Raw genomic sequence first — 72,089 nt, 5'->3', positions numbered from 1 at the left:
AAACATAGGTTTCAGGGACGTTATAGTTAGTAATTAACATTTAAAAAACCTTAGAAATTTACAGAAAAAAACACAGGTTTCAGGGACGTTGTAGTTAGTCTGACATTTCACTCGTACAAAATCAGGGAACTTTGGCCCCCGCAATGGATTGCTGATGACGTCACAAATTACATCACTCATGACATGGTCTGTGACATCACTGATGACATCACCGATGACATCTCAAATGACAAAAAACAAAGTATGGGCTTCTGCGCTTCTTTAGTTACTGGCCACCGGGTGGGCCAGGTCCCAGGGACAATTGTATACTAAGGGAGGAGGCACATGGGCCCCTCTTCCTCTGGCTTATTATTGCTCCAGAGACCAGCACCTAGCCAGGGCTTATTCCACTATAAATAGGGGGTCTCTCAGACCCCCACAGGCCCCCAGGACCACTTCCTTCCATGGCCACAAGACAAAAATGAATCAGTGGGGCCCACACCTTCCTAGGGCTAATGTATTAATATGGCTGGCCTCTTGAACCCACCCTGTCACGGGGACCACCACCACTCCAGGGCCGAAATGACCATCGATTGGGTGCCACAGGCACACCTTCGCAAGTCTCCGGGGACCAGCATCTTCTTTTTAAATAATTGGGAGGGACTGCCACCTCCCGGGGGTAGGCCCAAAACAAAAGAAATGAGGGGGGCAGTACAGCCCCTCCTTCCTGGAGCCAAAGATGCCCCTTGAGACTGCAACCCCCCAGTGCTGGCTCCTGCTCTGTCCCCCCACCTCTCAGGACATAGTTGTTTGCTATGGCTTCGCGAGAGCTTTTCCGCTGCCACCAAGCTATAGCAAACTGTGCTCCACTTCCAGCAAGCAAGAGCATTAAGAATGCCCCCGCAGTCCCGAACAAAAGTAACTGGGTGCCCTGGATGGGTACCCAGAAGAGAGGCCGGGCCGTGGGGGATGCAATCCCTGGGGCAAAAATAGGCCTGGGAGGGGCACTGTGCAGAAACCCTCCCCTTATTTATTTAATGATAAAAAGAGGATGGGCCCCAAGGGAAGGGGTTGCTGTGCTTGCTTATTTTTAGTGCAACATCGCCAAAAGATACAGTGTGTTTCGGCCTCCCCTGGCCTTGCTATATATATCCTCATGAGATTTTTCCCCAAAAGTGCACTAGTGATTCCAGTAGTATATGGGAAGTTTTTAGGCAATCCATCAAGCAAGCACGAGAAAAAGGGGGGGTTCAAAAAAGTGCATTTGCTATGTTAATTCCCATAGAGCCTTTAGACACGCTTGCAACCCGAACCACTGGACCGAATTACACCAAATTTGGCAGAGAGGTTGATTTTAGTTTGCATTTTATGCTTTTTGGTATTGGTGTAAATCTGTTCAGTAGTTTGCGAGATATTAAAGGAAATCCACATTTTTATATCTATGATCTCAAAGCCGTTGCGAATAATGAAGAGCTCATGCAGAGATCTGATTGACTGCCAACACTTCAACCAGAAAGTATTGGCAGCCGTCTTGGGACTCTGTTTCAGCCGAGTCCCCCAAATAATTTGACAAAAAGGAGTTGCCAAATTTATCAGCCATGGATTGGATGTCGTTGGTAACTGACACAGTTATCTGGATGTCATCTGCTTAGGATACCAGCGAGAAATCAGAGGATTTCATTAAAGTAGCCAGGGGGTAAACATAAACATCAAACAGGGTCGCACTCAGAGATGGACCCTGAGGGACTCCGCATGGCAGCGTATATGGCAGGGACGTAAATCATTTAAAATTTACTGATTGAGACCTTTTACCCCGGCAGCCTTCAACCGGTCCATCAGACTACTGTGATTGGCCCTGTTGAAAGCCTGCCGACAGGTCCAGTAAAATCGGGGTTGCATAAAGAGATGATCTAATCTCTTCCATAGCCACAATAAGCACCGATTCGGGGCTAAAACCGCTCCTAAACCAAACTGCGTTTTATTGAGATGATGATTAGTCCCTATATAAGCGGACAGTTAGATATTCATAGTCGTCTCGGCCACCTTAGCCGGAAAAAGTAGTCTGGACATTGGTCGGTAATTTGAGGGAACTTTGGGATACAAATTAGCCATCTTTAATAGAGGAAGAGCCATAGCCTTTTTCCATGATTTTGGGAACACCCCTGAAGTGACTGTAGCATTGATTACATTGGTCAGAACAGTAGCGATAGTATCTGGAGCCAAATGCGCTATATGCGAAGGGCAGGGATCAGATGGAGAGCCAGATTTTGTAGTTGCAATCAAGTGTGCAACCTGATCGATAGGTAAGTGTCCAAAACTATTAAGGAACAACTGAGTGCCCTCTGGTGGTGATGTTAGAATCTGGACATGTCAAAATTGTCCCTAACTTTGTTCTGATAGAAAGATGCCAAGGGCTCAGAGAGTTCCTGGCTACACACCATGGAATCTGACATAGGGGTGGTGATCAGTTTGGTTACATTTTGGAAAAGTTCCTTGATTAAGTTTTTTGTGGACTCATTTTGTGTGGTGTAAAAGGATGCTTTTTCTTTCTATATTAATATTTTTTGTAATCTAAAATACACTTCCTATACTTAGTTTTTTCCTCATCCTTATAATCTTTCCTCCAAATTTGTTCCTGTCTGTGGCAACTTATTTTAGCGGCTCTTAAATTGTCATTAAACCAAGGTGCAGATAGTTTATCCTTTTTTATTTTGCTTTTCTTTTTAACGGGTGCTAAAGTCTCTACAGCTGACTGAATCCCGTTTTTATACACCTCGGACTGTATTTCTGGGTCATTGGAGCTCTCTGGCCTCGTTCTTTTTAAAGTGTCTTTTAGAGCTATGGCGCTGATTTTATGCCAAGGATGAATCCTATGCAAGTTGCCCTTATGATTTATAGCAAAGGTGATTTCTCTGGGTCCCAATTCAAAGCTTAATGCTTTGTGATTACGCCAAGTCAGCTCTATATTCTCTGTTTTGGCCAGGTGGACATTGTTCGTAAAAATGCTATCCAGAGTGTGCCCTGCGTTATGGGTAGGCCCTAATATTTTCTGGGTAAGGACAACACTGCCCATATTTTCCAGCGGTGCCTCAGTATCCCTGTCTAATCACATACTACTGTAAAATCCGATTTCAGGGAAAAACATTCTGGGAGTACACTAATCTCATTATTAATATTTGATCTGGAGCCACAGGGCAATAAATCAGAAGACCATTAAAGAACACATCTTAGTAAGTTCCATGATCACAGGCTGCACGGACTCACTGTGCAACTACCTAAGTAGCCCGTCATGAAGGCTGGGCATGTCTTTGTGGGTGTGGCTTCGATCAGTCGCCTGAGCATGATCGAAGGGAAACAGGTGGGGCAAATAAAATGAAACAAGATTCCAGTAACCCTGCCCTCCAGCTTCATGTTCCCCTGCATTTGTAGTATACTGGTAATGTAGGAAGGTATATATAAATAAATAAAGAAATAAAAGAGTGAAAGAACTAATAAGCCGAATAAAATAAGTCAGCCACGCACAAGAAGCCCGGCACCTCCAAAAGAAGCATCGTGGTGCAGTACAAGGAAAATAAAAGTGTACGCGAACCAACCTTAGATCACAGTACCTCAGCTCAGATTTTGGTGACTGCCAATGCACTGCAATGACAAGGAATGTCAGCTCAGGTTGCCAGGCATGTTGCATTACTCAGCTAAGTATCTGGACACCCATGGAGCTGACAGAAGTACTACAGGATCCCCTCTCCAATGACTTCCACTTCCTATGTTGCAAAACTGGGTCCATTTTGGGGCTTGTGACATGGATACAACAGCAGGATGTGGAAGTATAGTGATATGGTTCGAGTATGGCTAATGATTTGATGTACATCCACATTATTTAAAATTCCATTCACAACTCAGCTTGGCATTTAGGGTTTCTAAACCCTCTGTAAGTATAGTCTCAATGCCAGCATACTAACTAAAGCCAGGAAATCCAGAGGACTGACGCCTACGAACTACCTTGAGGATGGTACTTTCTGATGTAATGATCAGCCTTGTTAAATGTCACAGGATTATTTTTTGTTAGAAGATTCCATATCTCTTTCCACCATAATTAGACATACTCCAGAATGCGCAATAGGGATATGTTGTATGATTCTGTTAACGTTGTATCCCAGTGCATAAAATGGGTATCGGTGCTGTGTATGTTACAACTAGAAAAATGAAAAAAAATGAAAATAAAAAGAATTTCTATACATTATAATAAAAAATAATACTATATTGTAAGGTTGGTTCAGTATTCAGAATTCTCTTCCATGAAAACATGGGGGCTATCTCTATCCTCCAACTCCTCCATTCCTGCCTCTATCTAAGCTGTCCTAGCACAAAATAGAGCCTGTGTGAGTTTTTGAGGTGGCTTTTCGCCCACATATCTTAATGGAGCAAAAGAAGTGTTCTTTTATGGGAAGAAGGTCATTATGTATCTGTGCTCAGTAGCCATGGTGTCCTAGTGAGCTGAGAAAGCTGGGCCTACTCTCAGATGCCTGGCTGTGGCCTTCACAAGAATATTTTAAAGCTTCTTCTTGCTATGGTTCTCGGTCTTGAAGAAAGTCAAACATTTTTGTTCTCTGTCTCTTACTTGTCTATACCCAGCTTTAATGCATTTGCTTGTTTTGAAAAGGGCAGTTTCACATCGAAATATGTGTAGAGGGGGCAATAAACTCTTCTCCACCAGGTTAGTTCACGGAGTTCTGGCAACAATCTGCCAACAACTGCGTGGCAAAGTTTTTTCTCATGCACAGCTTGCCAGCATTAAGTTGGCAAGCATGAGAGAGAATTTGCATCCCCTAGCATGATTTCCTGGCGCTAGAACACCACCCGGTGAGATTTTCTTATTGTGGGCAGTCATGCCATGTTGCAACTATTCTGGTTGAGAAAGCTACCACTCAAGTTGAAAATGTGATGGTGCGGCTGAAAAAAATCAGTGACCTCCGGCATTCCACATGGTGCTGTTTGTGCGGATTTTACAGTATCAAACAAGCTCCTGGTGCTAGAAATCAGCCAGATGTGTCAAATTCCGCCTGCTCACAGAATATTCCTGAGTTTTTATGTAACTCCCCAGGATTCCATTGAGTGAAACTCCACAAGTTCCGCCTACCGCTAATTATGTCAAATTCAAGAACTTGCATAATAATCTTGTTGCCCCTTCACCTACATTTATAAAGCATAAATGATCAATCTATAATAATAAAAATGTTATATGGTACACATGTGTAAAGAATACTAATAGCACCATATGTTTATAAATGAGAAATGTACTCAAATAAATGAATATATGAAATGAGGTGGAGGTACAAAAGTTGAGAAATGGAAAGATTCTGCTATGTAACTTCTTGTTTCTGATGGTTGGAGCAGAACACTGCTCCCACTATATACGTTGATTTGGCATTGTAGAGATTATTGTGAAAAAAAGGGGAGAGCACAGGGGCACTCTATCTATAGAGATGGGTGGCACTCTAGTGGTGACACACTTCATTGGTTTTGTGGCCCAGTGATTCATATCTTCGTGGAGTAGGTTTTTACGTATGCTTGGTTGAAATATTTCTACATGTGTAGTATACAAAAAAATCACACGGCCACATCCCAATCAATTGCCCTTTTTCACACCATGCCAGCTCAGTTTGGACCAAGCCATATGCAAACCAGTCTTTATTCACCCGCAATGGGAACTGCTATCTCAGGTCCTCCCTGAAATGAAGCACAAGCAACATAGGACCAGTTTCACCCTTAGTATGGCACATCATTCAGGAAAAGCATGATTTTTGTAGCACAGGGTGCATGGGATCCACGTCTGAGCATGCCCATCAATCTTAGGGAGCCATACTGTTATATACAATAAAGTAGTATACAAAAAGTGATGGATGGAATGCTTTAGTTAATCCCAGCTGCTGTTAATCAATAAGGGGCCACATCCCAATATCATTACTTTGAACTCAGAGCCTCCTCAGTGTTGACCCAGCCACATGCAAATCAATCCTGATCCTGCTCCAACGGGAATCTGGCTGATGAGTACTAATTAGAGCAAAACCAGGCCTGGATTTGCTTGTGTTCCATTTCAAGAAGGACCAGTTCAGTGGTATGGTGTCCAAAATACCAATGGTCTAGGATGCAAACCTGAGTAATTACTGGTGGCTGAGATTAATTCAAGCATTCCATCTGTCACTTGTTTGTATCTTTGTTGTATGACTTTTTGTATACTTGAATATTTCAACAGGTTTACGCTGCTGTTTGCTGTTGCTGCAATCTATGTAAATGTGCAATCTGTGGTTTGTGATAGATGTGTTGAATGTTAGGTGATACGTGTATCTGAGTATGGTTATAAAATGCCTGTGTGCTAATTGGGTGTCATTCAGTGGTTGTGTGTATGTACATGGACAATTTGTCATGTGCTGTTGTAGCTTATAGCGAGTAACAGACTTACTGGGTGCATAATTTTGCAAAATTCACAAAAGAATTTGCAAAATTACACGTAATTGCGTCTCCCATCCTCTAGCACAAAAATGCACTCATGCGGCCATTTTTGAATAAACCATGGTGTAATTTTCATTATGCTGCCATAATTTTTCAGGGTCTCAGGAAGTTTGCATTACAAATATTAGGCATAATGTCGAAGATTAGGCCGTTTCGCCACATAAACAAGATGTCCATTCGGGGAAAACTCATTTTCCAGGAACATGGAAACAATGTGATCCACGCACAGGAACAATGAAAGCATCTGCAATGTAAGCAGCATTTCTTTAACTCAGGCACCGATAAAATTACTTGACAAGTGGACTGTTCAAGTACATTTTGAGTCTGAAATCCATTTTTTCTTTCTTTTGGGAAATGTGAGGCTTCTGTACAGGCACCATCAAGTTCCTCCCCCTGTCCTTAAGACATGTCTCTGTATTTTGTTCAACCCTTGTTTTATTTTTGATTTGGTGTCATTCTTCCTTTGTCTGCAATCTCTTCTGCAATATTCACTCTTGGAAGTTGGAATCTGTACATTGTTTGGAAAATTAATTAAGTTTAGTGCAGTGCTTTGCAATATGTTTGTGTGACAGGCTACACTGTTTTTGGTTCCTATCTTGTTTTTTTAAAAAAAACTTTTATTATTTGTTTGTTGCTGATGGCCGTGAGTTTAAGTGAGGAAGGGTGCAGGTAGGTCCAAGTGAGATTGAGGATAATGCAACATGTTTGGATGGTGGCAGATTAGGGCTAACAAAACTGTTTTGTTGAACAAAATAAAACCAATTCATCAAACTGCATATGAACCATCAGCAAGGATTAAAAAATGGAGAAAGACTTCAAGTTAAAGACAAAGCTCATATTACCTGCATTAACACAGCTCAATTTCTAGCTCGTAACTTACTATACAGCAGGTATCAGCAAGAGGCTACAAATTATATACAAACAAACACATGAACAGTTCGCCCTTAAACTACCAACAGGAGGAGACATAGGAGTCAAAGAAAAAGTCATTGGAAGCTCTTCAGTGTGAAGTGATTAGGGAGAATGAGAGAAACACAGAAGGTGATAAATGATCTGTTCATGTGAGGCTGCCACAGCCATATTATGCATTCAGTCAGAATGTGAAGGAGGTGCCCTCTATTTCCATCGGTGAAGGATAGCCATTGTAGCCCCGAACAGCACCGTTATCGACCCACCACTTTGTATGATTGTGAAGTTCCACTTCTTTGAGTGTATTCTGAAGAATAATCAGTGCTACCATGGGCTATAGCTCAAGATTCCAGTTGGAGTTTATAGTATTTGGGACTTGTGGCCAAAATATTTGCAGAGTGGGAAAGGAGTGTTTCAAAGGTAAGATGTTGGTGGCGTTAACCCACTTTGTCCCACGCAATGCCACAGTGCCGTAGTGCTGCTTCAGCATCCGGAGAACTGCTATGCGGGCGGGAGACGCCAAAAAGAAGCTGTGGCCATGGAAAAGCAGATCTTTTGAGAGCTATAGATACCGGTTTGGTAGGAGTGGAGGAGAGATTCAATAAGGAGGAAAATTTGCCGAGAGCGCTAATTAGCAGTTGCTGCTGCTTCATTAAAAGCTTCAGTGATCCTCAGGTACTTACTCTGGCATTTAAATGGTGGCCAGAATACAATTTTTGAAACAATTAAATCAATTGTGGCGCTTTCTTTTTTTTCTTTTAACCAAAGTGTTGAATCTGCTTATTGTACTATGGCCCTTTGTACACTGGTGAAGTGGGTGCTGGTAAGTGGCTGAACTCTGAAGGCCTGTTAAGAAAAGTGCAGCATATATGTCAGGAACTCAATTGCTTGCACACTTACCGCTTCTGTTCCAAAAAAGACTATGTTGATTCAGCACCTTAAGCTTAGAAGGTTACATCCTCATCTGTGGCCTCTGTTTAACAAATTGCTCCTGTTGATTGCGCAAACCGGCTCTAACTCCCTCCAAGATGGCGGCCGCCGTTTATTCAATATGACACGCTCTAGTCTTCTGGAGAAAGGTTCGAGCTCAAGCCAATCTGCTGTGCGAGCGCCCGGTGAGCCGTGCACTTCAACTGAGGAATTCCGCGTCGACAGCTGCGTCTCAGCAGCTCCAGAAAAGAGACTTAATTCCAGTCAGAGTTCCCCCCTAATTTTTCCGTTAGTATTCATGGGTGTGCACACTGGGAACTCGTTCCCCAGAGTAGAGTCCACTAGTTTTTTCCGTGTCTTGCCCAAACTCCTGAGTTCAGATGTTATTAGACGTGCTGAGTTTAGCGTACGTCTAATAGTTTCCCGCCAGAGTTCCAGAGTGAGAATTTCAAGTGAAGAGACTTCGTCGACTTCTGTGGCAGTTTTTCCGTTCCCAGTAAGTGTTCATGACCGTGAGTCCAGAGAGCATCCAAGCACACAGCAAGACCAAGTAAGACAGAGACTTCTTGTTATTGGTTCAGGAGACAGAAGAGATATATATAATTGACTTTTTTCACAATTTATCTGAGAGCAAGAGCATCACCTTTCTTGCGACAATATTGGAGCATATTAAGACTACTGAGAAGAGTGCCATAGTTCTTCAGCATTCCAAGTGAGTCAGGCTTAGTGCAGCTACTCCAGGTATTAAAGTCAGTTCCCTGTGAGAGTTAGAGTTGGGTCAAGGTTCAGTTCAATGACATAATTGTTCCCTTCTCACTCCAGGTTGTAAACTTAGAATCGCAGCACTACAGGAAAACCAATTTCACTACCATCAAGAGAGAGGCCAAACTGTGACTACATCAGGTAGACTATGTTCGAATATGGGAGGGAGAGAGGAATCCCAGGTAATAGGGAGGATTTAGAATTGTAAGGTTGTTCTTTTCCCCCTTCTGCAGGTCAGCCAGATCCTTCCAGAATCTAGAAAACTGAGGAGAAAACGTAATACAGAAGATTCAGAATAGAGATGGTGGCAGCTCCTGAGATCGCAGGCAGTCTCTCTTTCTTTTCCCATTCCCCTTTCCCCCCGTGGGTGTCGATACAGAATTATTCTAGCCATAATACGCAACAGCGCTGGGGATTTGGGACTTGTCATCTGCTTCTGTGGAAGAAAACTTGGCACCAAGGTAAGAATCCTGACAATATACATATATCCCACTCTGTCTTTGATATTACTGGTTCAGTCATTCTTCTCACTAGGAGGATATATTGCGTTTTGGGTCTTTGCCAATAGGACCATTTACATCGCCCTTTGTCATGCTGGTAAAACTTTTAAAGCTCGCAAATGTAAGGGCCCCTGTTGTATCCAATGTGGGCCCTAAATCCAAATCTCGAGCAGCTCAGAAGAAGTTTGTTTCAGTATCAGCAAGAGCTGAGCGCTCTCAAAAATCCTGTAGAGGGTCAGTCTCAATACCTAGCCCCCTTAGCTCAAAAGAAGATATAGTGGAGCAAGGAGTGGGGGTGAAAGAGGATGGTCGAACTTTGGACACTTCTCAGCAGGAAAGGCCAGCAGATGAAGGAGGATCTGAGGGGCAACCTCCAGCCCAAAATGGCCAAGTTGGTAAAGAGGGCCTTCCCAATAAAGACAGCTGGATAGCAGAAAATAAAGAGGAGGGTCCCAATCAAGGAAGGGTATCTCCTCTTTTCTTGAAGCCCAAGATAATTCCAACATCAGCGGCTGCTGCATAAATACTAGAACGAGGATCCACTATTTATTTACAATCAGAATTGTTTCTAATTGATCAATCTCTTGCACTACCACATAGTAGCTTGGAAAGAGAAAAGGGGACTCCTCCTCGACTCTTTGAGCCTCAGAGTTCCTCCTCTAGGGTTTGCATGCCATGGCCCACGGTCTTTATTTCAGGTAAATCCCTAGAGGGGGATCAGCAACACCAAGCACGACGAGCATCAGACGTCTCCTCAGAAAACAAGGCGCCAGAAACTGCCCAAGAAACACTCCAAGAAAGAGAACATACTGCTCAATATGATATCAAAACTATGTTAAATCTCATTCTCGACGAGATACGACAGCTCAAAGCAACACAAGCAAGAGAGATCACGTCTCTACATCAGCGCCGGTCCAAAATTGAAGAGGCAGTTAGCAGTTAGCCAGCCAGAATACAAGAGGCTCAGTCCTGGATCTCTCAGCTTGAAGATCAAATAGGTGCAATGCAGCAGCAGGCTACACTGGATAAAAAACTGAAAATTGTTCTAGAAAACAAGCTCAAGGAACTGAAAAATCATTTGCAACGTTCCAACTTGCACTTACTGGGAGTTCCAGAAGGGTGTGAAGGCACCGAAGTCCATAAATGGGTCAAAAACATCTTGCCAGAATTTACAGATGACCTTACAATTACAAGAGCACACAGGGTACCAGCGCAGCCCTTTCCCAATTCAAAGCTCTCTCGAACAATTTTAGTAAACTTTGCGGATTTCTGAGTGAAAGAACAGATACTTACAAGGGCCCTTCAAAAGAGACAATTCTCAACTAGTGAAGTTCCTAGCTACCGTATTTTCACGGACATATTAGCTGCAGCTGCACTTCAGCGGAAGGAATTTGTTAAACTCTTGTATTTGTTTAAAGCTCAGGGTGCTCAAGCAGCCATTGCTCAGCAATTTAAGATATGAGTCTTAGTTCAGGGCAGTTCCATATGTTTGTGAATCTCGAGGATGCTCAGAAGCTACTACAGGAAATTACTACTGAGAAGTAGATAAAGTAGGCTCGGTATACTCGGGATGAGTGGAGAGAAGTCAGGGTGCAATCCCATGGCACCCAGACCTAGACCTAGGTCGAATCAGGGGAGGTTGGCTTGGGATTTGATGGGTAATTCCCCATTTGCCTTTGGGGGGGTAACAGGGGTTGGGGTGGAGGGTAGGTTTAGGAGCAATAGTGTAAAAAGTGCAGAATTATTGGGAGTAAGAAGAACGGAACATGAAAAAGGGGTAAAATGTATATCGAGGTATTGTATTATATAGAAGCTGCAAATTTCTAAATGTGGTTTTACCTTTAAGACACGATGGGCTGTAGTGGAGGCAGCGTTTTAGATAGATACATTGCTATGTTAGCATAAGCGCCTTAGATGTTAGAAGCGCCATCTTGCCACTTTTGCTGCTTTTGCACACGACACTGCAGGTACATGTTATTATTTGAAAACTGCTTGCTTGCCTTTTCTTCACATGAGAACTGTCTGTTGTTCACATCCCTAGACGTGCACTGCGACCTTGGTCTGAACATTGTGTGCAGAAACAGTCTGAGCCACCAAACAATGTATGTTTTTGAGTACAGGTTGATCGGCCCACGCTCTAGCCATAACACGCACACAGCTGCAAATATCTGAAAGTCGAGAGCCTTTAATATTGCAATTTGCATGCATTAGATACACATTCTGGAGAATAACTTTTCCAGGCGCAGAGCAAAGCTGATCCTGTGATGTGATTCACCCAAGCTGATCTTTACGGTATGGGGTTCCCCATTCAAACCTAGAGACCTTCTATTAGTATAATAATACTAGCTCACTAGCGAAGGGAGGGTGGTTGTGTTCCACTATCATTTGTAATATGATTTCTCCCTTCATTTTCTATGGTATTGTAACAATGCTGATGGTTTTAATTTTATTCATTTATCTGCTTATGTTAGCCAAAGTACTGCATCTTAGGACACGTAGTGTATAAAATAAACATTTTACACTTTACCGTGTCTCTGATTACTCTTGTTGTGGATTGATATGAGAATAATAACGAACAGGTATTTCTGATTTCCGCCATTCCTGAGAGTACCCTAAGTCAGTTGTTCTGGGTTGTCTATACATTGGGAGCTCCGAGAGCATACAGAGGACGAATGGGGCACTGATGCTAGTTGGATTGGGGTTCTGGGTACTGAGGTGAGTTTTTGGTACACCACAATTCACTGAGGTCCTGGTTTCCGTTGCATAGTTCTGTGCATGAGCAGAATCCCTGCAACATGGCGCACCTAATGTTTGATCTTCTGATTTGAAACGCCTTAGTAGGGCTTATATTGGTCCACGACACCCTCACTCTTGTTTCCGGATAGCGGGAGTGACGGTTTTAACCTACCTGTTTGTACGATAGGTTCCCTCAAGCTTGTTAATTAAAAAGGTTTTTATATTTCTGAACCCTTGTGCTACAGTGATATCCCTTGTTGTTCTTCTCTGTGTCCTTATGGCGGTCGATATTGCAGCGCATAGCCGGACACCTCTGCGACGTCATTTGACGCAGTTTGGGGTGCCGGACGATGGGATGGCTGTTATTTTTGTGGTGAGTGCCGATGCATAATATTCCTACGAGTTGTTTTACTCCTGGGTGACTATGCCGGCGGTGAAAGCAGATGATGACACGTTTCACTCCTACACTCCCACGTGGCTCCCAGCAAACTATACGCCATATAGAACGCAAGAAATTCCTATTTCAGCTTGGCAGCATCGCATTTGGTTAAATGGCGCCCTTCCCCATGCGGTTACACCGGTTAGAATGGGCCCATGGTCAATTCCAGGGGCCACTTGGCTGGTGCTGGCCGGATTTACACCTCATCCTCGCTATTTCAATGTTGCGGTGGATGAGTTACGTGTCCTCCATACAGCCCTGATTACTGTATATAGGGATTTAGTGCAATACGTTTTGTGCAACGTGCAGGTGGGGGCACCTGCTGTTGTGGGACAGCCAGCTGGCCAGACCGGGGTTGTTATGGGTAATTCGGTAATGGGCAAGCACACCCAGAATAAGGACGATTTGCCTTATTGGCTTGCTGAGAAATTTGACCAGCTGGAAGCAGTATTTCCACACTCTACTCCTGTGGAGAAACACAGGATCCTCACCATTAGTTTGCAGAAAGACTTAGTCCCAGAGGTGTCCGATTGTGACAACTAGGGTAAGGTTTTTGCAGTGGTCTACTCGAAGTGCTTCGGCACCCCATCTATGGCTGTGCTTCCCTCCGTCATCAAACGTGTTCAAGATCAACACGGTCCAGAGGCGGCAGTCGAGTTGGGAATGCGGCTTGTCAGTGTGTTCAACGTAGTTGCCACTCTCGTCCTTGGTAATCTCAAGGGAGATGCGGTACAATTTCAAGTGGCTAATGGCTTAGCCCGCGTCGATGAGCTCGATAAGCCCCAAGAGTTGCCTAAAATTATTGCGTAAGCTTATATAACTATTGGCCGCAGTAGTTTACGGATTAAGCCAACTATTGCCATTCCAGACTTGATACAGCAAACTAAGGTGAGTTTGTCTGTCAAAGACGATTGTCCAACTTTTCCTAAACAAAATTGGTGAACAAAGAAACAGGGAAAGCAGCAGCAGAAACAGGGGTCTCGTCCTGCGTCTCCAGTACAGGCGACTGGTGAATGCACATACGATTTGCGCGATCGCACTAGTATTAGGTCACCTGATAGATTTCAGGTTACTGAACAACGTTCTCCTCGTTCTTCACAGGAAGCATCGGTCTCACAGTCCAGTGGCGGAGAACGTGGCAAATGTCGGGGTGCCCAACAAGGACATGAGCAACCCCGTCAGCCTAACAGTAAAGGCAAGCAGGACAAGTTTGCAAGTCAACGTCCCCCGTTTCAGAAGAAGAAAGTTGCTGCGCTAACAGCAAGGTATGCCACAGATAGTGAGAACGCAGCTTCGGAACCTGACATGGGCACTAACACTGCTCGACAGTGCAGCGGAGGTTACAGTAGTGTGGCAAGCACTGCGTCCATATCTGGAGGCGACAGCAACTGACACGTTCATTACTGTAGAAACTGCTGACTCTAGAGTGGCTCCCCCTGACAGACTATATGACATAGTCCTCTTAATTGAAGGTGACATACAACGTACAATACAAGGGATTTTTTGGGATAATCTGACCTCTTCCTATGACATTCTCTTAGCAGAGGCGGACTGGCCCCCGGCTTTCATTTTGGATGCTCCAAGGGGGGAGGATGTTATCCTCCCGTCCTTTGCGCACACTGTGCCAAAGGAGCACGCTGAAAGGTTTTCCGAAGAGTGGGCTCAGGTGCTTGCTCCGGCGTTGTACCGTACTCAGGTTGGGTGGGATAAATTGTCTCCAAGCCATGAGATTCCTTTACGGTCCATGCCCCAGCCACAGCCCCAATATCCCATGCGCCATGAAGCTAGATCTCACGTCGTGGAAATCCTTGAGCAATTGGAATATCAGGGTGTTGTTGAAACATGTGTGTCACCAATGAATAATCCTTTATTCACTGTAACGAAGCCTGATAGGTCGTACCACCTAGTTTTGGATTACCGGCATTTGAACTCTCATTGTCGGATGTCTGCTGTACAGAATACCCATAGTTCTGCCCTCGTTGATAGTCTTGTACGTAAAAGGTTTAAGACCACACTTGACATATCCAATGGCTTTTACAGCCATAACCTGTCCTCTATTAGTAGTCAGTGGACGGCGTTTACTTCCGGCGGCAAACAAAAACAGTTTAAGAGATTAGCCATGGGCTATAAAAACAGCCCTGGCGTCTTTGCCGCACGTGTTGTCTCTCTGTTAGAGAGCATTGACCCTGATGCATACTCATATGTTGATGATATCTATCTCACAGACGACGAGTTGTGGCCAGATCTGTGTCGTTTTGATCGCATCATTGTTATGTTTGCAGACTTCGGTTACAAATTCGACTTTGCGAAGTCTCACATTGCAGAGTATACAGTGTTGTTTTTGAGCTACGAGCTCAACAATGAGGGTCAAGGGTTAGCTCCTGACTTTCTGGAGAAGTGCGCAAGCTTGCGTGCTCCTACAACACTGAAAAAATTACAGTCTTTGCTGGGCTTTCTGAATTTCGGTCATACTTACATTCCCGATTATGCCCAGCGTATCAAGCCTTGGTACAACCTACTTTTTCCAAATCGAGCTGGCTGCCAGAGCATTCAGCTATTCTGCAATCTTTGCAAGCTGATCTTCTTGCTTCGAAATACTTACTGACACGTGATAACAACACTAACCTGGTAATAAGAATTGTGCCGGGCGCAGTGGGTTTCACGTGCTTAACGTTCAATGAGGGCGACACCGTCCCCATTGCCTACAAATCACACCTGTACACTTCGGCTGAACTGCGCTTTTCCACAGTCGAAAAAGTTTTGACTGCAGTGCAGATGGCGATTCTTAAAGAACGAGCGCTGTCGCAAGGAAAATGCATGTTGGTGGTTACACCATATCCTGCTCTAGAGGCAGTGACGAAAGCCAGTGTACCTAATTCTAAAGCTTTGCATCCGCGTTGGATACAATGGGCCACTTCTTTGACATCGGCAGATGTCACCTATATCTTTGATGCCTCATTGCAGACTCAGGAGTACTTGCAGTATGAACTTGTTCCTCCAGCTCCTCTGTCTTTGCGCCCGCTTGAAGATTACCATTGTGTCATTTACACTGACGGTTCGGCGCAACCGGCGACGGATTCGAAGCATGCCTATTCAGCAACCTGCAAAATTGTGGCGGGTACTTTCGTGAATGGAGAATTCAAGTCTGATGTCGTGCATACGCAGTCATTGGGTGATTGTACCGCACAGTTGGCAGAGCTCCGTGCTCTGGTGCTTGCACTGGAGTTTGCTGATCCTCGGGTTACTACTCTTATAGTGAGTGACTCGTTTTACTGTGTTCAGTCTTTTAACGACAATCTATTCTTTTGGTCTCAGAATGAATATCGTGATTCCAAAGGTAGCACAATTAAGCATATAATGCTTTGGGTTCGAGTGGCAGAACTTAAACAGCATCTTTCTCTTGTGAATGTAATTCACACTCTTGGTCACCAGCGAGTTGGTGTCCACGCTGTCGGCAACAGCTTAGCTGACGAGGCAGCGAGAACAGCAGTGGCGACATATCTAGTAGCAGCAGTTACAAGATCCAAAAGTAAGATCGATGATGACATCTTGGCAGCTATTGCTGCTACAGAGAATGGAAGTAATTACCCGAGAGGTTTTCCTTCTCGGTACCATTATCACTAAGGCTCCCGGTTTTCCGTTTAAACGGATTTATACATATAAATACAGACAGAAAACTTTTAGTTTTTTGCCTGTATTTATATATAAAAACGGGAAAATACCTACAAAACAAATGCTCCTCCTGCCTCTGTGCTCCTCTGTAAATTCTGAGTCAGAGGTGCACAGGGGCAGCCAAAAGAAATGGGAAACTTCTGCCCTGAAACTGCTCCAGAGATGGGGGAACTGGGAGCGCTGTGTCTGCAGACACTCCAGCACCCCTCACAGCGGTAGCTCACGCAAGATAATTGCTGGAGCAGTGCAAGCAGCTGATGTCCATTAAGAGGTGTGAAAACACCCCAGGACACCGGCTGCAGCTCCAGCAACCTTTTGTTTTTAGTTGTATGGGAGGGTGAGGGAGGCAAAACTAAATTAAGCACGACAAGCTCTCACTTGGATTTTGCTCTTAAATTACCCCAGCTACAACCCAGGGGTAAAATGGAGTGCAGAACAAGTAGAATACAAACCGCTTTCAACCTCGAAAATAATGTTCACTATCGGAGCCCACGGGTGAGAGGAGGGGCCTTGGAAGTAACGGGCCGGGATTAGGCATGGATTTGAGCCATCACTGACAAAGCATCCATGGGAGGGGCAGGGTGAAGGAGTGTCAGTGAGTCTTTTTTAGGCTGGCACTGCCTGCCCATTCAAAACACATAGGATCCTGAGATCACCTGCAATGCCTGGTGAGGCTGCAAAGCCTGTAAAGACTTAAAATCATGCCGATCCTCCACGCATGAACTTGAAACCCACGCAGTGTAAGAGTCTCCATCTCATCTTGTGTTCACAGTGTAATATCAGCTATTTAGTAGATGGCTGTACGAACAGTGCCAATATACTGAACCACACCAGGGTCCAATGCGAGTTGGCAGGTCTGGCAATAAGAAATACCAAAATCTTTGCTGAAATTATTCGAGCGAAAAAAGTGGGTAAGGGACAGAGACATGGCATTTTACAACCAATTTATCCCAAAAACGCTTATCAACGTCCAATTGCTTGACGTATCCCATATTTGATATATAAATATATATCAATGTATAGAATATTCCACATACACCTCACACCATGAACTCAATTCTCCTTTCCTTGGTGCATAATATAGTTACCATATGCGTTTGCTCCTCTGCCTTAACTGAAGCAGACAAAGTCTCCAAGTGCCAGAATGCAGTGATTTGTTTGATGTAAATATCAACCCAATGACTGGATAATTGGTGTTCTGCGTACACAGGGCTTTCTGGAAACCCTAGATCTGAATAAAGGAACAGGTAAAAAAAATACTGACTCTGACTCAAGATCCACGCACCTCATGCAGCACTGATCACCAGAAGAACATATATGAAGCATAAGGAACTGTCTCCCTGAGCCCTCCTACATTGGCCTGTCTGTTCTATCTTTTAAGTATTAACACTAACAATGATCTGATATTCTTCGAGCAGACACTCTCTGTGATGGCTGATTAAATGTGAGTAAAAGAGGTAGTAATGCGTTGACATTTTGCAAGACAGATGCGCAAATGAGACCTAATCAGAATCACTAATTCACGCATCTTTTCTTAGAGGACAGGGACGAAATTTGCTCCCAAGATGTGAAGTGCACTTAGCATAGGCTCCCATTTAAAAAAACAGCTATAACAACCTAGTGCAAGTGTGCATGTCAAATTAAATAAATGTGGAAAAATACTAGCTTTAGCGCTTTTTTTTTCTTGCGTCAAAAATAAATGTGGATAAATACAGATAAAATGACCAAAAAATAAATATGGATAAATACAGACGGAAATGTTTAAAAAATAAATACCATAAAACCCGGAGCCCTAATTATCACTTAAGTCCTGATAACGTCCCGTATGTGAGAATTAACGACGTTGGTGACAGAGTGATTCCCAACGCGGACTGCAGACCGTCCTTGATAACAGCGGCTCACAAGGGTATGGCCTCTGCCCATGCCGGCGTGTCAGCTACTGTTACTCAATTACAACAGCGTTACTGGTGGTGCGGATTGTATAAACAAACTCGCACTTATGTTCTTGATTGTGACATTTGCCAGCAGATTAAGCCTTCAACTTCTGCGCGCCCACCACAAACTCAGTTGTACATATCTAATAAACCACTTGGGTGTGTTTATTTAGATCACAGTATATCTTAGTTGCAGTGGATTCGTGCACACGTTTTCTTTGGGTATGGCCTCAAAGGAGTGCTGATGCTCATACTGTCATAAGGGATTTGCGTGTCTTGGTGAGAATGTTTGCGTGTGGTACCTTTCATTCTGATCAAGGCCCTGCGTTCGCCTCTAAGGCGTACAAAGAAGCCATGAAATCTTTGGGGGTCCAAGTCAAATTTTCATCTCCATACCGACCTGAGGGTAATAGTGTAGTGGAGCGAATGAACCATAACTTAAAGCAATCCTTGACAGTCAGGGTTTTAGGCACTGGCCGAAACTGGTTAGCCCATCTGTATAACATTCAACGTGCACTTAATAATCTCCCTAGAAGGTCTCTGGGTGGGCGGACCCCATACATGATGCTCTTTGGCATAACATTTTTTTTTCCCGGTCCTTGATGGTCTAGACACAGCGGCGTCAGCCACACCCTTTGACGTAGAAGATCACTGTGCTGTATTACAGAATCTACAAGAGACAAGAGACAGTCTCGCAAAAGAACACTTGCCCTCCACATCTGATGCTGCATTTCAGATTCCGGTAGTCGGCTGGCTACCTCGGGTTGGAGACCTGGTCTGTGAGAAGGTGGAGAACAAGAAGGAGTTTGGCCCCTCTTATCGTGCACCGGTTCCAGTGCTTGGCGTGCAGGGTACAAGAACAGTCATTTTACCTCCACTTCCTGGTTGCAAGGATAACAGGTACATCTCCATTGAAAATGTCAAACTACAGCGAGTGGCCGCTTCTTCTTAGTATGACTCCAGCGGTTTCATGCCCTGCGATGCTGAGAAATTCTGTTTTGGCTCCGGCTTCTACCACCATGCCTGATATTACCATTGAGATGCATATAGTTAGTGATCCTTTGTTGCTACCACCGGCTGGTGGTCCACCTGAAGATACTGAGTATGCTTAACCCGCAGATGTATCATTGCCTGTTTTACAATCAACCGCAGTTAACCAGTCACGTTTCTCCTTTGACACTAACTCTATGACTTCCAGAGCTCCATCAAAAGTTTCTATTTTTGCTGTTTGGTCTAAAAGACATTTTTTGATTGCCCCTTGGACTTACATTTGGCTGGTGTTCATATGTATTTTTTTGTTTATGTCCATTGGATTTGTGGTGGTATTTTTTCGTCTTGTGAATGGACACTACCTAAAAGAAAGATCTACAATTAGACTAATTGATGGAACTTTGGTCCCCCACTCCTCATCACACATCATGAAGAGGGACCAGACTTTTGTGAGTGTTAGATGGGATTGTGTGGGATGCTGTTAAATTTCAAATTCATGGACCCACTGAGGTTATTAATGTTCCAAATGTTCTTCGTGTTTCTATGGGGGATGTAGTGAAACAAAACATCAGCTCTGATGATTGGGACGTTCAGGCCATAGAGGCACTGTTTTCTGATTTGAAATATTATGCAGCATTTGATGCTGAAGATTTGTATTTAGACACTGCTAATTATGGGGAGCTGTTTTGCTATCAACATTATGGCAATATTTCCTACATAAGGCCAATACATTTCGGAATTTTGTAAATTATACGCAATGGGAACATCGTCTGACGCCAAAGCTAGGCAGCTCCAGCACATTAGTGAACAAATTTGCATATTTTACTGATTTCAGTGTTACACGACCTGCCGCCTTTTATTTTAAAGTGGCAGCAGAGTCTGCCTCGAAGGTTAGGCTGACACACACTAAATTATTGTAGTCAAAATCCTTTGTGGGTGATTTGACGGTCAGGGGTTATGATCTGTGGAAAGCTACTATTGATCTTAAATCTGTTTGGGCTTCTAAACCATGGCAGGTACAAGGAACAGAAGCTTTGCATCGTGCCTGCCTCATCCCGAACCACATATTATTTTTGAATTCTACTATTTTTCAGACCATCTGCCTTGGATTGGCTACTTCTAAAAAGCTGAATTCCCCCTCTACTCCAGATCTGGGTGCTTAGCCAAATTGGGATAATCATACAGATCTGCCCCTTGCTGCGTTGCAGTCATACTTTACTAATATATTCTTCAATATTTCCAAATTACATTTGGAAGGATGGTTGACGTGGCAGACAAGCTCAGATTCATGTCAACATCGTTTTCTGGGTCTGAAACCTGGGTATACGCAGGTTCGCATAGACCCCCGTTTTGAATCTTCTCATTCTGTTACTACCTATTCTGTGGGGAAGTTATGCCAATCTTGGCTGCAACATTCCACCTTGGCCTCTTCATTTATCTAAATTACATGACAAAATAGATTTGAATGATTTTGTTAAGGGTCCTGTAGGTGGCAGGTCCAAAAGATGGGTGTATGCTGTCTATAACGAGGTTTGAAAATTATCGCAAATTGAAGCAGCTTCCAGATTGAGGGCCATTGATCAAGCCAATTTGGAAAAAGTACTAGCTGTTATCGATAATAGCATTAACACCCTTTCTTCCAGAATTTACACATTAGAAAATATTGTTTCATCTGTAGTTGATATTGTGCAGGATGATATGTTGTTTTGTATCATGGTCAAAATCAATTACGTTCTATAATGCAGTTTGCATGGACTGTGCAAACGTTAAAGGCTGGGAAAGTCCCTTGGAACTACATGAATACTTAATCTTTATTCCTTCCCTTTAATCTAACTGCGAAACAACAATTAATGTCCATGAAAGATGCAACATACTCATTACTGCGTATTGAAAAGTTAGAACCTTTGCCTTTCTCTGTGGCCGAATTGAACTCCGCTGTGTGGCTTATCCACGGGTTAATCACATTACCATTTCCTTTGTTTAAATTCAGTTCGTGCATGAAACATTATGCCCTAGGCAGATATGAACCATTGGGTACTGCTTTCCTGCATGAAGTTTGGTCACTCCCATTTACATATAGGTGCATGAGAGAAGGTAAAGCAGTTTATTTGAAGGGTTAGGAGTGCACTTCCAAACCTGATCACTCTGTAGTCTGTAGGCACATCCAATTGCATGGCGCGTGCAATGTGCAAGCACCTAATTTAGCATGCATCCTGAAAGGTATTCCGGTGTCGGCTATTACACCCTCTTTCACGTTGCTAGCTAACGGTAGTTACTTGCTTTTAAATAACGAGGCTTGCAGTGGGAGAGTAGTCTGCTGTAAAAATATCCTTTTTCCACACCCGCATGGGCGGCTGGATGTATCCATCTGGCCTTCCATTCCAACCTTGAAAGCAGAGTTCAACAAGATGAGCAGAATAAGGGCTCTATTGTCTCAAAAAGAAGTCGCTCTGACTTCATCCCGTGAAACATTTGTCCTTCACGTAGCAAACACCCGCACAGAGGTGCATGCACTTTTAAATACTGATCTCCCACTGCATTTCGGTGCCCTGATTCAAACTATATTTAATGCCTCGTCCACAACTGGCTTGGCACATTTTTTCAAAATTGTGGGCTCCGGCCTCGTGACCTCCTTCCAAACTATTTTTGGTGTGATACCAGCATTTTTTTATTCTATTTTTTCCAGCGTCTTTGGCGGGCTCCCGTTGATTCTTACCCTCACGGCTGGTGTGCTGTTGTTGGTCTGCTAACTGCGCAATGGCTGCACAATTTGTGTCACACAACAGCCTATCCAGGCTGCTCCATCTTCGTAACCGGATGCTTGAATATTATGGAACATTACCACTGGCAACCCTGAGCATAGCCTATGGATTGTCCTTCCGGTTTTCCTGCATTACTTGCGTACAACCAGTTTTGCATTGCCTAGATTGTCCTTTTGAATGGGCTTTGGATTTGTGCTTGTCAAACTCGGTGTCTCCTGCCCCGGATTATGATCGACTGATGAGTCCCTTAGTGGCACATGAGTTGGACTGTTCTGGTGTCAGGATCATGGCCTGTGGAGCAGCACATGGAGTCCTAGGGAATTGGGACATCTGTACGGCAGCGTATGACTTCTTGGCAAGAAGTTATCTTGAAGAACACGCCAGTTGCCTTTGATTGTGCTAGAGGCCCCAGTTGTCGAGGAACATGTATGTTCGTTTACCTTGTTAGACTGGATGGCGGAAACATTTACAGAACGTTCTAATGACTTCCTCTTGGAAGCTGTCGCTACTTACTGTGCTTACACGTTGATGGATTAACTTGGATGTCGCCTAAACTTTCCTTGTACGACCCAGACATTTATTTATTTTTTTGATTCGGTATTTAGGCTCGCTGAGCCTTTGCAAGATGTTACATGGTTTTTTATTTCCTTTTTTTCCTTTTGTTTTTTCTTTTTGCATTTATTTTTTCTTTTCGAACTTTCACTCCCCTTTATTTGGATTTCCAATACATGCACTTGGTTCCGCTCTGTCAAACTTGAACTCTGCATTCTTTTATTTGTATCCCTAATAGTTCGTGGTCCGATCAAGGGAGGGTGTAGTGGAGGCAGCGTTTAAGATAGATACATTGCTATGTTAGCATAAGTGCCTTAGATGTTAGAAACGCCATTGTGCCACTTTTGCTGCTATTGCACACGACACTGCAGGTACATGTTATTATTTGAAAACTGATTGCTTGCCTTTTCTTCACATGAGAACTGTCTGTTGTTCACATCCCTAGATGTGCACTGCGACCTTGGTCTGAACATTGTGTGCAGAAACAGTCTGAGCCACCAAACAATGTATGTTTTTGAGTTCAGGTTGATCGGCCCATGCTCTAGCCATAACACGCACACAGCTGCAAATATCTGAAAGTCGAGAGCCTTTAATATTGCAGTGTGCATGCATTAGATACACATTCTGGAGAATAACTTTTCCAGGCACAGAGCAAAGCTGATCCTGTGATGTGATTCACCCAAGCTGATCTTTACGGTATGGGGTTCCCCATTCAAACCTAGAGACCTTCTATTAGTATAATAATAGTAGCTCACTAGCGTAGGGAGGGTGGTTGTGTACCACTATCATTTGTAATATGATTTCTCCCTTCATTGGTATTGTAACAATGCTGATGGTTTTACTTTTAATCATTTGTCTACTTATGTTAGCCAAAGTACTGCATCTTAGGACACGTAGTTTATAAAATAAACATTTTAAACTTTACTGTGTCTCTGATTACTGTTGTTGTGGACTGATATGAGAATAATAACGAACAGGTATTTCTGATTCCCGCCATTCCTGAGAGTACTCTAAGTCGCTTGTTCTGGGTTGTCTATACATTGGGAGCTCCGAGAGGATGCGGAGGACGAATGGGACACTGATGCTAGTCGGATTGGGGTTCTGGGTACTAAGGTGAGTTTTTGGTACACCGCAATTCACTGAGGTCCTGGTTTCCTGCGCATAGTTCTGTGCATGAGCAGAATCCCTGCAACAGGGCCTTAAAGGGCGTATAGTGTCAGTAAATGTAAATGGAGTTTCTAACAAACAAAAATATGGTGCAATGATTAGATGGTTCATTTCTCTGTCTCCTCAAAAAAAAATTTTCAGGATACTCATTTAAAAACGAATTCACCAAAACTCTTTATGCCCAAATATTTTTCTCAGGGGCATTTTGCCTCAGAAAAGTTGGCGATAAGAGTGGTGCTATTCATTATGGGCAACGGATCGATTGGGAGATCTCGCAAGTTGAGGGATTTGGGTGGTTGTCAGGGTGAATGGGATGCCTCATATCTTTGTGAATTACTATGCCCCAATACAAGAAAATCCCAAGGCCATTATGAAGATTAATGAGATGGCTAGAGGGGCAGTAGGCTCAATTATATTAGGAGAGGACTTTAATTTTATTCAAGATTTGAAAAGACATACTTCTAATAAAACAAAAAAACAATTGAAACCCAAGACTTAAAGAGCATTAAATTTCAGGAAACAAGGTTTTCAATTAATCATGGCGTAGGGCCCACCCAGACGTTTTACAATTCACCTGCCATTCTCATCTATTCAAGTCAGCCTTGTGTATTGATTTTTTACATCAATTGTTTAAATGTAGACATTGGGGCTAATTCCTTCTCATATCATTCACTAATCAAAATGGTAATCAAAATAGAGGGAGAGAGGAGGGGAAAGTCCAGGTAGCAGATGGCCCACCTCCTCCTTTCAAATACTCAATGAGTTGAGAATATGAAGAAATGAATAAAAGTAGTTTTAGGAGAATAAGGGTACAGCAGCACTGTTTTCGATTTGGGGAGCCTTTAAGGCTGCAATTAGGGGGCAGATGTTGACTTTTACGGCCGCACAGTCTAAAATTAGAAGAACCTTCATAACAGGATAACAACAGACAGTGGATTTAGCATTAATGCTCAGAAGTAGTCAACTGGGGCAACATTCTGTTGCCAAGCAGTGTTTAACCAAAGCTAAGCAGAAGCTAAGGGAATTTTTAGCCTCAAAGAAATTAGTAGTTCAAGAACATTCCAGCAGCGTGCTTACAAGGAAAGTCTGATGGTGGGGAAATTACTGGCTTGGTCAAGCAGAGTTAAACAGCAGGCGGCAGTAATATTAGACAAATTGGCTGTAGGTAGACGAAAAGGAAAACATTGCTAAAATATTTTTAGATCATTACCATGAGCTCAATGCAATAAAACATATGGCATCAAACGAGGTGATTAGCCACTATTTTAAAGCACCAAGCTCCCTCAATTAACAGATACACAGGCAGAGGAAATAACAGCAAAAATCACAGCTGATGAAATTCAACATGTCCTTACCACAACGGCTGGTGGGAAGGCCTGTGGTAATGTTGGCCTCCATACTGAGTTTTATAAAACATTCTCTGATGAACTAATTCCATTTTTAGCTGAGCTTCTTAATTTTGTGCAAGTGGGAGGGATGGTTCCAACTACTTTTAAATAATCAATCATAGTCAGTTTTGTAAAGAAGGGTAAGAATTGCAAAGATATTGATGCATATAGGCCAATTAGCTTGTTGAATGTCATATATAAAGTACTGATGACAATCTGGGCAAATCGTCTCTCTATGATAGCACAGAAATTGATTTATGATGATCAGACAGCATTTGTGGTGGGCAGATCAATGTAATCGAACACTGGTTTTTTGGTTCAGGCACTAAATTTTTTTAACACCTACCAAGTCCCTGCATTAATTATGACGGTCGATAATGATCTTGTAAATTGGGATGCACATTTTTACAGTCTTAAAAGAATGGGGTTGCCAAGTGGAATAATTGACATGCTTTTGAATTTATATCAAGGGACCCAGGCCCAGGTCTTTATAAATTCCTGCCCAGTTGGAATGATCAACATAAATCGAGGCACCCATCAGGGCTGCCCCCCTCTCTCCAGTGTTTTTCAACTTTTTCATAGAACCCCTTCCAATCAGTAATAACCATGAGGTAAAAGCACCAATAGATGATATGCCTAAACTAAAACTGTTAGCAGACAATATCATTCTCTATGTTAGTCCTGCTGAGAAGAATATTGAGACCACGTTGGCAGAGTTTGCACAGTTTGAGTCAATTGGGGGTTACAAAATCAAAGGTGATAAAACTGAAAATGTGTTATTCAATTCTGGGTGCCAATTTCTTCCATACAATCTTCAAAGGCAAGCCTGTTCCCATGCCCCAATACAATATTTTGGGTTAATGCTGACCAAGATTAGGAATTTACTAGATAGATGGACCCTCCTCCCGCTTACATTAATCGGTTGAATTGCTCTTATAAAAATGTCGATTTGACCATTATTGATTTTTCTTTTTTCAAATGTCCAGATAAAAATCAATATGTCGTATTTTCAAGAATTAGAGGCAATCTTTCACCTTATCGAGAGCAAGAAAGCTTCAAGGGTAAAGAGCTGGGTGCTTCAAATAGATACTAGCCAAGGGAGGTTGGCACTCCCCCACGTTCGTATTTATTATGAAGCTTCTTTTTTGGATATAATGGCTCGCTTGTTAGATTACAAGGGTTCTCTTGATAGTTTTCTCTTGGGAAACATGGTGCAGGAAGCAGGTTATAAGATTCAGTTTTTTTTTTTTAAACGGCTTAAATCCCAAAGAAAACTAGATACAAGACACTACAGGAATATGGGCTTAGGCTTCGGTCATAATACTACAGGGTAAGCTACAATGCTGGTTATGAATATTTGAAGCTTTCAGAATGAAAACGTTTGGGCCTATATATATACAGAATAGCTCTGGGAAAGTAATGGTTTGAAAGAACTTGGCCATTTTATAGTAGGGGAAGGATTTTACATTGGCATGAGTTACAAGCAAGGTGTGGAACGCAATGCAAGCTTTTCTTTTTATGGTATCTTCAAATTATTCAACTGATAAAAAGTTACTGCCTTTCATCTAGCCATGCCACAGTAATCGCTGCCCTTTTTAGAAATAAGCTAAGGGGGGTGGGAAATTGGTACAGGCCTTTACAAGCCAAAGGGGGTGCACCATAATATCAAGTTTTCTAAAAGTACTCAAGAAACACAGTGCACTTTCTCAGAGGCAGAGTGGCAGGTGATCTTGCATCATGGTAACAAGGCAGTAAGAGCAGCTAATTTTAAAAGAATGTCATTTTTATCATGTTGGATGGCTTACTATACCACTAGAGTTTTGCACAAAATGAACCCAGGAATTTAGGAAGATGCTTCCGAGGCCAGCAACTGGACCAAGGGGGCAGGCGTCATATTGTGTTTTATTGTCCAGCATTGGCTCAGTTCTCGGAGAAAGTTTTTTCTGCCCAAAGTGATGGCCTTCAGAGGAAACTCCACCCACAGGCGGAAATTGCACTTAGTTAGATTGTATACATATGATCCCTGCCAATTGTTAAAGCATTGTATCACACTTTACTGAACATGCACAGCACTTTAGCTAGAAGAGTGATATTGTATTTTGCTTTTTAAGCTGACTATGAATTTGGGGCTAAATGTAAAGATTAATATTTACTGGGAATTTGTGATCCCAAATTCCATAAGTTGTGTAAGAGGAATTGGCATTTTAAAAGATCTGAATGCACTGCACAAATCGCACTTTATCGACTTAGAAGTTTGTTAATTATTATGTTTATTAAGGATTAAATTATAAAATGCTGGATGTACTTTTTTTAAAAAACATAAATAAAGGTATTTTTATCTTACTATCTTTAAGTAACTATATTTAATGTCAAATTAACTGCTTCACTGATGGAAGTTTTTTCTTCTTAATAATTCTGCTCAATAAAATAAATAAAAAAAACAAAAACTGTAAGAGGTTGGCAACTGGGTGGTCACTTCTCCAGCAGGATGCTGAAGGCTCCAGCTTAGCCACCTATCTGTGTACGGACCAGTACCCGTGATATAGTAATTTAGAGAAACTAAACTTAAGCCAAATTGTGGTAGATAGGTGTCTGTCAGACCTCTGTATTTATGTAGCACCATGATTTTACCTGGCATGTGAAGGAATGTGTTATTGTGAGATGATGGAATGTGCTGTGGGTTGAGCGATCTGTGACAGTTACCGCAGGGAAACTGGTGGATGGATGGATGGGATCTTCTTTAAGAATAAACTACTTGTCTTTTCGTAACTCAGCTCTCCTTCGAGCAAGTTACTTGGATTGCCACACTGGCATATTCGGCAGGATTCAAGAGGATGTGGGAGAGTTGTTGACGAGGTGATAAACAGAAACTCTCAACACCTATGGAGGACCAGGAAATTTGAGGGCCCTCACTACAGTGGGAATTGACTCTATTCAGGCCGGATTTCAGTGAGATCAGTACTTGTGAATGTTGTGAGCAGTTTGTGTGAGCCCTGCATTCCTTCTCTGCTTCTAAGGAAGGGACATAGCTTTATAGTCTCTGCATTAGTTTGGGGCTAGGCTTTGGTGTGGGTATTATCGTGTCATGGTCACACCACAGCACCCTCTGTTTCTTAAACTGTGTTTTTTAGGCTCAGGACAGCATGGCACTGGTGTGGTTGCCTTTTGCTGCTCGCCCACTGGCATTCTTTAGGCTGCAGACTCTAGCCCAAATGTAGAATCCTCAGAACGAGGGAGGCCCTGGCTTATGCATGCGCCAGTATCGGAGCATGGCCAGAGTCAACATGTGCAGCTTGCTTAGCAGGGTGCCACTGGCAGAACACAGACCGGCAGGTCTCATATGGGGCCCTACTAATGAGAAACTAGTGCCGCAAGTAATTTTGCTGCACCACACTGCATTTGTTTCAAAGCACAGGGATGCAACATATTTACAACAATATGTCAAATCTCTGTGCTTTTGCCTGCTCTGGCGCACAAACTGTTGACAAGCGCTGGCACAGGCACCCTTGCACCATGGTGGAAGGATGCCTACGTCATGGGAAAATTGTTTTGTGCAGAAAGGAGCACCTTCCTGCACTAAAACAAGCAATTGTGGTGATTTCCTCTTTCCATGCATGCTGTCGAATGCAGCACTCATTGAAAAAGGAAACAAACAAGGAGAAATAAAAAAAATCCCCTCGTTGCGCCTCGTTATGCCACCCCTGGGTTGGCATAGCATTCTGACGCATTTCCAGGAATTACAATTGCCTCTAAATCTGGAAATGCCTCAGTGTACATGGGTGATGCGTGGGAACATGGGTACTGGACCTATCTTTTCTTAGAGCTCCCAGTCCCCCCTCTGCAGTATTTTGTGTTGCTTGGGAACACCCACAGCAAGAACCATGTCACACCCCTAACACGCAAAGTGTTGCGTGAAAAGGGGCAATATTTACAAGCACACGTAAAGCCATGCAGGGTGGCTTTACATGTGCTTGTTAATATCACACAGCAGTTTGTGCTGCTGGTGTGTCACGCAACGTGATGCACCGCCGGCAAAGGGGTTTGTAAATAAGCCCTGTGGTTTACTTAGCGTAAACATCCGCTAGGCTTCATGGCCTAGAGCTTCCTTTGGCGTTATGGGTGCACTCTGGGCAGCTTCCAGGTTTGTTCAGTTAGTTCTAGCATATTTACCCAGTGATACACACACTAGAATGCCATCCTGCTTCCTGTTGTGGGGTTAAACTGGTGTTCCATCCCTGCGTGCCTTCGCAGTGATTTGCACGCTAGAACGTCAACCTGGTTTCAATGGCAGCACCTCTCTACCATTCTCATTTTCAGTGATTTAAGCACTAGCCTTGCATTTGGTGATACACCTAGGTGCCGATCACGATCCTGTAAAAACCGGGTACGAACCGTCGGACGGAGCATATTCTCCATCCGACGCGTACCCGGTCGTAACAATATACAAACATGAAAGTACGATTCGCACGGAAATACCATTTCCGTACGAATCGTACAAAACCCCGACCGACGAAAATAAACATACAAATGTGATCCGAGAAAGCGCCGACGTGACGTCGGGACACACGCAGCCTGCCATTCACGAACCAGGAAGTACGATTCGCACCGACGTCATCCCGCACGGAGAATATTTTCCGGCAGCCAAAAACTGCCGGGAAATCAGGACGATGCGAACAAGGAGTACCTGCACGCGACGGACAGACATGGACCCGAACCTACGTGTCATCCCGGCCCTCATAGCAGTCGACCTCCTCTACAGGTTACGACGCAGACGCCGCAGAAGGTCAGAACAACAAAGGGAGGGGGGAAAGTGGGGGGGAGGCAGGGGCAGGCCACAAAACCCCCACCAAAGTCACACAGCACACATGCCCAGAACATACCTGACCCCCAGGCCCTGGTCACTACGAGGGGGTGGGGGCGTGTCCAGCAAAGCCAGCGTCCGCCACAACGGAAGTGCTTGACGACGCGAACCGGCAACACAACAATACAGGTACGTCCCGTACCCATGCCTTAAGAGCGTGGGTACGAGTCGTACCATGCCCACACCTACGTCACCCCAACAATGGCGGGACGGCTGTACCCACGTGGCAAAGGCCTGGGTACGGCCCGCACAAGCATTCCATAGCGTGGGTACGGATATGTACGGACCGTACCCCCACCCCTGTAGGCATGGAGCGTACCCCCCACCCCAACAGTATAAGTATGACCCGTACCCTCACCCGCGTACGTATGGAGCGTACCCCCCACCCCAACAGTGTAAGTACGACCCGTACCCTCACCTGCATATGCATGGAGCGTACCCCCACCCCAACCGTGTATGTACAACCCGTACCCTCACCCGCGTATGTATGGAGCGTACCCCCCACCCCAACAGTGTAAGTACGACCCGTACCCTCACCCGCGTACTTATGGAGTGTACCCCCCACCCCAACAGTGTAAGTATGACCCGTACCCTCACCCGCGTACGTATGGAGCGTACCCCCCACCCCAACAGTGTAAGTACGACCTGTACCCTCACCCGCGTATGCATGGAGCGTACCCCCACCCCAACCATGTACGTACAACCCGTACCCTCACCCGCGTTCGTATGGAGCGTACCCCCCACCCCAACAGTGTAAGTACGACCTGTACCCTCACCCGCGTACATATGGAGCGTACCCCACCCCAACAGTGTAAGTACGACCCATACCCTCACCCGCGTACGTATGGAGCGTACCCCCCACCCCAACAGTGTAAGTACGACCCGTACCCTCACCCGCGTATGCATGGAGCGTACCCCCACCCCAACCGTGTATGTACGACCCGTACCCTCACCCGCGTATGTATGGAGCGTACCCCCCACCCCAACAGTGTAAGTACGACCCGTACCCCCACCTCGTATGCATGGAGTGAACCCACACCCGTGTATGTTCTAAGCGTACATATCCTGAAATAGGAGGGTTGGGTGCAGAGTCCTCCCAGCAGTGCCCAGACACAGGAGGGGTGGGTGCAGAGTCCTCCCAGCAGTGCCCAGTCACAAGAGGGGTGTGTGCAGAGTCCTCACAGCAGTGCCCAGTCATAAGAGGGGTGTGTGCAGAGTCCTCCCAGCAGTGCCCAGACGCAGGAGGGGTGGGTGCCTAACACTCCCAGCAGTGCCCAGACACAGGAGGGGTGGGTGCAGAGTCCTCCCAGCAGTGCCCAGTCATAAGAGGGGTGTGTGCAGAGTCCTCCCAGCAGTGCCCAGTCACAAGAGGGGTGTGTGCAGAGTCCTCCCAGCAGTGCCCAGACACAGGAGGGGTGTGTGCAGAGTCCTCCCAGCAGTGCCCAGTCACAAGAGGGGTGGGTGCCTAACACTCCCAGCAGTGCCCAGACACAGGAGGGGTGGGTGCCTAACACTCACAGCAGTGCCCCTGCAAAGAAAAGGGTGGAGTACCCACAGATCCAATGCCCACAAATGTCAGTCAGGTGCACAAAGATCCTGCAGTACATGTACCACATGTGTGCGAGGCTGGGAGTATACACATGCATAGTGCCAAAAAGAAAACATGTACACATGAAGTCATGGCAACAGTCTACATACACAAGTACAGTGACCACCAAGGATGCCACGAATGATGCAGGTGGAGACATCGCTCAGCATGTATGGCCCAAGTCTAACGAGTCCGTCACACACCCAGCCAATGATGACACAGCTCAGCACCACATATTGGAAAGACCCTGCAGGGAAGATGTCAGGTTACACAGAGGACGGAACACACCTTGGGACGATGTCACCATGCAGTAACTGCTTACATGAACAAAGTTATGTAGCCAACAGCTTGTGATGGCACACAGATACCAGGATCCACCCTATGACCAGCACAAGACTACAATTCCCACACACCCAACACATAATCACCACCCAAAATAATGGGGCAGGTCGACCAACAGCAATACCAGACTGACAGTAGTGTACTAAGGAAAAAGAAATTGCTTTATTCAGCATCCACAAATCTGTTTGTCCCTTGAAAGTTCAAAATGTACAATGGCCATAGGGCAATCCAAAGTTCAAATCCAGGTGGGGGACACAGTGGGACGCGTGTCCCCTAGCTTGCCTGCACAGTCAGACTCCTTCGTCTTCCAGAGCGGGGAGGGCATCATGTGGGGGGGAAGGACCAGGCACCGCAGGGACATGAGGGCGAAGGGTAGGCGTCGTGGGTGCAGGGATGGAGGACTCCACCACAGGGGGTGGGGCAGGGCCAAAGGCGGAAGCCAGGATGGCGCTGCACACCTTAGCAAGGTCCTCCAGCGACTCCCCTGCACCCGAAGGAACCACAGGCCCCAAGGAGGGGGGGGGGTTGGAGGGATGGGTCGCAGCGCCACTGGGGGAGGGTGTGGACAGGGGGGGGACTCAACCACCCTGACCGGGGGCTCCCTTGACCGCTTGCGGGGTGGTGTCACTGTGGGGCTCAGGGACAGAGCGGCCATGAAGGAGTCTTTGCCGGATATGTGCCAGGAGAGCTGAGGGGAGGGGATTTGGAGGGAGTGGATTTGGTGGAATGCGGACTCCCACTCTGGCTGCGTGGCTTACGTTTGCCCCCCGACCCAGTGGGTGTGCCTACTTCACCCTGTGAGTGCGTGCCAGGAGGTGTGCGTTTGACCTTCCCTGCTGGTGTGGTGCCTGTGTCTGTTGTGGTGGGTGCATGCTGACGTCTGGGTGTACATGGGACAGGCATGGGAGTGGGAAGTGTGGATGGGTCAGGGGTAGGGGGTTGGACGTAGTGCTGTAGGAGACCCACTGCTGCAGTCAGTATCGAGTCAATGGACCTCAGCAAGTTGCGTTGGTCAGCCTGCGATGAGAAAATGCCCTCCAAGTATGCCTCCATGTTGTTCAGCACTTGGCTGTGGCCATGGAGGACATTATGCATCGCAGCCTGACCAACCTGCAACTGCCGCTGGATGTCCACAGACTCGGCATTGGCGGCAGCAGTGGAGACAGGGGCAGGGGGTGCAGTGCCTGGCAGGAAGGAGACATGTGGTGACAGGGCACGCTGGGAAGGGACACGAGCAAGTGGGAGGCAGCTGATGGCAATGGAGGGGGCGGGGCGAGATGTTGTGTCACTGTCAGCTGCTGGTGCAGCCTCCGCCCACTCGGAGAGATCATCCTCGGACCCGTCAGCTTCATATTCCGTCGTGCCAGTGGACAGGTCCTCGGCCTCACTCTCCTCCGCCTCAGTTCCACTCGATGTGCCAGGCACGATGTCACCGCTGGCACTGGTGCTCGGTCCCTCCGCTCCGTCTGTGCTCATGTCTCCCTCCGTGTCCCCCGACGATGCTGTGGGCAAGGTGAAGAGACAGCAATTAATCATACACCTGTATACATATGTCACATGAGTCCAATATACATAGGTTACAGTGCATAGCCTGAAAAGAAAGATCAGTAACATCTACAAAACAAGGTACAGATGTAGGGCATGCAACACACAGTTGGTTGACCCACCATGCCACTCAAAAACTATGGAGAGCATGACACAATAGCAAATGACATGAAATGGAGTTTGACAGAGGAGCCAGGCCCTGGGGACAATCCAGCACTGCATCTGCACCACACAGCGTTGCTGAAAATAGGGATGAGCAGGGACCATATCCATGAACTTGAGGCACATGCTGCATAGGTAATACTGAAAACATGCCCGCCATGACTGGCTCACTGCACCTTGAGTGTATGTGCAGACAAACATCACACACTGGCCAGACCTAGCAAGGAGATATCAGGTTTTGACATGTAGGCTTTGCCCGCACCGACCACCCCCTCATGAGACAATTTGTTGAGACACAGGAAGCACTTACATCTCTTAGTCTGGGTGAAATACACATGGGCTGGATAAATGCAAGATTGGACACAAAATACCCAAGGTGCGCCTGTCCAAATAATCATGTACAAATGGTCATCATCAGATGATTGTAACAAGACACACAGGCACTGGCCACCGTGAGTAAGAACAAGGAAAATCAGGTCAGGCTGTACAGTGGACACTTGTACTACATTTTACGTCAATATACATGGTGCCAGGGGACAATGGCACAGAGCACAACCTATGCTGTAGACACTGAGAGTGTCCACATTTTGTGATGACACACATGACACCTAGGAAAATATTCCCCAGGGGACAGTAGTGGCCACACAACTCCATGGTCCTGAATGGGAATGACTGCAACACATGCCACCATCCCTGCACTATGCGTATCGCACACTCATGCACATCATGTCACAGGCCACAACATAGGACATGCGTGCTGTAAGGCATGACACTTGAGAGACTAACTCCCATGTCTGGACTCAGCATCAGTGCCAACTGACATGGAACCCACAAGTACTGAACTGGACAGGGCACAGGCAAGGTCCCAAAACCTGTTACACACCACCCCCACACATGATGCTACAGGCATAGTTCACGTGGAGAAAGTGCCAGCCTACATAACCTTGTGAAGGAGTGACTACACACAGACCAGGGAACACATTGCAAGGAGGGGAAGGGAGGCAGGAGAGCACCGCTATACTGTGGGTAACGGGATCTGCACAGCACCTTTAAACCCTAGCAGTATATCCATGCAACTGTGCACTTACAAATGCTGGTGACACACAACAAACACACATGTACCTACCCCCTTCCTGCTGCTGCTTCTCCTGTAAGCGCCTGTCCAAGTCTGGAAATACCACCGCCAGCACACGCTTGTGGATGTAGGTCAGACGGCGGCGCCCGCGGTTCTTATGGGTCTCAGGTGAGTCCCCCAGCAGGACCCGTGCGATCCTCCGCGTCCAGCACCGGATATCCTGCCAGCGTTTCCTCACCTGGGCCAGGAGCCGCTTGCGACCATCCGTCCTCCTCACGGCACTGACGGCGTTCATCCAGATCTGCTTCTTGGCAGAGGCGCCTACCTGTGAGGATGAACAAGTGACACTACATCAATACACCTGGCACATGTCACAGAGACACATATTAGAACAAATTTGCTGTTTACAACAAGCCATAGTATGCATCCAACGCATTGCACCTTTGTCATAGGGACATGATCCTCTGGGGAAGGGCAAAAGCAGTACCTGCCATAGAAAGTACACAGGTGGAATGAGGGCAATGACACAAACAATGATCCAGGCTCACACTGTGCATCACAAGCTACACCAGGATAATGTGCAGCACCTCTAAGCAGTCACATGCCACAGGCCACTGACGCTACCTCAGCAGAGTACACAGACACACACAGGCACAGGACATTCACCTGTCATTGCCAAATGCAGCGACAAACCTCACTCTGCACATGTGCCACTAGACGGGGGGGCTCACAGGTGTGGGGCAGGCTCTGCACCTCAGACACACAGCACTGCTCCCTGCTCACATCACATGGGCAGGGTATATCCATCCCTCATGCGGCCCGGGTGCCACACTCCACATATTCACCCACCCACATGACAGGGGACTTACACACACACACCGATGTCCAGGGTACGAACACATCATGTGGACACTCTCAGCACAGGTACACAGAACTAACACACATCTGTGGGTACAGTCACCTGTCACACTGGGCTGCCCACATAATCAAATGAGGACTGTAGAGGCTACATTCTCAGGAGGACAAGACAGGCAGAATGTGGCATGCACCATGCAGTGATTGTCACAGTAAACACAATGCAAGTGAGGACGGCAGACATGCACCACTGCATGCTCTGGCTGGGAGACATCAGGCATTCCCCCCCCCCCTGGGACCCCCCCTACAGTACATAGCATGTGTGTCACACCTGGACACAATGCCAGAAGTCACAGTCACAAACAAGGGACACAGTCTGTGCTAGTAGACTCTGCACTCACCTGATACCCTGGTCGCCCATACAGCAGGGGGTACTGTGGGAGGATCACATCCAGCAATGCCAGGTTCTCCTCCAGGGTGAAAGGCTGTGCCCTCTCCACAGACCTTGACATGGTTCCAGGGAATCAGTAGCAGCAGCTGGGTCGTAGAATCCAAAGATGTGCAGGCAAGTGCTCCCTCATGGGACCTGGCTGCCTTATATCTGCCTTGCTGGCCTGTTTCATGCACAGGAGTACAGAGTGATTGGTCACTCACATTTGCATCCTATGTTTCCTCCAATCCCTTCAAACCTAGCACAGTCAGTGGGTTCTTATTGTGTTTTTTTCTTGAGCATGATGTCAACTCCAGAACCACATTGCAACAAAGTAGATTCATTCAAGCTGACTACTGCTGTGCACCTGCTGAAAAAAATTCAAACTTTAAACTTGGTCTCCATGACAACCAGCATGCATGTAGGCCTTTATACTTGTCCCTCATGTGTCCCCTATGTAATTTGGAGTTTCACACTCAGGTACGGTGCGTACCGGGGCCCTAGGGCACCCCAAATGCATAGCAACGGCCCGTACAGGCGTGTGTACAGTCCGTATCACTATGGGTGTGCTCGCGTATGCGTACCCATAGTGATAGTGAGCGTACAGGCGTGTGTACGGTCCGTATCACTATGGGTGTGCTCGCGTATGCGTACCCATAGTGGTACGGACCGTACAGGCGTGTGTACGCTCACTATCACTATGAGTACGCATACGCGAGCACACCCATAGTGATACGGAGTGTACACACGCCTGTACGCTCACTATCACTATGGGTGTGCTCGCGTATGCGTACCCATAGTGATAGTGAGCGTACAGGCGTGTGTACGGTCCATACCACTATGGGTGTGCTCGCGTATGCGTACCCATAGTGGTACGGACCGTACACGCGTGTGTACGCTCACTATCACTAGTGTTCCGCTACCAGTCTCTGGAATCGACATCCTAATTCTGCTGATGTGTTGATGTATGTCACTCCTGTGTTGCGTCTGGCTGTTCACTTACACTGGGACACAGCTAATCCCATGCCATGGCATGTGGAGGTTCACAATCTCCGTGTGTAGCTGGGTCTTGGTAGGAGTGTCACCTGTCAGCCATACGTGTCCAGGGCATGTGGCACATACCTGACTCCGTATGTCGCATATGTGTATTGACAGATTAACATGTGCTCAGTACAAATAAATTGTTGTTGTAGTGCACTCACTCTTCCTTGTCACTTCCAAATTACTGCAGAGCGCCGCCTCTTCCCCGACCAATTCCGGACTTGGCTGACATGCGGGAGAATGACTGTATCCGGTGTTACCTCTTCCCCCAATCGTTGATTGAGGAGTTGACGGCGAGGCTGGCACCACACCTGCAACCGCTGCACAGGTATCCTACGGCACTGACACCCAAGCTGAAGGTAATGGCAGCCCTACATTTTCTTGCCACGGGTACCTTTCAATGTACCATAGCTCATGTTGGTGGCATGTCCCAGAGCATGTTCAGCATGATTTCTTAGAGGCCATGTTGCTTCACCTGGATGAGTTCATCCATTTCCCAACTCCTGAACTGTTGACTGGGGTCAAGCATGGATTCTATGCCCTGGGAGGGATGCCCCATGTCATTGGGTCCATAGATGGGACACATGTGGCTTTGGTATCACCACAGGCACAGGAGGTAGCGTACAGGAATCGCAAGCACTACCACTCCATCAATGCCCTTGTGGTGTGTCTGTCCAACATGGTGATTTCACATGTCTGTGCTCGTTTTCCAGGATCAGCACACGATGCCTACATCATGAGGCGTAGCAGGGTGCCTGAAATGATGACGCAGCTGCGCAACGAACGAGCATGTGTTGTTGGTGGGTACACTCTGTCTGTCCTGTATTTTGCGTAGACTTCCAGCACGACCGCTTCTCCTGTCCTACTTATGTCCATGTGGTTTCCATGTAGGGGACGCTGGCTATCCCAACATGCCATGGCTGATCACACCTCTCCGCAACCCCATCACGCCGGCCCAGCTCCGCTACAACACCGCCCATGGCCGGACAAGGCGAGTGATAGAGAGGACATTTGGCTACCTGAAGAGCCGATTCAGATGCCTCCACAAGACCGGCGGCACCCTCCCATATGCCCCGGCGAAGGTCTGCAAAATCTTCATGGTCTGCTGCATGCTGCACAACATGGCAGTTGAGAAAGCTGTGCCACTCATCCTGGATCAAGATGATCAGGACCATCCACCCGTGGAGGACGAAGGTCTTGGCAATGGGGCTAGTGATGTGGAGGATGTGGTTCCGCAAGAGGACATCCGGAGTCGGCTCATTCGCGACTTCTTTGCTTAGTGGTGAGTACCAGTGTCTGTGTGTGCACGCATTGGTCCCCGTGTGGCATGTGTTGCGATGTGTGTGTCCATCTGCATGTATGCCACGTGAGTCAGAGGTGTGTGTGGATGTGTCACTCGAGTGATGGTGCCAGTGATGAGTGTATTTCCCCAGTCATAATTGTGACCTAGCATGTTGTCATCCTTACATGTGTCGAGTACATGCACATGCAAGTGGCTGTGCTTTTTGTGGCTGACTTCTTGTGCGTCTCTCATCCCCAGGTACTTGCGCATGCCGTCTGCTGGTTGCATTGTTGTGGCACTGCTATTCCTCATGGACACGTCATCGTGTGCTGACTCAGCGTTACACGCACGGACAAGTTTGGAAGTCTCCTTGGGGTAAGGGATGCATCAGGGGTGTATTGGGTGTGGCAGTTGTTTACGATGTGTGCACACTGCCCCTGTCGATGTTTGGTTCCTCTGCAGACATGTCGCATCACCATGGGACACATGACATGCAGCTGGGTACACCTGAATAGATGGTCAGACTTGTTGACTGTCATCTGTGATGGGATTGTGGATTGTGATGATGGCATTAATGTGTGTTACACTGCCCTCGGACACATACGGTTTGCATTGGCTTGACATGGTGTGTGACTTCCACATCAGAGAATCAATGGTGTAAGGCAGCCTCTCCGTGAGCAGCAGGGGGTGTTTAGCTGTTAGCCGACACTTGTGTGCCAGTTCCATGGCTATCACGCATTTGTGCTGCAGAAGGGGGGTTCCAGTGTTGGACCCACATGTTACTCCACATGACCTGTTTATGTGTACTCCGAGTTGCCTCTGCATTCCCGAATACATGAATAATAAAGGTGTCCCTATGCCTCCAAGGTGCCTATTCTCAGTCAATGCTGGTGTGTTGCCACGGTGCATCCGGCATGTCTGGCATGGTTTTCCGTGATAGTGGCTATGTGTCTATGTGTAGAGTAGCAAGATGCAAGCTGTTTGTGTGGGATTAGACTGTGTATTGTGCATGATGTCCATGACTGTGTGGGTATTGTGACATGTGCCACCCCCATGCATCCAACGTTGGCCAGGCCACCATTCTCTGCATCCACCTGACTCAAGCTTGCAGGACATGGTTCTGCAACCTGTCCACACATACCTGGGTGCCCCACGGGACACTCCACATGATCCCTGACCTCTGCGCATGGCTGTCGCTGTACTCAATTTGTCTGTTGGCACGGTTGGGCCCATCACGGGTGTGTATGGTGCTCCATGTCTGTCTTGCCTAATACAATGTGACCCATGTGTGTCCTGTGCCAGACTCAGGCCCCAGGGTGTGGATGGTTGAAGTCAAATGAGAACTCAGGCATGGTTAGACTTTACAAGACACATGTAAGGTAATAATGCAAAATGTAGACATCTTCTCTTTATCGTGTAACTTATTTTTTTTTGTTGGGGTACGTGGGGGGGGGTATGACATGAGGGGCTTTCTGGGTGTGTGGAATCCAAAGTTCACTAGGGGAGTTGGTGTCCTTGCCATTGGAAATCCTCAGCGTCCATGCCACAGTCTTTGTCAACATTGGTCAGACAGTGACCAGCAAGTCCATGTGGCAGAGAATGTCTTTTGCTGCTGTGCTGCTGTTGGTCCAGTGGGCCAGGTGGCAGGCCAGGTGTCCTGGGAGATGGTGCTGTTGCGATGACCCTCACGGTCTTTTCCGTGGACGACCCGCCCTCCTGCGGGGACCCTCAGAAGCAGGCCGTGACGATGTCTCCTCCTCCTCCTCATACCTCCCTGTGGGTGGTGATGTTCTACGCCTGGTGGCACAGAGAGGGTTGCCCATGTTGTCGGCTATCCAACGGAGTGTACTGTGAATTCCCGTGAACACCGTCACGAGCTCAGCCTGTCTGTCCTCCAGCCGCCCTTGGTGTCGCAGTAGACAGGCATGTTGCTCCGCATGTTGCTGGGCCTGCTGGGTCTTGATCTCCTCGAGGATGGACACAACCTGGGCCATGCCCGTGGTGTCCTGCCGGTATGTGTCCAGGATGTTTCTGACATGGGAATATACCGGTTCCGCAGCCAACTGGTCAGGGTCGCGCCTCTGCCGTCCTCCACTCCCACCACCCCTACCCACTTGCACCTGGCTTGCCCTTGTGGGCACATCGGTTCTCCGGGACCCCTGAGGGGTGGCATTGGCGTTGTCGCCTGCCTCCTCCTGGGTTCCCGGTACACCGTGTCTCTCCTGGCCAGCCTGGCTGCATTGTGGTGGTGGGGCAGGGATACTGGGTGTCTCCTGGGATGTGGCAGGAGTGTGGGTGGTGGTTTGCCCAGTTGTACCTGACGCAGGTGCTGCAGGTGGTTGGACACCAGAGGGGCCAGGTTGGTCGGGGTCGGGTTCGTCCACAGAGTGGTGAGAGTCGTCGCTGCCGGTGGGTCCGTCATCCCGCCGAGCCGGGTCCTGTGAGTCTTCCCCCCCAGTGTTGGGGGGTGATCCACGATGTTGACCTGTGTGTGAGAGAGACAATGTTAATTTTGGTCCATGCAACATCCATGTTTCATTCGTTTCTAAGTTGGCACATTTCCTCTGGGAAGTTGGATATGTCTTGCATTCCACTCACAGTGCACTTGTGCATGGGTATGTCCCTTGACCACAGCTTTTGGGACTTTACCTATGTGTGGCACAGTCTTACTTGCTGCGTCAATTGTGACTGCAGTCAGCAGTGGAGTGAGCAGGTGTGGCGTGCCATGCACTGGCGCCTTCCGTGTTGCACTGTACGTGGGCACATGGAGTTGTTCCACACACTTAGATAATGCAGGTAGCTGGCGTTGTGCTCGTGCACAGGTTGAGACATGGCCCTGTGTTTTGCAATGGAGAAGAGGGGGGGTTCAGGCACTGGTCACCCTTGTCTACATGCATGCAGTCCACCTGCTGACGAGCAGACATTCCCACACCCCCCAAGGCTGAATTGGTCTCCCTGTGTGTCCCTTTCTCACTCCCTCTCTGTCCCCCTCTCCCTCCCTCTGTGTGTCAGCCTCCTCCCTCTGTCCGTCTCCCTGTGTCTCCCTCCCTCTCTCTCCCCCTCTCCCTCCCTGTGTGTCACCCTCTGTCACCTCAGCCCAGCTTCCTAGGCACACACTTTTTGCAGATCTTTGAATGGCCCTTGGCTTGTTCATGTGAGTTTGTTTCTGATCTCCAGGCACCCATTGGGTGTAGTGTCTGTGTCTGCGCTGCTGCTGTGGTGGTGTGTGCTGCCACTCTTTCACAGTGTTGGCTGTTCATTAGCTGCTGTCATGTGCAAAAAGTGCCTTCACCTCCATGTCGTAATGCAAGGCGTCTGCCATTTGCTGGCAAGTCTTTCCTGTGTGGGGACACAGTGTTTGTCTGGCTGTGACCTAGGCCATATGGGCAGAGGGCATTGTTGTCTGCTTCTGAGTTTCACTATGTGATTTTTGGGGCCCACACTCCCGCCATCCGGCTTACCGTGTCTTGTGTTGGTGTTTTCTGTGGCCTGTGACTTTGCATTGTCCAGCTGGGTGAATGGGGCATGGTGGCGCCAGTGGCATGTGCGTGTTCATGGAGTGTGGTTGAGTCATGCGATTGCTTGGGGTGGTTGCGTGCCTGATTGTGAGTTTAGTTGTGGATGACGTTCCCCCCATGTGAGGTGAGTTGTTTGTGTACTCACCCGGGTCTCGGAGTCCTTCTAATCCGTCCACTGCCACCACCGGCAGTATGGCCATCACCCTCTCCTCCCAGGGATGGTTGTGTACGGGTCTGCGGGGTGGCCCTCCTCCAGTGACGTTGGCCTGGTTGTGGTCGTCGGTCATTTTGGCTCGGACCCTCCTCCGCAGATCGTACCACCTGGCTTGGCATTCCTGCCTGGTCCTTCTGGTGGCCGCAACAGCATTCACAGTATCGACAATCCTCTGCCACATGGCTGTTTTTTCGGACATGCAGGTCTGTCTGACCAATGTTCCAAAGAGGTGTGGCTCGACTCTGAGGATTTCGTCGACAAGGACCTCCAACTCTCGGCTAGTGAACTTTGGATTCTTGTTAGTGGGCATGGTGAGGGGTGTGGGTGTGGATGGTTGGGGGGGTGTGTGGATGGTTGTGGGTGTGTGGGTGTGGTTGTGCAGGTGTGTGTGTGAATGTGATGAGGGGGTGTTTGTGAAGGTGTGTGTGTGAAGGTGTGCAAGTGTAAGGTGTAGTAAAGGTTCAAGTATGGTGATGTAGGTTGTCTGTGGGGTCTGGCAGCAGTGAGTCTGTTGCAAAGGCTCATGGTTTGTGTCTGTGGGCCCTTTTAATTGGTCCATTGGTGGGTGTGGCTGTGTTTGAAGTTTGGGTGGGTGTGTTATAAGGAGTGGTTGTGTTTTGGGCGTCTGTTTGGGATTTTGGCAGTTGCAGGTCAGTGAATGTGTTGTTTTTGTGCTTGTTGGACATGTTTTGTGGCTTTGTGCCATTCGAATGGTGTATTCTTGTGTTGTTTTGCTTTGTCCTGGTTGTGTACGTGCGTTTTTAGCGTGTGTACGGTGTGTACTTCAGGTATTTTGTTGTACAGTGCTGTCCTTGTGTCTGGCTTGGTACGACTCGTACATGCGCGATGTTGTGTGAAGGTGCTGGTGTTGGGGCCTGGGGTGCGCTCCGTACTTAGAATGTTGGGGTGGGGGTACGCTCCATACATACGTGGGTGAGGGTACGGGTCGTACATACACAGTTGGGGTGGGGGTATGGTCCGTACATACACGGTTGGGGTGGGGGTATGCTCCATACGTACGCGGGTGAGGGTACGGGTCGTACATACACGGTTGGGGTGGGGGTACGGTCCGTACATACACGGTTGGGGTGGGGGTACGCTCCATACGTACGCGGGTGAGGGTACGGGCCGTACATACACGGTTGGGGTGGGGGTACGGTCCGTACATACACGGTTGGGGTGGGGGTGCGCTCCATGCATACGTGGGTGAGGGTACGTGTCGTACATACACGGTTGGGGTGGGGGTACGCTCCATGCATACGTGGGTGAGGGTACGGGTCGTACATACACGGTTGGGGTGGGGGTACGCTCCATGCATACGCGGGTGAGGGTACCTGTCGTACATACATGGTTGGGGTGGGAGTGCGCTCCATACGTACGCGGGTGAGGGTACAGGTCGTACATACACGGTTGGGGTGGGGGTACGCTCCATACGTACGCGGGTGAGGGTATGGGTCGTACATTCACTGTTGGGGTGGGGGTACGCTCCATACGTACGCGGGTGAGGGTACGGGTCGTACATTCACTGTTGGGGTGGGGGTACGCTCCATACATACGCGGGTGGGGGTACGTCTCGTACATACACGGGTGTACATACACGGGTGGGGATTCGACTTGTACATAGGAGGGCTGGGGGGAGTGTTGGGCGCGTATGAGGGCACATGTCTCCATGGTTGCTATGGGAGTTCGGTGCGGACGGTGTTTTTTCCATACGGTTGTAACATAGGACGCACGGGATGGATCGTACTTGCGCGGTCGGACTTCACTTTTCAAATTTGTACGGTAAATCGTCCGGGGACGTGTCGGACACATTTTCCGACCCGAGGACGTGTGGGGAATTATTCCCAATGTGATTCGTATGGACTTTTTCCCATGCGAATCGTACTTGGCAGTTTGTACGGCACTTGTACGATTCGTACGGTAAAAAGACCGGATACGAGTCGTACGGGGAATTTTTTTACAGGATCGTAATCGGCACCCTAGTATTAATTGGTGTGTTTTGTTTCCCTTCGGGCACACGTTTGGGGTGTGTCTCTGCTCTTCCCTTTGCAGCGATGCACACAATGGAAAATTATTAAATCGTGATGATTTCCTAGATGACAAGCTTTGCAGTAATGCGCACACTCATATACACATTCTAATGGTGATTTCTTTGCTATCCAATTTTGCACGTACACTACAACTCATACACATTCTGATGGTTTGAAGTGTGTCTCTGCTGATTTCCTTGCAGTAAATTGCCCACTGGCTCACCTTCCAGCATCATGCTGTTACATGCATTTTTGCAGCCCAGAATTTCCAGACTTCATCTTGCATGTTCTGGAGAACTATGTATTTTATGTCACTCATTGGCTGTTTCAGTTCTAGGTTTGGGTTGCATTTACCGCATTTATTTAAGGTGTGTAACTTTTGGGAAGCAGACATTTATGTATTATTGTGTGTAGCTAGCTACTGGTTTAGAAATGCAGAATAATCCCACACCTCCATTCTTTCTTAGAAGTCTTGGAACCCCACCTTTGAAATGTCAAATGTGGAAGAAGTTATTTGAGAGGTATGCAAAGATCTGTTGTGCATATATAAGCACTGGAAGGAAAACACCTTTACTTCTTCACTGCTTCGGCTCAGATGATCAGGAAATCTTTGTTCACCTTCTGAGGGATTCTGCATCTCTTTCTGTGGACTTGGAGAGTATGAGGTATGCATCAAAAAAATTGAATACCCACTTTCTACTGAAAGTGAGCACAATTCTATAACACTATCATCTTGCAAGAAGATTTCAAAAGGAGGGAGAATCAATAGAAAGTTATGTCACTGAATTAAGAAGGCATTCTGCATTATGCAAATTTTCTGGAATGATAGATGATTGTTTACATTATCAATTCATTGTAGGATGTGGGATTGAAAGAGTGAGGGAGGAGCTATGATTAGAAGAGCCCACTGGTTGAAGTTCCGTTGGTTGAGAAACATGTGGAACATTCCCCTTTCCTACCCTTTTAATTTGACCTGCATTCTCCATGTATGATCTTCTGCCTTCTCCATTGTGTCCTCTGTGGTCTTTTGGGCTTCCACTGTCCCTGTCAGCAGGCCTCTCTCGTCAGCTTTCTGATGTTGTCATTCTCCCCTGTGCTCTCCGTTCTACATGGGCATGATGTGGCCCTCACTTTCCATACCTCTGTGGTCCAGTTTGCTGGCACTGCCTTTGCTGAATACACTCTCTGGTAGGTTAACTGCCCCTGCCCTCTTTTTCTACTTTTCCCTATTTACTCAGGAGCATATTTAATAAAATGTCATGCAGTGCTTGCTGTGTTGCCTGACAAGCAAAGTGCAGGAACGAGCTGTACTTAACAATATATAGCACATATCAGAGCGTGCACGGGTCATAGACGGGTCCTTTCCAAACACTGTTGCACAATGTGCTGCCGGCATCCTTGCATCATGGTGCAAAGGTGCCTGCGTTGTAAGCAGGATTGTTTTTGAGCTTGAAGGGACACCTTCCTACACATACACAATCCTCTGAGGCCTTTTGAAGCATCTGAAGCACACATACAAAGAGGAAAAAACAAGAAGAAGTAATCATATTTGTCCTTGTTACTCCAAACGTGGGGAGGAGTAGTAGTTTTTGTGCATTTCCAGGTCTACCACTTATAGTAAATCTAGGAATGCATCAAAATCCATGGGTGTTGAATGGGGACAGCCACACACCACCCATGCAACACAATGATTTGGGATGTGTTGCATTACTCTATATTTATTAAGCCATGCAAGGTGACCTTTCATGGCTTGATAAATAGTATTTAGTAGTGTTGCGCATGCATCCCTTTGTGAGGTGCAAGTGTGACCCAACTACTTGATAAATAGAACACTCCAGGGCTTATCTGTGAAAGGTTTGCGTCTCCGGAGCATCACTTTTATTTATGCTCTGGTGGCACAAGCCTCTCAATCTATAACGCAACACAAAGCCACTCTGCATGGCTTTGCATGTCCTCATAGATATGGAGTAAGACAAAGCATTGCAAGTCACTGCCTTGCCTTACTCTGCATCAAAGATGCATTCCATGGGCATTGCAGTGGGATTTCCCCTTAATCATGTAAATCTTGGGCAGCGCCAAAACCTTACACCTACCTGGAGCTGGAGAATTTGTTTTTATTTCTTCTTGGTTTTTCCTCTTTCCATGTGTGCTGCATTGTGCAGCACACATGAAAAGAGGTAAACACCTCGTGGAACTGGAAAAGTATCTTTCCTGCCCAAAAACATGGCGCTAGGCAGCAAATTGTGGGCCAGCGCAGCGGGAAAGGGCAGGCATGCATGGTATTTCATAAATAGGGTGCATTGCTGCTCTTTCACATTGATTTAGAGCATCATTGAAAGAACACTTGCGGCATTGCCCTCCACCAATTCCTCATAAATGAGGCCCCCCATGTGCAAGCCTCTGCACCCTGTTGTGGTGCCACTCCGCTTGTCTTCTTTGGTTAGATTGCAACCTCTGTTCCCGCTCTCCTATTGCTTGCTCTCTATTCCTGCATCCCTGTTAAATTTAACATTCCCAATCCATCCCATATCCTATACAAATGTTAATAAAATATTTACAACAATAAGTATGCGTATAAACAAATAAGTCACTTGAAAAACATCAACTAATATGAAAGGCGAATTAAAATGCTACCCATGCAATAAACCCCATAACATGAATATAAAATACATAAAATACATAAAAATTAAACATATAAACAAATTAAAAATTCCAATTTTACATAGTTAACATATCAACCGATTAACCTTTATTATTATGTAAACTTCAAAGACTCCCCAACCAATCCCCAATAAACACACGCACCCTATAAGAAGTAAACCTTACTATAATTGAATAGTTGCGACAATAAAATAAAAACAATATATAGACACTACATTTAAAGTTTAAATATTTTTTCAGTTTCAATCAACAATAAGGGGCTGATTATGATGTGGTCCGTAAATGCTCCGACTGACAGTTGGAGCCTTCCAGGCCGCATCATAATCAGCCGCTCGGTTTATTTTCCGACTGCTGCATTACAATGCTGATGAGCGGAAACTCAACTGGCTGGTCATTCCAGCTGCCTTCCAACAGGCTCAAGGAGCCTGTTGGCCAGTTAGAACCGGCTCGTAATCCTAAAGCCTGGTCCTTTCAGTCCTTGGGATTACAATGCATGGTTTCCATGTCGGAAAGCGTTTTGGGGGCCCCTAGTAGGGCAACTTTGGTTGGGCGGCCTCCACTTGGGGGCAGAGAGGCACCTATGGTGCCCCCCTGTTGATCCCCTCATCCCGTGGAAAGAAACTTGAGGTGCATGGCAGGCACCTTGAGGTGCAACCACAGGGTGCAGGGATGAATAGCACCTCCAATTTCCCTATGTGAGCATGCATTACGCCCAGTTTACAGTCGCAATGCACGCTCCCATAGGGAAATGTAGGAATGTGACCGAACAGTGTTTGGGCGCATCCTAATTAGGCAGTCAGAACCACCGACCAGAGTTTGGTTGGACCCAGGAACGAGTTGCTGTTGGCAGACTCATTTACTTTCACGTGTTTTCCAGCACAAAATAAATTTAGCACTGGAAAGAAAATTAGACAAAAAGATTTTGTCACTTTTGTGATGCAAACATGGGGGCAGATCTATGTTGGAGTTGCGCCACTTTTACGCCGCTGTTGCGTCACTTTTGTGATGCAGCGGCGGCGTAAACCCTGCGCCACGTTGCGCCCTATTTACATTGTGACGCATCTATGGAGATGCGGCACGGTGAAAAGCCCTGCGCCACATGAAACCTGCGTCAGGTTTCATGTGGGCGTTTCCACGCAGGGGGGGCGTTCTGTCCCAGGAACGCCCCTGAAAAGTGACTCAGTGAAATCTATAAGATTTCACTGAGTCACTTTCCCAACGCTGATGCGTCAAAACCCTGCGCCTGCTTGAAGCAGGCGTAAGGCTTGACGCACCATGTTAGGTATGGGGTAGGTTGGAACAGTGCTGAAGTTGCGTCGCACTTGCGACAATACTTCAGCACTGCACCAACCTTACGCCGGCAGATACGTCACACATCTGCTTGTCCTTGCACCACAAGGCACCGCATTGTAAATGCGGCGCATCTGCGGTGGCGCAAGGGCAAACTTGCGTGACGCATCTTCCCTGGCGCATCCATGCTGATTTGCAGGGATGCGCCAGGGAACATAAATCTGCCCCATGGTGTCAAATCTTAGTAACTCTGCCCCTTTGACTTTAAAGCCATCGTACACACGAATCTCCCTATATGCACAATGATATGTTCAGTTTGCTCCGTGCATGCAAAACTGCGTCAGGATCCACAGGACCAATCGTGACTTCACACAGTCTTTCAACATTCTTAACAAAGATGTTGACTGTCACAGGACTACAACCTCAGGCCTCTGCGATTCTCTGACTAAGCATAAACAGAAGTACATTTTACATCTGCTATTACCTGTACATTCTAATATTAATAATATAAAAGCATGACAAAGTTTTCAGAAATCAAGAATCCCTCAAATATCAAACTTGCGAATGAGCAATAGCCAGTGGTGGGACACGTCATTTCAGAAAGTTACAATATCTCAAGGGCCTTTCTAAAGGAGGGATGATTGTACATCTCTTGATGGTCAAAGTGGTAAAGAGTAACTTTATTGTATTATTGAGGTGATGTTGACATATCAACTGTCTGTAGGTTTTGGATCACATGATGCTCTACTGTGTATTGAAGCATTTGTTCATAGACTTGTACACCCATGGACATTTTCAGGCAGATCACATTATTATGCTTACTATTTGGAAAGGATGTCCTTTCTCCATTCACTGCTGCTTCGTTTCATTTAACTTTTCCTCATTAACTGTGTAATCTGACTGATTGTGCCTGGGCTAATTATGGATCAGGAGCCATATTTTAATTGTCATGTTCTGCTGCATGAGGGCGACCTGTAGTCAGGAACTGAGAATTATACCTGCATATCTCTTGGTAAAGAAGCATGCGCGTTTTCTCTACTACTGCTAGATATTTCTCAAGTACCACTAGTGTGTGTGGATGTTTTCCTTGTTTTAACTCCAGTGTAATTTGTAGTAGATATTCACAAGTCACCATCAATATGGTTTACGAAGATCATCAAAAACTTTCTGTTGATAGAAGGGTAGACTCGTGAATTTATGCCGTGACTGGTGTAGTGTCTTTTGTCTGTGGAGATATGGGGGCAGATTTACGGGCCCCTTGCGTCATTTCTTACATGTTAAAAATTACGCAAAAGTGGCGCAAGGGGCTTGTAAATCTTCACCATGGTGTGGAATCTACCACAACACAGTCCCTTTTCCTGTGCAATTGAATTCAATGAACTTTACATTCCAAGGGGCATACTTCTCAAGAGTATGCATCGCGTTTGCACCACGAAAATTGCTGTGTTGCGTTGGATTTGATGCATTCCCAGATTGCTGGTAGACCTGGCTTGGCTAAAATATTACGCCTTCCCAGGTGAGGCATAACGAGGAGAAATATCTTGATTTCTCCTTGTTTCTTCCTCTTTCTATCTTTTTCTGCATTCTGCAGCACACATAACGGAATATGCCTCAAGGGATTGGTTTTGTGAAGGAAAATACCCATTCCTGCGCAAAAACAATCCTGCATGTAACACCCTTGCTCCATGGTGCAAAGTTGCCAGCGTTGGCGTTGGGCAGCCCACTGAGTAACAGAAAGGAATGCGTTGTATTGTAACAAATACGACACATTCCTAACTTGCTGCAGTGCATTGCATTCGATTCTCGTAAATACGGCCCCAAATGTATATAAGGCAGAGGTCTTCAAACTGTGGGGCGCGCCCCCCTGGGGGTCCGTGACTGCATTCCCAGGGGGAATAGCAATGGGGTAACCCAGTATCCCTCAGAACCTGGGCAGTTATGCAAAGACAACAATTGGTTCTGTCGGGTAAGAATAATTTCTTTAGATATTGAGTCACTTCTTTAGTTATTCAGAACAAACAGCAATTATAAAAATATATACACACAATGAGACCATAAAGAATATAAACGATTTTATAAATTCCGTCATTTATAAATACTTGAATTGAATTATATGGCTGTCAAAAACGAAAATGATTAAAGAATTATTGGTGACAAGGTGACCTGTGGTGCTCAGTGAAATCGTGATAGTGCGTATTATTAAAGAGGCCAGAAAAACAGATAATTGAATAGGTCTGCAAATAGGTTGAGTCAGTCTTTTAGCAGAGTCTTTCAACTGATCCAGTATTAGTCGATGTTTCAACCCTGAAGGCGCACAACTGGGTAGTCAATGCGGGTCTTCATCAGGACATTAAGGAGGGGGGGGTTGACAGCCCAGTGTGGTCCGATATTTCTTAAAGGACTTGTTTCGAAATCTTCGACTGGCAAGTCAAGCGCAGGCATTCGTCCTGACTTTAACTAATCTCCAGTTGTGAATCACACCAAGAACCCTCCTGACGAGTGATTAACGCGCTCAGAGGGATCCAGACGGACGCCTGCACCCGGCTTCTAACTAATGCGAAACCTGACTGCAAGACATAAAACTGACACTGGAACCCCCTAGACGATTGATTTATGCGCTCAGAGAAGTCAGGACGAATGCCTGCGCTTGGCTTTTGATTAATGTGAAACCCGACCGAAAGACCCAAAACAGACACTGGAATTAGTGTGATTCAGGAGATCTTTGAACACTTGCCAGTCGAAGATTTCGAAACAAGTCCTTTGAGAAATATCGGACCACACTAGGCTGTCAATTCTTTAATCATTTTCGTTTTTGACAGCCATATAATTCAATTCAAGTATTTATAAATGACGGAATTTATAAAATCGTTTATATTCTTTATGGTCTCATTGTGTGTATATATTTTTATAATTGCTGTTTGTTCTGAATAACTAAAGAAGTGACTCAATATCTAAAGAAATTATTCTTACCCGACAGAACCAATTGTTGTCTTTGCATTCCCAGGGGGGCGCAAATACCTCAGCAAAGAATTGTAAATGAAGATCGCCTGGAAGTGTGGCTTTCTTTATTTGGTGCATTTCCATGCCGTTTTCATTTACAAACAGGCTTGAAGTGAAAGTATAGAAACCCCTTCATATGGGGACTGGGGTCATTGAGTGTGGTGGCAGGGTCAAAGAGGTGGCTAAGAAGAACAAACGATTCTGCAAGGATTTTGTTTTTTTATACGCAATCAGAAAGGCAAAAAAGTAACCCACACACAATGAAAAAAAAAATAAACGCAAGTTAAAGGTCCTGCTTTTCTGGCCAAATCATTTAGTCTCCCATGCCTACAAACAAACGTGACCTTGTGTAATGTAATATGTGTTCATGTAAAGTGCTGCAACATCTCAGGCCAAATTTGCACTATATAAAACTACCCAAAAAAAAAAAAATTCTTATTGTGCCAAATGTGACATCTCAGTTGGTTAAAATGTGATCACTGTAGATGTCTGTGTGATTGTGTGTGAGACCAGACAGGTACAGAATTGTATCCTAGGTGGTGTAGTGTGGAATACTGACTTATGTATTTATAGTGCTATGAGGTCCCAGCCTGTGACAGAAAGCACTGTGAATATATGTCATTATTAATTAGTAACGACAGAGGAGAAACACAAAAGGAACAAGATCCATGGGTAGTGACAAAGATATGGCTCAGAACAAGGGGCACTATGTGGGGGCTAATTTTTTCATTTACAAATGAACAGAGATGACTTCCTCAGAGAGATGGCCCCTAGGAAGGGTGCGGTATATAGGGGCTTTTTATTTTTTTATTTTTAAAAGGGTCATCACAATCATTAGTGTAACTTACTAAGGCAAGGGAGTAAGTGACCACAGTTCCTCAATTATGTCTTCCTTACTGTGAACAAGGTGCTCTGGGGGCCCTTGGTCCTTGCCAGCATTAGAGCCCGGATCACCCTTACTGCTTTTCTTTTCCACATTCGAGGCCAGAAAGTATGATTGGTGCTGCAGGTAGAGGGGCACCAGGGCCCCATGGCATGAGGAGCCAAGTAAACTGCAATCATGGCAGTTTTTCCACCCTCCTTGGCTTGCATTAGGGCCCAATGCACACTTGTATGTCAGTGTTGCTTTCAGCCTCGGAGCAATGGCTCAAGGGATGGGAAAATTGAAGCAGAGAAGGCACCTTAGTTTAGCCGCAGAGAGATAGCAGGGAGGGGGTGTGGCAAAATGGGAACCCTGTTTTTAACAAATGGCAGAGGAGATAGCTTCTGCCATGCAAAGCGGGCTATCATTTGTGAAGTAGGTGCAGCAGTCTAGGTTTCTGAGTGGCACACTGCAACACAATTATCACTTTAAAAAGGGGTCAAGAGGACTTTTTGTCATATGTTACTTTAGGGCACCCTTGCAGAAAAAAGAGGGATAATATGTGGTAGCCTCTGTTTCTTCTTGAAAGGGACAGAGAGTCTGCTGCAAAGTTCGCATGATGGTTAAGCAAAGTGGGGAAGAGGTGAAAGCAGCAGAGGTGATATCCTGCTATGCAGAGCTTCAGTTATCATTGGTGCTGCAGGCGTAGTTGCATTGGGGCCCAGTAGTGTGAGGGGTTCACAACACCCCAATTATGGGGAGCAGTATTTTTTGGTCAATTAGTGGTTTTGTTCGATGTATTTGCTGTTTTATATGTCTCACATGCAGTGTGGACTGTGATCTACAGTACCACTGAAATGATCTCTTAAGTCTTGCCCCTTGTGCTCAGCCCGTTTCTACCGCTCCCCCAATCCTTCTCATAAGGTTTTGGAGGGGGGTCTGACTTCAAAACAACTTACTTAGGGGGGGGGCACAAAGCAAAAAAGTTTGAAGACCTCTGTCTTAAGGGTTGTGTAACCCTTTATGTTTTAGGCTATGAGAGCATACCATGCGTGATGTTCGTGAAGCGTGTGCATTTAATTGGCATCTGTGAAAATGGGTTAGAACTTCTTTTGCATAACTTTCTCTTGGCTTTTCTTACTTTCTGTGCTATTTGTGGCTTTTGATAAAGTATGCCTTGTAGGAATTTAGTGCATATGCAATATTTGTATTTGTGATGGTTGCATTGGCTGCTTATCACATGGATCAGAAGGGTGGTAAAACATCCTCTTTGCAGGAACTGCTCTCCTGTTTCACGTCAAAAGGATTACATGTATGTGCATTTGGGTCCGACAGAGTAAAACAACCACACTGAATATTTGCATTTGGGACTCCAAGATTAGACAGCCACAATACTTTCAGTAGGCATTGTACTCCTCTACCAGTGTGAAGAGGCAAGGAAAGTGGTTCACCCATTTTTGCTGGACAATGCAGTGCAATTTGTAATTTTATGCATTGAAGAAAACATCTACTCTTGTTCAGCAATTGGAGAGTCAAAAATTCAAACTTTGTCTGAAAACTCTGCAAATATTGTAGCCCTGATTGCAAGGAATTGCCTTATCCCAATTGTTGTAATATTCATGTTTCTTGTTTTAAGGATTGGATCACCCTGAGGCATACATCTTGTGCCTCTCCATTTCAGTAAGGTAAATATTTCTGCTATTAATCAATAGCAAGTATCATCCATTAGATTCTTCTTCTATTTCAAATGGAATGTACATGAGAGGGAACCAGAAGAGGTCCCCACCTGCTGTCACTGGAGTGAACATTTTGATTTGTTCATCCTTGGTGTGGTTTTTCCCCAAACCTTTTGCCTTCACCCCTACTTTTTTTTAAATTTCTTTTGAGTTGTAATTAGGGCTTGGTGCACTTTACCACTACTGGCCAGTGCTAACATGCTTATGGTCTCTCCATAAAACACAGTACAATTGCTTTACACCTGATTGTCATATTTACGTCCCTATTATAATGTACTACTTGTACCCAGGGCCTGTAAGTCAAATGCTTCTAGTGGGCCAGCAGCACTTACTGTGGCACCCACTTAAGTAACACTTTAAAACATGGCTGAGGACTGCTATTGCAGCCTGTGCTGCAGTTTTGAAACTGCCAATTCCAACTCTCCGCAGCTGCCCGTCCTGAGCTGATATGTGTCACATACCCCACACCCAAGTCTTCCTGAGAAACGACCTGAGCTAATATTTCTGCTCTGGGAGCATTTTTACACCTCATTAGGAAGAAGAACTGACAGGCCAGCTGCTGACAGACTAATGCTGATCAGTATACTGGAACAAATATGACTGCTGTCAAAACTCACAAAGTTTAACAAGTTTGCAAAACCTAAGATCCCTATAGGTCCCTCTTAAATTAAATTCCAAATGCTGCTTTATGCCACTTCAGCAAATAAACTCAGAGCAGCAGGCCTCGTTGTTCATATGGTCTTATTTGACCCTCCCCTGTGATATCCATATCTAAAGCTTCCTCGTTCTTACATATCGTTCCATAGTCACCCTTCAAGGAAGACTGATCATCCTACATAACACTAAATATTCCTATCTGTTGCTTTCCCACTACATCACATATCTCCTGTGTGATACAATAGGACATGCAGAATGCAGATAGGAACATGGGCATTGGCATAGTCCAGATATGCCTGGGGAAAGGGTATTCAGGAGAGAAAAATTAAACTAGGAGTGATATTAGAAACTTCTATAGAGCTGTGATGATGTTTTAATGATGTAAAGGCACTTAGTTGAGGAGATGAGAAGGTCTGTATGATATAACAGTGCAACTAATAATAGCAAAATACGTATCGCAAAGTTCAAGGTTCCCACATTTCCTCCTTCACCCAAGCTTAGGTGCAGCTTTCTTCTCACAAATACATGACAAAAAACGTTTCCCACATTGGCCATGATCCAATCACACTCTTCTGGCCATCCACACACTACAACTTAATGCCTAAGCTTGCACTCATTTTTGCTTCAGCTTTACGTAAAGGTGCAGCAACAAAACCACAATAATTGCATAGTCTTGTCCCACTGCAATGAGTGCTAACCATCCACAAATGCTCTTTGGAGCTTCGAGGGGATAGGAAACAACATACAAAATGCAATTACTATACAATACAACACAATGATTCCCAATCTATTATACTTGATAACTTTACTAAGGAAAAATGCATTGGGACCAATCTCATAAGCCTTTAACTATTTCATGAGCTCATTACATTTTCTTTAAAGCGTGTGTTATCTTCATGTTCAATTTGTATTCATTCACATCTAGCAGAAGGTTAAAATTGAGGATTCATCTGTTGTAAACAGTTTTTCCCTTAACATTGACTCAAGTATAACATTGGCCAATAATATATAGTGGCATATTTACGAGCGTGGTGCAAGAGAAATGGAAATTAAAAGTGAGATTTAGGAAGCCATACAAGGCCACCTTGTGTCGTCCTGAGTGGCTTTATAAGTTTCAAATAATGCATTACTCTGCACCAGAGAGGCTCTTCCATGGGTATTGGGTGGGTGTTTCCCCAGAACATCCATGGATTTTGATGCATTCTGAGATTTACCAGAAGTGGTGGACCTGGCAATGTGCCAAAAACCTACGCCTTCTCAGGTGAGGTGTAACGAGGAGACATATCTTTATTTCTCTTAGTTTTTTCCTCACTCATTCTGCAGGGAAGAAAAAGAGAAAAAACACCTCAGTGGATTGTTTTTATGCAGACAGCCTTGTACGATGGTGCAAGCAGGGGAAAAGGCAGGAAAGTGCCATATTGGCCTAAATATCGCGCATTCCTGCCCTTTCCCTGTCACATGGTGCAGTGTAGCAAGGTGACTTGCTGCACTGCCCTGCATGACCTGGTCATAAATATGGCCCATAGTTTCTAGCATACTGTGGTATTTAGAACGTTGTAGAGCAAAATTGAATTTAGGAAATTGTTTACTTTAATATTGGTATTTTGTTGCGCTTTTGTATGTTTACATTTTATGTTCAATGTTTATTGAATTTTATTTATAGTGGTGCATATCTTTAAGTTCATTTTAAGTGATTATTTAATTTGTTAGATTTTTTAGATGTTACATTTTTTTGTTAAGCCTTTATTTATTTAAGTTATGATACTCTTATTTCATGAATTAGCCCATTGTGAGGTGTTCCTGTTTTGGTGTATGTGATTTTGCTAAGCTTCAGTACTTCGCGTGCCTTACTATTCCTAAACTATAGTAGATAACATGTGTGTCCACCCCAAAATATGTGCTGTACATTGAAATTCCACTTTGGCCCATTTAATTACTAACAAGACAAATGTAAATGATGTATAATCTGCTTCTATGACCTGTAAGGTTAAATGTCACATGTTTGGATCAAGCATGGAAAAGGACAGTTGTTTTCTTTTTCTCTACTTAGTCTGCAGTCTGATGGTATCCCCGATGTGGGTTTGCTGAGAGTCATGGGAGACGATGAGTTTACCTACAAGATAAGCAAAGGGGTGCCGGTCATGATGACTTTGTAAATGATGCAGCTGGTTTTGAAGATGGTGAGACAATGGAGCTCTAACAGGATAGCAGTGATGTGATCATACTTCTTCAGGCCCTGGATGAGATGTACTGTGCATGTAGGATGCCCTGAAGGGTTGCCAGTGTGAGTCTGGAAAGCAATAGAGCAGCTTCTTCCATCCAGATGCAAGAATACAAGGGCATGAACAGCAGTTCTCAAGTTGCTCTCTGTAAGAGTAGAGAACTGGTACTAGGACATCTTTGTTTGTTATTGTATTGTGTTCCTTGAGTGTGAAGTTGGTGTCCAATGTGAATCCAAGTGAATTGGCATTCAGTGAAAGTTGGGGTTTGAAGATGTCAAGGTTCATGTAATTGAGTCAGGTTTCTACTGTTGTTTGTTCTGTTTCTCTTTGAATATAACAGGAATTCTGTTGAGCTTCAGTTATGCACTGGACGTACAGGTCTGGGTGATGTGTAGGTAGTATTGAAGCATTGAATGTGTGAAGGCAAATGGCAATTTCAAGTCGAGTTATGTGCCATCTATGTATTGCTAAGTCTTGATACTGTTATTGGCAGGTAGAGCACCAATCAGCTCAAGGTTGAATATGGTTGGGAGCAGTGTGTAACTTTGCAGGTGACAGAGTTTTTTTAGTAAGTGGAGGTGCCCATATGAACAAACGAGTGCTGGTTCTAAACAGGATAATTTGTGGACTGTAGTATGCATTTAAGCCATACACATACATGACAAAAGCATACATTTGCAGGAACACCACTGTGCTCTTTGCTAGGCTGCAAGTTTAATGTGTTGTGATAATAGTTGGCAGTGAAAAATGTCTTTGCCATGTAAGAAAAAAAGCTTTATATATTAATATAGTCTTAAATTGTGCCTCACAAGCCTAAAAGGCAGGGAGCCATTATGCAAAAATAGAGCACTCCTGAATCCTGCTAGTACTCCAGGACTGGAATTGCTCTGGAAGGGTCAACTGGTTGGCCACCTATTTGCCTGTTTAAGTGTCACAAAGACTAGCAGGAATCGTGGCTAGAGATGACCTAGCTGACGACAGATGAATGGACCACTGCTGGAGATTTGTCAAGAGAAAGATATCTGGTGCCTAGAAGCCGACCCTGAGGAGCTAGGGGCCTTAGCACTAACCAGAAGAAAATGTCTTAGCACATGGAGAAGAGTGGAACTTAGTCATTTGTGTCCACTTCCAAGGACTGGGACAATGTGCTGAGAAATGTCCAGGAAGCTAGCACCTTAAATGGTCAAGAAAATCAGGTTTGTCCCACTTAGATCTTTTTCAGGCAAAGAAAAGTGATTCAGCTGGACCTTGCAGTGAAAGTATCAGGTCACATAGAGCCCTTTTAAGCTACAGCTACCAGCTTTACTCTGCTGGTAGATTCTGAATTTCAAAAAAGAGTCTAAAAGGACAAATGTACTAACATTAGGAATTGCAATTTCCAAAGCAATTCTTATCAAATTACCATTTGGAAATCACAACTCCTAACGATTTAAAGAGTTAAAAGCAATTTAGTGATTCCAAGTGTGTCGCAAATTGACCTGCCTCATGAATATTAAAAGTTAGGTCTCAGTTTGTGACCCACTAGGAATTAAATCCATCACAAGGATGGAGGCCTGCTGAAGTCAGCAGACTTTCATGTCTGAGATTTATTTTTAAGAAAGCAGACTTTTTTTTAGAAGCAGCCTGTTTCCCTTATAGGTATGAGACCGCATTTAAAAAGAAAAGCTTCTTTCTGTTTGTTTAAGAAGAGGTAGTAGTCCCGTGGACCATTACCTCCTCTTAAACAATCATTTTGTTTATCTTTCACAAAGGGAAAGGGGTCCTTATGGGACCTCCTCTCTTTTGTGAATAGGTTACAAGTATATGTTTGTAGTCAGTAAAATATTAATACTTTGAGACCGGAATTCGGTCGCAAAATGTTAATACATACCTTATCAATTTAGTATTTGGAACAGGCATGTTTTGGGCATCCCTTCTAATACTGAATCAGTACGGTATTGTATGTATAAATGTTTTGCAATCAAGTTCCGGTCTCAAAGCATTATCACTTTTTGCAACTGCAAAAAATGCTTTGTATATCTGGCCCATGGTCTGAATGTAAATCTTGGACTGGGTGATGCCTCAAAATTCTGAGACCTGTGAAGCGTCCTAGGCAGCTATGATATCCAGATTTGACCTACTAAAGCTTTTGCCTTTTAGCAGCAGCTCTAGTCTTTGAGGAACCACAGCCAGCCGAATCTGTAAATTGCAAATGCATTTGCAATTTACGAAAGTCACATTTGGTAGTGCTTGATGACTTCACAATGAGGAAGTGGTTTTAAACATGCTCTGTGGAGGCCTTTGAAACAGGGATGAAGGGAGGCATTGTGTCCAGACCAAGCTGCTAAGGCATTTGTGGACTCAATTTCATCTGTCTGGCACAAGTAGGGTCTGAGAAGGATCGTGGAGTAAGAAAGAAAAGGCTGTAGTTCAGTCAGAAAGCTTTGGAGGTGCTCACTGAAAAGTGTGTTGCTCACAATGATGGGCGTTTCAGAAAGAGCTCATTAGCTGTTCCAGACTCCTAAAAGTAAAACATCTGGGAGGAGATCAAGGAGAATATTATCACGGTGGTAGTGACGCTGCATATGTTCGAGGAGATATGCAAAAGTTGGCATGCTCTGTATGCTAGAACCAAAGAAAAGGCGGCAAATTCTCTGTCGGGGGCACGTGGAACCTGAACCCAGCTTCCACTCGCACGTTTTGAGGATCTCATTGAGTCCACTTTACAGGAAGAAAGCATTGTGGGCCTCACGGGCATTGCTCCCTCAACATCAAATTGTACATCTGAAGGTATGTGTAAAAATAGACTGCTAAATATAAACCTTCTACATTGAAATCAATACCGGAGTTAAATGCTAGCAATGTACATCCAAACCAGACTAATGCTTACATTGTACTTACAGTTGCATTGTGGGAGATGTAGTACATACACTTTAGTCCACTCATATAAATACTTTCTGACTTTCAGGACAATGATGTAGGCATTTCAAAATGACAAATACTACACTTTACAAGAGTGTATAGTAATTGAAGCAACATTTGTTGTACCTTTTTTAACAACAAGTTAAAAGATTAAAGTTCAGCACATTGAAATATATTTTTTATACATCACAGATGAACCATCACAGAGAGGGCAAGAGTCTGAACATTAAGAAAGTCCATCAGACATGGGAGAAGCCAATGATTCCCCTACCCACCGCAATATCACCTGTGCCATCATGATGCAATATCACCTGTGTCATCATGATGCAATATCACCTGTGCCATCATGATGCAATATCACCTGTGTCATCATTATGCAATATCACCTGTGCCATCATGATGCAATATCACCTGTGTCATCATGATGCAATATCACCTTTGTCATCATGATGCAATATCACCTGTGCCATCATGATGCAATATCACCTGTATCATCATGATGCAATATCACCTGTGCCATCATGATGCAATATCACCTGTGTCATCATTATGCAATATCACCTGTGCCATCATGATGAAATATCACCTGTGCCATCATGATGCAGACCACCGGTCTCTACAGTCTGCTGCCAAATTTCCCCAAAGATCAGGAAGGACAGACGCCTGTGCAGGAAACGTCTACAGTGCCATTGCAGTGCCTCCAGACAAAATAGCTCTACTTGTATTTACCTATTGATGATGGAGATACATCGGATTTGTTTGGTTTATTAGGGGCCTTCATGTTGGCAGTGGAGCGCCTACAAAAAAAATACACACAAGCTGTTAATCGACAGTTAGTTGCCATGCATAAAAACATTTCTAGTATCAAAGATGCCTTTAAAAAGTTCACAAACACAGATTTAGAGGGTCAACAAGTTATAGCCGACATATTTGATCAATTAACTGAGTCTGTTACCACATTATGTGCAATTTTACATGCAGAAAAACGTTACACATAGGTGCAGACATCATCAATATATGACACAGCTTCACCAGGTCTATAAACTGCCTGGCGCATGCTGCTGCCACTTTGTCTAGGCACAAACAGAAATAGGGCACTATGGCGGGGGTGTTTCATGTGGCCTTGCAAGTAGCCACTGTTCTGGGGTTTATACAAACCTCACACATCTCAAATACTGGTGAATTAGGTGGGGGTGAAAGTGAAGAGCCTTCAAGCCTTACTTGAATCTCTGTAGCCTTCAGAAGGCATGACTGTGCATCACACTCACAGACAAGCTGCAAGTAGAGATGGTGCTGCAAATCTTACCATTATAAGCACAGCAAAGGGAGATGCTGGGAAAGGGAGAAGGAAGCATTAGCAACATTTTTTACATTCACCTGATTTTGTGTGCCCTTTGTGACAAACCGTATTTTACAACAATGCCCAGTTTGTGAAAACACTGTTACATTTTTGTTGAGAAAACAAAATCAATCTCCTTACTACAAAACCTGAACAAAACGTATATATTTGTTTAATTTATTAGCAAAACTGTTGTCTTGTGCTTTGTTATAACTGTTTTTTGTAACTTTCCTTACAAAAATGGTTGTTATGTCTGCACAATATGCTCTTTCTTCTACCGCTTGAGATGCATCTCTGGATATGTCATTGATTTGCCTCCTCGGTAAACAAACCTGAATCTGTTACTGCAGTTAGGAACCTCTTCATGGGTTCTATGTTTCATAGCATAGCACAGGGTGCTATGATCTTGCCGCATGTGTCAGGGAAATATTGCAGTGCCCCACCAGTTTTGTGAAGACAGCTACATATACCTTTCAAAAGGCCAGTGGTTCTCTCCAGAGCAGTCTTCTACCTTTTCTCATTTCTTCTGGTTGGGTTCAGATTTGGCATCAAAATACATGGGCGTAAACCATATGTACATACTCTCTCACAAACGTGATGGATATCCCATTGGCCATATTACGATCCCAATAGGATATAATGCGATCTTAATACCGTGGACTGGATATTTGTCACATTTTTGACAGGGTGTTCCCCTTCACCAACTTAAAATCAGGCCCTAAATCACATCCATCTTGCTACTTCTGTGTGGCAGAGACAGAGATTGGATGCTCCTTTCCCATCCTCTGCACTGATGGAGACAATGATCTGGGTATCAGCAGCATACACAAACAGAGACAAGCCATAGACGTCAACTAAGTTAGCCAGAGGCTGATCATGAATAGTTAAAAATGTGGGGCTCAGGGAAGACTCCTGAGACACAAAGCAGGCAGATGAAATATTGAAGACTTAGAGATTACATGAAATGTGTGATCCTGAAGAACAGAAGTGAGCCAGGAAAGGGCATGTAATAATGAAGGATGTCTCGTAGACAGGCCGCTTAGAACAGGTTGTAGGTTTATTTGACAGGTAACAAAGTCCATATAAAGATCATCAGTAAAGCCTCAGATCTCCAGTGGAGCCCCACCAGGAGCAGCCTCTCTGCTGCTCAGCCCCATCTCCTCCAACTGCCAACTCCTCCAGTCCCTCACACCCAACATTCTAAATGACATCACACACATGGCTGAGCAGCAAGGGACAGAGTAGCAATGAGGAAGATGCACATAACACAACAGGTCATAACACATCTCCCTTCCTTACGAAAACAAAGCATAAAGACACAAATGCATAAAATCAAGATGTAACCAAAATACCATTGCAAACATAAACAGAAAATTCATTATGCAAGTAAACATACAACAGATCAGAAAATACTTGCAAGACAATCCATAACGAACCCCATCCCCCTCCCTAGGGAAATAATTAGATGGTAAACACCACCAACAAACAAACAGCAATGGGGTAAACACACCACCCCATAGGGGAAAAACACCTCCCATAAACTTGGAAATAGGGAAAATAAACTTCCCTATGATACAAATTGCAGAAATAGGGGAACAACGTCACCCTATAGGGGAAAAAACACCTCCCTTAGACACAGAAATAGGGAAAATAAACCTCCCTATGAAACAAATTGCAGAAATAGGGGAACAACGTCACCCTATAGGGGAAAACACCTCCCAAAGACTTACCAAACACTGTAATAGCACAGAAGAAAGCGATTCACCCATCAACGCGCATGCTTCAAGGATCTGTGACTCCGACTCCGCTGCTCCTTCACCGCACACCCGCTACCACAGAAGGACAGGTTACGGCTTACGGAAGAAAACAGGTGCAGCAAATCTCTTCAGCTTGCGAACATCATGAGAACATCACCAGCGTCGTAAAGGCAACAAAGGTAAGCGACGTCTATGCTCAGATTCCATTCTCTCACGTCATGAAAGACTCTCCAGCAGTCTCGCATGGAGAGGTGAGGAGCGCGCGATCACTTTGAATTATAGAATGGCTGCTTGGCAGTTTCCTTTTAAACAGTTTATCACCAGTTAACGCTGAGACCCAAACTCTGTCATAACCTCATAATATCACGCCGGGGCTCGATACTTGCCCCCGAACACTTAACGGTCCGGTTTACCACGTTAATGCATGGCTGGATGCACAACACATACTGCCAAATCGCTTCCTCTAGGGTGCCAAAAGGGTCAACAATCTAAAATCCACAGCATCAAATGTATTGGCTCAGAATCCCGAATATCACGAATCCTGAAAATGCTTTGTCTGCATAACAAAAATAGCCTATAGAAAATACAATGCCACCGTGCAAGACCACACGATCACAAAACCATTACCCCAGCCAATACAGCAACAGAAGAGAAATAACCATATAAACGGGTACAGTATGATTGTAATAAGCATTAGTGAAATAATATTTAGCAATTAAAAAGCGCCACAACCATATACATGCATTTGTGCACCGCCCTTGTTTAAGTAGGGGCAGCATGGGTGCCATCAAGAGCCCTCAAAGCTCTGGAGACTGAGCAAAAAACTGATGTGAAGCCTTTCGACGGCAAAACCAAAATGGCCACCAAGTGCTTGTCGGCTCCGCAAAACAAGTGATGGAAAATACAATGTCACCGTGTAAGCCCACCAAATCACAAAACCATTACCCCCCTTTAACACAACAACCGAAGGGAAATAGCCATAAACAAGTGTAAAATACATTTTAAAAAGTGTAAGCAATAGAATATTTCAGAATTAAAAGGTGCTAAACATTATACATAAGTCTGCTCACTGCCTTTGCTTAAGTAGGGGCAAGGCAGTGTGTGGGTCATCAAGAGTGGTGGAAACACTAGAGCTCATGTGAAATGCATGTGAAGCCTTTAGACGGCAAAACCAAAGTAGCCACTAAGTGCTTCTACACTCTGCAGGAAGAGCTCACAGAAATACAATGTCTAAGGAAAACAAGAGCGACCCAAATGTCCACGTGAACATGGGCATCAAGAGTAGAACTTGTCACAAGAGATATTAATTGAATTACAGGAAAGTAAACTAATAACTGGGGTAGATGGCATTTCACCACAAATGTATTTATTTATAAAGCGCGACATTCATCCCACGGGATATCATGCGGGCTAAGGCAGCGAGGTCTCGTGGTGAGGGTGAAAGGGCTGCTGAAGTGTCTGACATCAGTCCTTGGGGGATAGGTGGGTTTTGAGTTTCTTTCTAAAAGCCATGTTATCCGCAGTGAGACGTAAATCCTGTGGAAGCTTGTTCCAGTGCATAGCTGCAAGGTATGAGAATGTGCGGCCACCTGCCCTAGTCTTTTTGATACTTTTTGTTTCCGCTAACGCCTGATGGCATGACCTTAGGCACCTGGTCGGGACATAACATTTTATTTTATTCCGCAGGACACTGGGTTCCGAGTTGGTATAGTGCCTTGTGTGCATGGCCCAAAAGCTTAAATCTCGCTCTTTGACGCATGGGCAGACAGTCAAGTTGTCTCAAGCATTTAGTTGCTGAACTGTATCTGCCCTTATTGCACACCAGTTTTGCCCCTGCGTTTTGTATCACCTGCAGGCGTGTAAAAAGGTAATCTGCCATGCCAAGGAACAGTGCATTTCCGTAGTCTAACCTACTGATAAGTCGGGTTTGTGTGATTGTTCTCCTGCATTCCAATGGGATCCAGGGGAAGAGCCTTTTTAATAGCTTCAGAGTGGCAAAGCTTCTTCCACACAGGGTCCGCACCTGATCCTGCATGGATAGGGAGTTGTCAATGGGGACACCCATATTGTATGCGCACTGCTTGGGTGCTGGGGCATCTCCCAATGGGTTGGGCCTCCATGAAGCATCCCAGATAACATTGGCTCCTCCAAAGAATAATAAAGTGACTAACTTGTTAGGTCCAGTCAAAGGTTTCAAGCGTTTAACCCTGCACACAATCCCAAGTAGCTGTGGAACAGAGCAGACAGGCTTACCTTGAAGAAAATATGTAAAGCATTTAGAAGTACAAAAAGAGTTGAAATGCCAAATATCCAACACAATAAAATACCTCACTCCAATGTATTAAGTAGAATGATATGCAATGAAGAAAATGACACTAAAACATCAACACTCCAATAAGAGGAAGTGAAAAAGCATTAAAAAAAAGTAAAGTGCCAAACAGTAATCACTGTTTGGGGTGACCAGGCCAACCACGATGGAGTGTGGGTGTATTTTCTACACCATATACATATATCTGAACTAACTTTGCAACAGCTGGCGTGAGTGAAAGATCACTATTCAAGCTTGGTGTTTCCTGAAGACCTTTTGCATTTTGCAGCCATGTCAGCAAAAGGGATATTGTTACCATTTCATTTTGCAGGCTTTTCTCTGTGGAGTCTATGTTTTACCATATGACAGGCAATGGGCTCATGCACTACAACGGGGTTGGTGATTCTGATTTACAGTGCTCTGATACGTTTTTGGTCAAGGTTTGGACTTTTTAAAATTTTATAAGTAAATAAATATACATGGCCTGACAGGAGCAATAAATATTCCAATAGGGGATTCGTCATATTTTACATGTTTTAGGGGTTGGAGCACATAAAACTGGGCACAGGGTAGCAGCACCCGTTGTGCAGAGTGTAATAACCATGAATACAATAAAGCTACAAATGAGGAAACTATGCAGAAAGGACATTTTATCACATAATTTCACTCTGTTTTAGTTTTTTATGTAATACTATTGGTTTGATTTTAATTCATGTTATTTATTTAAATATGTTTGGTTGTTTTTTTACAAGACATTGTGCAGGAACTATTATTATTTGGATCTTTATTTGAGGTGTGAACCCAAATAATGATCAAAATCCTTGTCAGTGGGAATCATAAAAGTTACTAAATAAGCCTATACTCAGCCCTCTAGTGGCAAGGAGCAGCTAAGCTTCACTAAGATGCAATGGAACAACTGATTGACAGAATGCAGAACAAGGTCATACATTCACCCCAGTACAGAGATCTGGGCTTAAATCAATAGTGTTTTGCTCCCCATGACATTCTAATTTTAACCAAGCCATTTGCAAATCAGTCTTTTCCCTGTGTTCAATGGAAACAGTCCAGCCGGAACTGCCAGGCCAGGACCTCCCTGGACCGGAAACAAGCATCCAAGGACCGGTATTGGGGTTTCACCCCTCATCAGCAAGGAAAGCTTGACTCCAGTGGCATGCAGAGCACGAATACCATGTCTGGGCACACCCGTCCCACTCGGGTGACAAATGCAAAAGGAACAATTGATGGACAGAATGCAGAACAATGTCATACATTCACCCCAGTGCAGAGATCTGGGCCTAAATCCATCGTTTGTTTGCTTCCCGTGCCATTCCAGTTTGAAACCAGGCATATGCAAATGAGTCTTGACCATGCGCAAATTGGGACCAGTACAACCTGTACTGCCAGGTCAGGTCCACCCTACACTTACAGACAATGTGAAAAGAATTGATGCAGTACTGAAACAATAATAAAATGAAGAAAATCTCAAACTAATTTAGAAATAAAATGACACCAAAATGACGAAACTCCAACAAAGAGAACTGGATATACAAGTTTTTAAAGACTGATTAAAATAGTGCCAAAAAAGCACCAACCACTGATATTTGGTCACACTAGACTGGCAAAAATTAAAACAAAGTAAAGGCCTACAGCAATGATTCGTCAGTCAGATTCAGGTACCAAGTTAGTTGTGATGGAAAGTTTACCTTCTGACTTAGAATGTTTTCTGGAGAAAAAAAGGTCATCAAAGTGTTGTCAGCAAAACAAGCTGGATCAAGGAATGACCCAATAACAAACGGGAGCAGCAGTAAGAGTTAATCTGTGGCTGTTCAGTGTGAGGGCTGATAAGGCCATCAACAAAGGTTGTCAGTGTTAATCGGGTGCTGCTTGGTGCTGCGTCCGGTGAAGAAGTCGATTGGGTGCTGCTCTGCTTCGAGTCCGGTGTATCAGTCGATGAACGTTGTCGGTGGCAAGGCTTGTCGTCAAGTCTGGAGGGAGAGGATTTAGTCTTACGACTAGAGCGGTCTTTTTCGAAACTGGAGAACCAGGTTCGAGTCTCGGCAACAAAGCTTAGCATCCCATGATTCTGGAAACATCGCTTATTCTCCCTGTGCCCAACTAGAATGAATGTATCCATCTGTAACAAAACTGGTGCTCTGGAAAGTACTCTGATACCGGATATCTTTCGGATCTAGTTTGCGCAATATTAAACTCTAAAAAAAAGTCTGGTGACACTTGTAGTTAGGCAGGGAGGAGCACACTTTGACAACAACCAAGAGTCCAGGACCTAGTGAGCATTACATGAAGGTCAGGATTTCCACAGAGACCAGCAGAGAGGACCAAGTAAGTTCTGTTGGAACTGTGGTTTAGGGCTGGAAGATTCCACGATGTTGGATTATATATTATCATTAAAATAAGTCCTTGATATGTTTCTCTAGCTAATCCAAAAATAGATGTATCACTCCTAAAATGTAATTGTGTAAACATGTGTTAACGAATGGGAAAGCCAGCCTTGCTAGGGTAACAGAAAAACAACTTTGGAGATTTTTCACTGTCAGCACATGTAAAACGTTAAATAGGCATAGCCTACTAGTATATCAAGGCCCAGCTCCAATCCTGGAAGTCTGGTGCTCCATCAGGGCGAACCTGAAATCTAGGACATATCACGGTTGAAGGTAGCCAGTTAGACACTCACTGTCGAGTCGGTCACCTTATAGAGTTTTTTTCAATAGTTGCTCCAAGCTTCTCCAAATCTCTGGAACTCCTTCCTGAAATTCCTCTTAAAAGTGTCCAAAACACTTCTCCAAACCTCTGGAACTTCCAAAGGTCGGCAAGCTCCTAGATTGTCCTTAAAATGTCTGGATCACAATTCCTTCAATGCACCTGGCCATATCCTTAACAGTCCTCTGGATGCACTCCAGGATGGGGACTTTTGGTGAAGATGATGCAGGTGGGTTCTGTTAACTTGTAGCTTGCAGGGTGTCCTCTTCTTCAAAGTCCTTAGTTCTGCAGTACCAGATTGTGCAGCAGGTGCAGTCCTTCAGAGTGCAGTCCTTTGGCTGCAGATATCGATTCCAGTAGGGCAGAGGGACTTCTCCTGGTAGTTCAGACAGCAGATCTGGGGAGCTATGCAGCTATTTCATATTTTTCCAGTGTTCCTGGGCATCAAGCAGGGGAGCAACCCTGACCAATGGGATGCAGGGTGTCACCCAGGTGTATGACCACGTCCTGCAAAGTGGGGCATATTTTTCTCCCAGGAAGCACTATACTCTCAAAATCCAAATTGGAGAAAGTCTCTCCAGAGGAGCTGGTTTAGACTAACTCAACCTACTGGTGTGGCTAGTTTTCCTAAACACTACCCTGACAACCCTTTCCCTAATCGAATTGCAGGGGCTCCTGTGTGGATGGTGTGACAGGATGTGGGGGTCAGTCTGTGCTGTCCTAAAGTGTCATTACAGACCCATTGCGAGAATCCAGTTCACTGCTTAAATTCTGGAGAAATTACTGTATATACAGTTGTCTCAATTTCTCTCAGAGGCAAATGCCTTAGACCACTTGCAATTTGGCTTCCCAGAGGGACATGGAATGGAAACAGCCCTGCTCATGGCAACTGAGGAACTCAGGAGTGTACTGGATGCCGGGGGAAAGGCCGCCTTGATCCTTTTGGATCTCTTGGCGGCCTTTGACAAGGTAAACCATGATACACTCCTGACCCAACTAACCGAAGCAGGAGTCCATGTGTCAGCCCGAACACCGTTAGCCTCTTATCTGTCTAACAGAATGTTCACAGTGGAGCTGGGAGAGGCAAAATCAAAACCATTTAACTCTCCGTGTGGTGTACCCCAGGGGTCCTCTTTAAGTCCCACTCTATTTAACCTGTAAGTGGCACCTCTGGCAGCAATAATAAGGAACTGTGGCTTCCTACCGGTCTCTTATGCTGACGACACCCAAATCGTGGTGTCAATCACAAAGAACGCCAAAGAGACGGCAGACAGGTTTAAAAAAATGTATGGAACAGATTAATCAATGGATGCAGAGCAATTGCCTAAAGTTAAATGGAGACAAAAGCGAAGTCATGCTGTTGGGTACAGACAAGAAAATCTGGTCCCAAAGCCCTGCATGGGACGGGTTCGCAGTTTTTGAAAACCCACCTAAAACTGTATGAGCTATCCAGGACCTTGAGATCCAGCCAATCAAAACTTATCCAGGTGCCAAAATACAAACAGGTCAGGTGGGGGGCGAAGAAGCTTTCTGTTGCACGCAGCTAAGGCGGTGAATCTGCTTCCTATTGCAATCAAAAATAGCCCATCTCTGCTTTCATTCAGGAAAGAGATAAAAACCTGGCTATTCAACGCAGGCTAGAAACATAGATTTGGCAGCTCTCAGGTATCTCTGCATCCTCCTAGCACCAAGACGCCCATGGGCAATCGCGCAGTTTATAAATATACAAATCAAATCAAATTAATCATCAAATCAGTCGCCCTTTGTAGACCAGTGTGGCTGCCCCTCACCCGCTTCCTGCCATCTGCTCCGCAGCTTGAAACTCTCCTCCCACAGGAAACCCATTGTCTCTCTAGCAGGGCTTCTCACACCTCATTGGTGCAGTCTGCCCAGCCTGGGCAGAGGCTCTCCAATCAGGAGAGAACAGCTGAACGGCTGGATTTTGGCTCACAGAAAAGAAAGTTTAAGAGCTTTTTTTTTTTCATTGTTATTTTAAATCTAACGATGGCAAGCTGTTGGATTTATCTTAACTATTAATTAGATTCCTTGAAATATATGTTCCATTGGCTCCTGTCACTTTATACACTTGAAATAAATATCTCAATGGCCTATGAGGCAATTCACTACAAGGAGGAAAAACAGAATTGACAGTTTTTACCTCACCAGGGTTTATAAAACATCTTTTAGCTTACAAGGCATCCTACCCTGGGGCACCTAGGGAAGACCTTAGGGGAGGCATCAGTCCCGGGCATAAAACTCAGCTCCATTTGCGGAGTATGAGGATTTGGCAACTCCATGTTCCGCAGAGAAGGTAGACTTACCATTAAACTCCACATTCCGCAACGGAGCGCAGCTTTTTTTTAGTCCATGCGCTCTAAATGCAATTTCTCGCTCGCGGGAGTGACTAGCCAGGCGCTTGCCTATGAGATTTTCAGGGTTGTTTGCGGGCATCATGAGATTTCTAGCCAGCCGCACGCTCCAGTAAGATTTTGCGTTTGCCAACACGTCATTCAAGCATGCCAGCAACTTCCGGTGGAAGTTTTCTGCTGTTCGAATGCGCAGGATCTACCACAGCTGTATTCTGGGGAAGATTCTCTTCTCAAGCAGCATCAAAATCTTCCTGAACTGACGATTTAGAGTTAAAAACCTCCTCGAACTGACAAGTGGTGGTGTTTTTTGTGCACGTAGTCTTTTACAAGTTTTTTTTTACTTGTTTTTCAACTGGAAGGAAGTTCCCCAGAGTCTCCAACTTCCTGTTCCTGTCCAGCTTGCTCCTCCCAGTGCTTTGTCCATCTCTGGCCACTTTTCATTTTGATTTGGAGCTGGAAGGATCACTCTTTGTATCTGCTGTATATCCCATTGGATTTAAGGACTTTGAATTTGAGATTTCACAAGTAAGTTGAAAAACTGGTGTTGTTTGTTTGATTGTTGCCATGCACCTGGATTTATTTGTACTATGAATTGATTTTTAAAATTAATCGTGGTGGGTGGGCTGCTGTTTCAGTTTCATTTGTCTTGTTTTGTAAAGGAAAAATGTTTTACAGTTTACTACACTTTTGACATGTTTTTTAATAACTTTGAAATTCTGATTGAATATGTGGCCTTGTAGTCTGCCAATTGGCCTTCCAGCCAGCAGGACCATTGCTAGTCATGGATGTATGCAACTACATTCTCTGTGGTGTTTACAGAATTTAGGCCATGGATATATTTGGATTGAAATACATTGTGTACTTTTTTGTGGTATTTCATGTTTTCTATCATGCAAGCAGTGTATAAGAGTCTGGAATAGGCGAAGTAATGCCTTTGAAGGCTGTGTCTTGTTTTAAACTTTTTTTTAACCCTATAATTATTTTTTGGGCATTGTTGAATTAATTATGTTTTCTCTGTTATACTATGCCTCCTTTGTTTGGCCAGTGTGTGTGTTTGCCATAGCCCAACATTTGCCTATGTTCCAGATGTCATGTGGCCACTGGACAGGTGCCATTTTGTATAGTCAGTGCATTGTCCCGGCCTAGACCTGCATGTGCTGTTTGATAGTTTTACAGGCCTCCTGCCTCAAGTTGTGACCATGTTGCTGGCGGCCATTTTGTCTAGGCAGGCAGTGTGCTTTTGTCATAGGCCTGCATGCGTTCTTTGCTCTAGGCCTTTGACTTCTTGTTGAGAGTGTGATCATGTGGCTAGCGGCCATTTTGTGTAGGCAGCCAGTGTGCTTTTGCCATAGGCCTGCATTTCTTCTCCTTGTTCCCAATGAATGCCTTCCTGTTCAGTGTTGTTGTTGATGACATTGTGGTCGTGGTTGGCAGTCCAAACAAATTCAGCCCTTTTTGCCATAGTTTGAATGGATGGTTGAGCAGATTAATAGTAGCTTATTATTATATCATTGAGGATAACTTCACTTATGTTAAAAAAATATAGATATAAGTAATTTTTTCAATTTTTTTGTATAATAAAAAAAAAGTCTTTGCTTGTAACAGAACTAAATCTTGCTTCAATCAAATCAACCCCATGTCTGCTATAGATGCACAACAAGGACAGCAATGCTGGTTGATTACTACCCATGCGTGCTTGCATTTGGCGAGGATCGCTTTGTCAGAAAAATAGGAACACATTCGGATGCCCTTCTTGATACTTGTTTTAAAAGGTGTGCTGCTTGGATTGAGATTCCGGAGATCACTTGCTGATAATTGTTGTACGCATTCATGGAAGAACCGACTGTATGACCCGCCACTGCTAGAGCTGATATCTGACCATAACAGTGACTCAAGAAAACCAGCTCCAGCCTGCCTTAGCTTGTGGCATATTTTTTGGTAAGCACCTGCGCTCAGCATTTCATAGTTTAGAAGGCCTAGTTATAATCAAATCTGTGCAGCAGAAGCAGATTTTGGCAGCTAAAGGACCCTTTTGTAAATCTTGGTCGAATGTTGGTTTAATGTAGTACTGAGTTTGCCCAAGAACATTTCGAAGC

The sequence above is a fragment of the Triturus cristatus genome, chromosome 2_2, assembly GCF_964204655.1.
Source record: "Triturus cristatus chromosome 2_2, aTriCri1.1, whole genome shotgun sequence".
Classification (NCBI taxonomy): domain Eukaryota; kingdom Metazoa; phylum Chordata; class Amphibia; order Caudata; family Salamandridae; genus Triturus; species Triturus cristatus.
Note: the sequence above shows the minus strand (reverse complement) of the source record.